General features: G+C 47.5%; 8 non-coding genes across 8 annotated transcripts; all 8 read left to right on the forward strand.

Moving 5' to 3' along the window:
- The first annotated feature begins 35,881 nt into the window (after positions 1-35,881).
- LOC138505406 (U11 spliceosomal RNA) lies at positions 35,882-36,021 on the forward strand. Its single transcript, XR_011280193.1, has one exon. It is a non-coding gene; the product is annotated as a U11 spliceosomal RNA (small nuclear RNA).
- A 4,094-nt stretch (positions 36,022-40,115) lies between these two features.
- LOC138505416 (U11 spliceosomal RNA) lies at positions 40,116-40,255 on the forward strand. The gene has a single exon (XR_011280202.1). It is a non-coding gene; the product is annotated as a U11 spliceosomal RNA (small nuclear RNA).
- Positions 40,256-44,150: 3,895 nt separating this feature from the next.
- On the forward strand, positions 44,151-44,290 carry LOC138505418 (U11 spliceosomal RNA). The gene has a single exon (XR_011280204.1). It is a non-coding gene; the product is annotated as a U11 spliceosomal RNA (small nuclear RNA).
- Positions 44,291-48,178: 3,888 nt separating this feature from the next.
- LOC138505417 (U11 spliceosomal RNA) lies at positions 48,179-48,318 on the forward strand. The gene has a single exon (XR_011280203.1). It is a non-coding gene; the product is annotated as a U11 spliceosomal RNA (small nuclear RNA).
- Positions 48,319-52,262: 3,944 nt separating this feature from the next.
- On the forward strand, positions 52,263-52,402 carry LOC138505413 (U11 spliceosomal RNA). The gene has a single exon (XR_011280200.1). It is a non-coding gene; the product is annotated as a U11 spliceosomal RNA (small nuclear RNA).
- Positions 52,403-56,299: 3,897 nt separating this feature from the next.
- LOC138505412 (U11 spliceosomal RNA) lies at positions 56,300-56,439 on the forward strand. Its single transcript, XR_011280199.1, has one exon. It is a non-coding gene; the product is annotated as a U11 spliceosomal RNA (small nuclear RNA).
- Positions 56,440-60,376: 3,937 nt separating this feature from the next.
- Positions 60,377-60,516, forward strand: LOC138505414 (U11 spliceosomal RNA). Its single transcript, XR_011280201.1, has one exon. It is a non-coding gene; the product is annotated as a U11 spliceosomal RNA (small nuclear RNA).
- A 4,111-nt stretch (positions 60,517-64,627) lies between these two features.
- LOC138505407 (U11 spliceosomal RNA) lies at positions 64,628-64,767 on the forward strand. Its single transcript, XR_011280194.1, has one exon. It is a non-coding gene; the product is annotated as a U11 spliceosomal RNA (small nuclear RNA).
- The last annotated feature ends 7,322 nt before the right edge of the window (positions 64,768-72,089 follow it).

Here is a 72,089-nt window from a genome sequence, read left to right on the forward strand (position 1 = left end):
ACCCCCACAGGAACGGATGCCTCAGAACCCATGCAGATTGGGGGGGTTAAAGGACCCTTGACACAGAAGGAAAGGGAAAAGAGAAGGCAAATACAATTGTGTCTGTACTGTCGAACTTCGGGTCATTTTCTACGGGATTGCCCTGTAAAACCACCCAAGAAGGTGGTAGGAGCTGCTGAAAAAGAAAACCATATGGAGTCTGATTCGGGAAACGACCACGCCCGACAAGCGTAGAGGTCCGCTTGCCGAGCTTAAAGAAGGACACTCAGACCTCGCACCTAATCATGCCAATGGTCCTTATCGACTCAAGCCAGCCATCGCGTATGCATGCAGTAAGAGCATACATTGATAGTGGGGCTGTAGGAAATTATATGGACCACGATTTGGCTTCAAGGATGAACCTACCTCTTTGCAAAAAGACCACGACAGATGTCGTCACCACCGTCGATGGAACTGAAATCGCCTCTGGGCCTGTAACTCATTCCACTACAGAGGTGACTCTGTTGGGTCAAGATGGGCATCGAGAAAGCATTGTGTTTGATTTAATCAAGGCACCGCAGTTCCAAATAATTCTGGGAATGCCATGGTTAGAGACACATAACCCTTGTATTGAATGGCGAGAGAACAGAATGACCTTCCCGGATTGTGCACACACCTGCTACCCGGTAAAGACCTTGAATAAGGGCTTGGCCACAGTCATTAATCAGATCACGCAGTTGCCTCAGGAATATCAAGAATTTCAGGATGTTTTTCAGAAAGAACAGGCAAACACCTTACCACCTCACAGGTCATATGATTGTCAGATCGATCTCGTACCCGGTGCACAACCTCCATGCAGTAGGATTTACGCCCTTACTGAGCCCGAAAACCTTCATCTACGACAATACTTGGATCAATACCTTGCTAACGGCTTTATTCATCCATCCAAGTCCCCAGCATCCTCAGCTTTATTCTTCGTACCTAAGAAGGAAGGTGACCTTAGAACATGTATAGACTACCGCGCGTTAAACCAAATTACGGTAAATAAACGATACCCGTTGCCTCTGATTCCCGAATTACTGGACCAAGTAAAGAATGCCTGTATCTACACCAAGTTAGACCTCCGTGGAGCATATCATCTGGTACGTGTAAAGAAAGGCGATGAATGGAAGACTGCACTAAGTATGGATTGTTCGAATATCAGGTGATGCCTTTCAGGTTGTGCAACGCACCGGCAGCCTTCCAGTATTTTATGAACTTATTGACGTCTGTGTTGTTGTATACATAGACGATATCCTAGTGTACTCCTCCTCAGAATCAGACCATGTAAAGCACATTCGGGCAGTCCTTGAGAAACTATGCCAGCATTAGTTATATGCAAAATTGGAAAAATGTGCTTTTCACTCTACAGAAGTCGAATTCCTTGGATTTATCTTGACCCCAAAAGGATTTCGAATGATCTCTCGAAAAGTGGACGCAATCCTTTAATGGCCATCGCCCAGTTCAGTTAAAGGAGTACAAAGCATGCTTGGATTTGCTCATTTCTACCGCAGGTTCATTCCGGAATTCTCACATATTGTGCACCCCATCACTGCACTTTTGCAAAAGAACAAACGCTTCCAATGGACCGAAGAGGCTGAAAAAGCCTTCCAAGATCTGAAAGTAAAATTCACCTCTGCACCTGTTTTAAAACACCCACGTCCCAAACTTCCATATGTAGTGGAAACTGATGCATCCAGTTTAGCCATGGGAGCTGTTCTTTCCCAGAGGGATCCTGAAACCGGCCAACTTCATCCAGTGGCATTCTGGTCAAGGATATTTTCGGCACCTGAACTGAACTATGCAGTTACCGATAAGGAGTAATTGGCCATGAAATCGGCCTTCAAGACTTGGCGACATTATCTTCTCGGTGCCAGGCATACCATCACTGTAAACACTGATCACAGGAATTTGCAATATTTAAAGACTGCCAAGGCCCAATCATCAGGCCAACTTAGATGGGCATTATTTTTTGCGGAATTCGATTTCGTGATCACTTATCGACCAGGTTGTAAAAATGGCAAAGCAGATGCCTTATCCCGTATAGGGATGGGAGAAACATATTTGAACCCTGAACCGGTGCCTATTATTTCTGAAAAAAGAATTCTTGGTGCAACCATCCTACACACCTTAGAAGACATTCATTTAAAAGTCCAACAACTTTTCGGTCCAGCAGCCCTGCAAGACTGGTTAAAGAAAGGCCAAGACTATTCAGTCAGCAATGACCTACCTTACTATCAAGGTTGTCTATTTCTACCACACAAGGAACTACAAGAACTAGTTATCTCTAATTATCACGATGCTGTCATTGAAGGACACCCAGGAATCGCAAAGATAGAAGCTAAAATCAGAAGACAATTCTGGTGGCCCACCTGGCGAAATGACGTGAGATCCTTTGTGCTTTCCTGTGGTATCTGTGCCCAAAACAAAAGCCAGAAAAAGAAACCAGCTGGCCTTTTGCAACCCTTGGACATTCCGCCTACACCTTGGCACACTTTGTCACTAGACTTTATTACTGACCTGCCCCCATGTAATGGATTTAACACCATTCTAGTTATAGTGGATCTTTTTTCCAAAATGGCCCACTTTATTCCCTTAAAGGGGTTAGCTTCTGCTTCGACCTTGGCTAAGGAGTTTCTTGAAAACATTGTTCGAATACATGGATTTCCGTCCGTCTTGGTCTCTGACCGAGGTAGAGGTAACAGTCAACCCATCCTTTTTTTTGAAGGGGATACCAAATATAATAGCTAATATAGTGTTGTAATATTTGGTATCCCCTTGATGTTGAGGGGTCACATTTAACAAAGCACTGCTTGAACTATCCCTTGCATTGCGGAGGGGAGTACATTGTCTACACTGTGACTCCTTCTGGAAGCCATCCCATCCTTTTTTTTAAGGGGATACCAAATGTAATAGCTAATACAGTGTTGTAATATTTGGTATCCCCTTGATGTTTGAAGGGTCACATTTAACAAAGCACTGCATGAACTATCCCTTGCATTGGGGAGGGGAGTACATTGTTTGTCTACACTATGACTCCTTCTCGAAGCCATGCCGTCCTTTTATTGAAGGGGATACCAAATATAATAGCTAATATAGTGTTGTAATATTTGGAAGCCCCTTGATGTTGATTGGTCACATTTAACAAAGCACTGCTTGAACTATCCGTTGCTGTGGGGAGGGGAGTACATTGTTTGTCTACACTATGGCTCCTTCTGGAAGCCATCCCATCCTTTTTTTGAAGGGGATACCAAATATAATAGCTAATATAGTGTTGTAATATTTGGTATCCCCTTGATGTTGAGGGGTAACATTTAACAAAGAACTGCTTCAACTATCCCTTGCATTGCGGAGGGGAGTACATTGTTTGTCTACACTCTGGCTCCTTCTGGAAGTCAATGTCATGATGCCTACCCCCGGGCATCCAGACCAAGTCCATCAGTCCCGGGAACAGGCATCATGTTGCCCAGGGAAAGCCCAGCAAGCCCTGCTAGGGGCTATCTGGGTACAGTCCTGGCGCCTTTGGCGCCAGGCTCATATGGGGCATCAGTCCTGGCGCCATAGGGTTGGATTTCTAGGATTGGACAAGAGTGAATATCAGACATTTTGAACTCTTAAGAACTATATACTTACGGCTCTTCGCCAGGAGTTTTGGAGTCAGGATTGTTCTCGAACTCTTCCAACACCTTCGGGCCAGTGAAGTAACTGGTCATCAACACGCCCCTGCGTTCTTCGCAGGATGGAGAGCTCATCATTCAAATCTTTAAGGTGAGATTCATGAAAGGGAATATTAGAGGTGATAGGTGGGACACAGTGAGGTGCTATCACTTAAATCCAAGGGTGGCTAATTCCCTTTCTCCGCTTCTAGGAGACTACTTCTATGGGTCAAGCAGACGAAGCAAGGTGGGCCAGTCCAGTCAGTCATCTCTGCACTGCGCATCACGTTGGTGGAGACCGTGACTGTCCAGATCCGCCCGACACCCCTGTGGGAACCAGGTGAGCGTAACAGAACACGAAGCCTTCCTACAAATCCTCACCCTGGTGTCATGGAGACCTCAGAAACTGACCAACTGGCCCAATTATTAGGGGAACTTAGGGCTGAAGTGCATGCCGCCCGCCAAGAAACCAATGCCCTCAGGAGAGAACTGATTGTTTCTAAGGAACGCACTGATGATCTTGCTAGACAATTACTGCAAACCCAAGCTGGGCAGACGCCCTTACCTGGACTCGGGGGGAACCCAACCCCTGTTTCATCAAGCAACCCGGTGCAAGTAATTTTACCAGGAACTATCCCTTTAGCCCCACCAGAACGCTTTGCTGGGGACCCGAAAAGATTTGCTGTCTTTATGAATCAATGCCGCTTGCACTTTTAATGTAGACCTGGAGCCTTTCCAAACGATCAAGCCAAAGTAGCCTTCGTACTATCATATCTCAGCGGCAGTGCAGCTGATTGGTCAATTCCATTGGTCAATCAGGATGACCCTATTCTTCAGGATTTTCAGGGTTTTCAAATAAGCATGGAAAAACTATTTGCCCGGCACTCTCATGGACAGGCCCTGGATAACGAACTTTTGTCCCTACGACAGGGTAACCAGGATCTGTTATCCTACATCGCAACCTTCAATAGGTTGGTGGTGGAAACTGGATGGCCCGAGGTAAAACGGATTACGTCGTTTCATCGTGGACTCCGAGGAGAACTCAAAGATGTTTTAGCTCAAGTTGTGAACCCACCTCAGGCCTGTGCTGAATATATAGACTTAGTGGTCCAGTTAGATCACAGACTTCAGAATAGAAAGGCAGACCGAGCCAAGTTCGAGAACCGGGTATTGGTTAAACCCAACGCTAACCCCAAAGGAACGGATGCCTCAGAACCCATGCAGATTGGGGGGGTTAAACGACCCTTGACACAGAAGGAACGGGAAAAGAGACGGCAAATACAATTGTGTCTGTACTGTCGAACTTCGGGACATTTTCTACGGGATTGCCCTGTAAAACCACCCAAGAAGGTGGTAGGAGCTGCTGAAAAAGAAAACCATATGGAGTCTGATTCGGGAAACAACCACGCCCGACAAGCATAGAGGTCCGCTTGCCGAGCTTAAAGAAGGACACTCAGACCTCGCACCTAATCATGCCAATGGTCCTTATCGACTCAAGCCAGCCATCGCGTATGCATGCAGTAAGAGCATACATTGATAGTGGGGCCGTAGGAAATTATATGGACCACGATTTGGCTTCAAGGATGAACCTACCTCTTTGCAAAAAGACCACGACAGATGTCGTCACCACCGTCGATGGAACTGAAATCGCCTCTGGGCCTGTAACTCATTCCACTACAGAGGTGACGCTGTTGGGTCAAGATGGGCATCGAGAAAGCATTGTGTTTGACTTAATCAAGGCACCGCAGTTCCAAATAATTCTGGGAATGCCATGGTTAGAGACACATAACCCTTGTATTGAATGGCGAGAGAAGAGAATGACCTTCCCGGATTGTGCACACACCTGCTACCCGGTAAAGACCTTGAATAAGGGCTTGGCCACAGTCATTAATTAGATCACGCAGTTACCTCAGGAATATCAAGAATTTCAGGATGTTTTTCAGAAAGAACAGGCAAACACCTTACCACCTCACAGGTCATATGATTGTCAGATCGATCTCGTACCCGGTGCACAACCTCCATGCAGTAGGATTTACGCCCTTACTGAGCCCGAAAACCTTCATCTACGACAATACTTGGATCAATACCTTGCTAACGGCTTTATTCGTCCATCCAAGTCCCCAGCATCCTCAGCTTTATTCTTCGTACCTAAGAAGGAAGGTGACCTTAGAACATGTATAGACTACCACGCGTTAAACCAAATTACGGTAAAAAACCGATACCCTTTGCCTCTGATTCCTGAATTACTGGACCAAGTAAAGAATGCCTGTATCTACACCAAGTTAGACCTCCGTGGGGCATATCATCTGGTACGTGTAAAGAAAGGCGATGAATGGAAGATTGCACTAAGTATGGATTGTTCGAATATCAGGTGATGCCTTTCAGGTTGTGCAACACACCGGCAGCCTTCCAGTATTTTATGAACTCATTGACGTCTGTGTTGTTGTATACATAGACGATATCCTAGTGTACTCCTCCTCAGAATCAGACCATGTAAAGCACATTCGGGCAGTCCTTGAGAAAATATGCCAGCATAAGTTATATGCAAAATTGGAAAAATGTGCTTTTCACTCTACAGAAGTCGAATTCCTTGGATTTATCTTGACCCCCAAAAGGAGTTCGAATGGACTCTCGAAAAGTGGACGCAATCCTTTAATGGCCATCGCCCAGTTCAGTTAAAGGAGTACAAAGCATGCTTGGATTTGCTCATTTCTACCGCAGGTTCATTCCGGAATTCTCACATATTGTGCATCCCATCACTGCACTTTTGCAAAAGAACAAACGCTTCCTATGGACCGAAGAGGCTGAAAAAGCCTTCCAAGATCTGAAAGTAAAATTCACCTCTGCACCTGTTTTAAAACACCCACGCCCCAAACTTCCATATGTAGTGGAAACTGATGCATCCAGTTTAGCCATGGGAGCTGTTCTTTTCCAGAGGGATCCTGAAACCGGCCAACTTCATCCAGTGGCATTCTGGTCAAGGAAATTTTTGGCACCTGAACTGAACTATGCAGTTACCGATAAGGAGTTATTGGCCATGAAATCGGCCTTCAAGGCTTGGCGACATTATCTTCTCGGTGCCAGGCATACCATCACTGTAAACACTGATCACAGGAATGTGCAATATTTAAAGACTGCCAAGGCCCAATCATCACGCCAACTTAGATGGGCATTATTTTTTGCGGAATTCGATTTCGTGATCACTTATCGACCAGGTTGTAAAAATGGCAAAGCAGATGCCTTATCCCGTATAGGGATGGGAGAAACATATTCGAACCCTGAACCGGTGCCTATTATTTCTGAAAAAAGAATTCTTGGTGCAACCACCCTACACACCTTAGAAGACATTCATTTAAAAGTCCAACAACTTTTCGGTCCAGCAGCCCTGCAAGACTGGTTAAAGAAAGGCCAAGACTATTCAGTCAGCAATGACCTACCTTACTATCAAGGTCATCTATTTCTACCACACAAGGAACTACAAGAACTAGTTATCTCCAATTATCACGATGCTCTCATTGAAGGACACCCAGGAATCGCAAAGACAGAAGCTAAAATCAGAAGACAATTCTGGTGGCCCACCTGGCGAAAAGACGTGAAATCCTTTGTGCTTTCCTGTGGTATCTGTGCCCAAAACAAAAGCCAGAAAAAGAAACCAGCTGGCCTTTTGCAACCCTTGGACATTCCGCCTACACCTTGGCACACTTTGTCACTAGACTTTATTACTGACCTGCCCCCATGTAATGGATTTAACACCATTCTAGTTATAGTGGATCTTTTTTCCAAAATGGCCCACTTTATTCCCTTAAAGGGGTTACCTTCTGCTTCAACCTTGGCTAAGGAGTTTCTTGAAAACATTGTTCGAATCATGGATTTCCGTCCGTCTTGGTCTCTGACCGAGGTAGAGGTAACAGTCAACCCATCCTTTTTTTTTAAGGGGATACCAAATATAATGGATAATATAGAGTTGTAATATTTGGTATCCCCTTGATGTTGAAGGGTAACATTTAACAAAGCACTGCTTGAACTATCCCTTGCTTTGGGGAGGGGAGTACATTGTTTGTCTACACTATGACTCCTTCTGGAAGCCATCCCATCCTTTTTTTAAGGGGATGCCAAATGTAATAGCTAATACAGTGTTGTAATATTTGGTATCCCCTTGATGTTTGAAGGGTCACATTTAACAAAGCACTGCTTGAACTATCCCTTGCATTGGGGGAAGGGAGTACATTGTTTGTCTACACTATGACTCCTTCTGGAAACCATCCCGGCCTTTTTTTGAAGGGATACCAAGTATAATAGCTAATATAGTGTTTTAATATTTGGTATCCCCTTGATGTTGAGGGGTCACATTTAACAAAGCACTGCTTGAACTATCCCTTGCATTGCGGATGGGAGTACATTGTCTACACTGTGACTCCTTCTGGAAGCCATCCCATCCTTTTTTTTAAGGGGATACCAAATGTAATAGCTAATATAGTGTTGTCATATTTGGTATCCCCTTGATGTTGAGGGGTAACATTTAACAAAGAACTGCTTCAAATATCCCTTGCATTGCGGAGGGGAGTACATTGCTTGTCTACACTATGGCTCCTTCTGGAAGTCAATGTCATGATGCCTACCCCCGGGCATCCAGACCAAGTCCATCAGTCCCGGGAACAGGCATCATGTTGCCCAGGGAAAGCCCAGAAAACCCTGCTAGGGGCTATCTGGGTACAGTCCTGGCGCCTTTGGCGCCAGGCTAATATGGGGCATCAGTCCTGGTGCCATAGGGTTGGATTGCTAGGATTGGACAAGAGTGAATATCAGACATTTTGAACACTTAAGAACTATATACTTACGGCTCTTCGCCAGGAGTTTTGGAGTCAGGATTGTTCTCGAACTCTTCCAATACCTTCGGGCCAGTGAAGTAACTGGTCATCTACGCGCCCCTGCGTTCTTCGCAGGATGGAGAGCTCATCATTCAAATTTTTAAGGTGAGATTCATGAAAGGGAATATTAGAGGTGATAGGTGGGACGCAGTGAGGTGCTATCACTTAAATCCAAGGGTGGCTAATTCCCTTTCTCCGCTTCTAGGAGACTACTTCTATGGGTCAAGCAGACGAAGCAAGGTGGGCCAGTCCAGTCAGTCATCTCTGCTCTGCGCATCACGTTGGTGGAGACCGCGACTGTCCAGATCCGCCCGACACCGCTGTGGGAACCAGGTGAGCGTAACAGAACACGAAGCCTTCCTACAAATCCTCACCCCGGTGTCATGGAGACCTCAGAAACTGACCAACTGGCCCAATTATTAGGGGAACTTAGGGCTGAAGTGCATGCCGCCCGCCAAGGAACCAATGCCCTCAGGAGAGAACTGATTGTTTCTAAGGAACGCACTGATGATCTTGCTAGACAATTACTGCAAACCCAAGCTGGGCAGACGCCCTTACCTGGACTCGGGGGGAATTCAACCCCTGTTTCATCAAGCAACCCGGTGCAAGTAATTTTACCAGGAACTATCCCTTTAGCCCCACCAGAACTCTTTGCTGGGGACCCGAAAAGATTTGCTGTGTTTATGAATCAATGCCGCTTGCACTTTTAATGTAGACCTGGAGCCTTTCCAAACGATCAAGCCAAAGTAGCCTTTGTACTATCATATCTCAGCGGCAGTGCAGCTGATTGATCAATTCCATTGGTCAATCAGGATGACCCTATTCTTCAGGATTTTCAGGGTTTTCAAATGAGCATGGAAAAACTATTTGCCCGGCACTCTCATGGACAGGCCCTGGATAACGAACTTTTGTCCCTACGACAGGGTAACCAGGATCTGTTATCCTACATCGCAACCTTCAATAGGTTGGTGGTGGAAACTGGATGGCCCGAGGTAAAACGGATTACGTTGTTTCATCGTGGACTCCGAGGAGAACTCAAAGATGTTTTAGCTCAAGTTGTGAACCCACCTCAGGACTGTGCTGAATATATAGACTTAGTGGTCCAGTTAGATCACAGACTTCAGAATAGAAAGGCAGACCGAGCCAAGTTCGAGAACCGGGTATTGGTTAAACCCAACGCTACCCCCACAGGAACGGATGCCTCAGAACCCATGCAGATTGGGGGGGTTAAAGGACCCTTGACACAGAAGGAAAGGGAAAAGAGAAGGCAAATACAATTGTGTCTGTGCTGTCGAACTTCGGGACATTTTCTACGGGATTGCCCTGTAAAACCACCCAAGAAGGTGGTAGGAGCTGCTGAAAAAGAAAACCATATGGAGTCTGATTCGGGAAACGACCACGCCCGACAAGCGTAGAGGTCCGCTTGCCGAGCTTAAAGAAGGACACTCAGACCTCGCACCTAATCATGCCAATGGTCCTTATCGACTCAAGCCAGCCATCGCGTATGCATGCAGTAAGAGCATACATTGATAGTGGGGCTGTAGGAAATTATATGGACCACGATTTGGCTTCAAGGATGAACCTACCTCTTTGCAAAAAGACCACGACAGATGTCGTCACCACCGTCGATGGAACTGAAATCGCCTCTGGGCCTGTAACTCATTCCACTACAGAGGTGACTCTGTTGGGTCAAGATGGGCATCGAGAAAGCATTGTGTTTGACTTAATCAAGGCACCGCAGTTCCAAATAATTCTGGGAATGCCATGGTTAGAGACACATAACCCTTGTATTGAATGGCGAGAGAACAGAATGACCTTCCCGGATTGTGCACACACCTGCTACCCGGTAAAGACCTTGAATAAGGGCTTGGCCACAGTCATTAATCAGATCACGCAGTTGCCTCAGGAATATCAAGAATTTCAGGATGTTTTTCAGAAAGAACAGGCAAACACCTTACCACCTCACAGGTCATATGATTGTCAGATCGATCTCGTACCCGGTGCACAACCTCCATGCAGTAGGATTTACGCCCTTACTGAGCCCGAAAACCTTCATCTACGACAATACTTGGATCAATACCTTGCTAACGGCTTTATTCGTCCATCCAAGTCCCCAGCATCCTCAGCTTTATTCTTCGTACCTAAGAAGGAAGGTGACCTTAGAACATGTATAGACTACCGCGCGTTAAACCAAATTACGGTAAATAAACGATACCCGTTGCCTCTGATTCCCGAATTACTGGACCAAGTAAAGAATGCCTGTATCTACACCAAGTTAGACCTCCGTGGAGCATATCATCTGGTACGTGTAAAGAAAGGCGATGAATGGAAGACTGCACTAAGTATGGATTGTTCGAATATCAGGTGATGCCTTTCAGGTTGTGCAACGCACCGGCAGCCTTCCAGTATTTTATGAACTTATTGACGTCTGTGTTGTTGTATACATAGACGATATCCTAGTGTACTCCTCCTCAGAATCAGACCATGTAAAGCACATTCGGGCAGTCCTTGAGAAACTATGCCAGCATTAGTTATATGCAAAATTGGAAAAATGTGCTTTTCACTCTACAGAAGTCGAATTCCTTGGATTTATCTTGACCCCAAAAGGATTTCGAATGGACTCTCGAAAAGTGGACGCAATCCTTTAATGGCCATCGCCCAGTTCAGTTAAAGGAGTACAAAGCATGCTTGGATTTGCTCATTTCTACCGCAGGTTCATTCCGGAATTCTCACATATTGTGCACCCCATCACTGCACTTTTGCAAAAGAACAAACGCTTCCAATGGACCGAAGAGGCTGAAAAAGCCTTCCAAGATCTGAAAGTAAAATTCACCTCTGCACCTGTTTTAAAACACCCACGTCCCAAACTTCCATATGTAGTGGAAACTGATGCATCCAGTTTAGCCATGGGAGCTGTTCTTTCCCAGAGGGATCCTGAAACCGGCCAACTTCATCCAGTGGCATTCTGGTCAAGGATATTTTCGGTGTCCTCAGTGTGTTGTCTCACTGAGCAGCATCTAGAGGCAGCACGCACACTGAGTAGCACTCACAAACAGCACTACAATGGGAATCAGTCACAATAAGCAACACCGACAGACAATACACCCACTGGGCAGTACTCTCACCACTTAGCAGCAGAAAACTCACACTGAGTAGCTATCAGAGAGACAGAACTCACACTGAGCAGTACCCAGAGACAGCACTAACATTAAACAGCAGACCCAATTAGCAGCAATAAAACTGAACAGCTCTCACTTGGAGAAATCACTCCCACTGAAGTGCACTACAAAGGGAAGCTTGCACAGCAACACAAAGCAGCAACTGCACTGACATTGGCCAGCATTCACAAAGGGCAAGGGTCAGACAACTTTAAGAGCAGCACTCAGTAAATACTCACGCAAAGACCCCCCAAAGGGGCAGAGAAGTACTAAGGCACAGAGCAGCACAATCAGTCCCTCTGAGATAGAACTCTAAAAGGAACATCACTTGGAAAAATCAGTACTCACCCAAGCACTATGCACGCAATGAGAAGCCCTCAGCCCCTGGATCCTCCTCTCACGCATAACAGGAGTTTCTGCAGCCCAATGCTTACTGGAAAGAGACGCGCCCTCCCATATTTTCCCCCAAAACAAAGTGCTTTATTGTCCACAAGCAGATTTTGAAAACAAAGCGCTTTATTGTCCACATGCATGTTGATGGCTGCACATCCAGCAGTGGGAGTGTAATTGGGGTGACTAATGTTCCCTTCAGGATGGGGAAAATAAATCATCAATCATACAATTTTTTTTGTCAAAATGTTGCTATGAGATGTATAATATATATATATATATATATATATATATATATATATATATATATATATATATATATATATAATATATATATTGTCAGTCTGGTTTATTGTGTGATTTATCTGCGTTTCATGTCAACCCTGTAAAATGAAATATTATTTGTATGTGTTTTACGTGCCTGCCATGATGACTGCACTGCTAGGCCACATCCTCTACAGTGAACCCATCTATTGGTCAATATGTGTGCCTATTTACATCACTGTAGGCAAGTGTTATTTTTTTAAGCTACAAATAACCATATAACCAACTAAGTTTCATTCAACTCAATGCAGTTCAGCTGACTGATCAAGTTGCTCATCAGGTGTTGCGTTAACCAACTAAGTTTCATTCAACTCAATGCAGTTCAGCTGACCGATCAAGTTGCTCATCAGGCGTTGCGCTATGCCGGTGTTATGTAATATTTGGTACCCCATACCGAGGCTCGGAACTCTCCTACTTTGATCTGCGTTCTACGAAGACAGTCGAAGACAGGGGATACCGGATCGGTATGGGATACCAAATATTACATAAAACCGTCCGTTACTCACAGAAACCGGCGGCGATTCGAAAACGAGCTGATTGATCCCATCGTATTAACCAGTGACTATGGAGTGAGGTTCCATAATGGTATCCAGGTGGACATTGGGGAACAAGTGACAACCAATGGGCAGTCACAGTATGGCATTTGTCATATTTCCTGTACAGCCACTGGTACACCCCTTGACCAGTCACAACATGATAGTTATTGGTTGAGGCAATTTAGGAAAGTTAGAATATCGAAGTAGTAACAAAAAGCAGGCAGTCTCACTGTACACAAAAGGGTCATTACCTCCATGTCCTCTCTTCCTCGTCCCAGTACTTCCTTCATGAGGCCCCTGCCTCTGACACAGGACGTTTTTCTATTTATTTTCTTTTGTATAACTCCTCCCCTTAATCGTCAACCCTCAGTTTAATTTTTCCTGCCTCTGGCAGGTGTTCTGTTCTGGGTGCGGGGCACCAGGGAGTTCCATGTGCTGGGCCCCTGAAGGGGCTGAGTGGCAGGGCCTCAGTGCTCACGGTTCCCCTTCGGAGCTCAGGCTCCGGTTGAGCATGGAGCCTCTCCCGGTCGTGTGCAGGGCATCGTGGGCGGCGTGTGAGGCATCACCGCCCTGGGTTGTCCGGGCCAAGGTATGGGGCTGCACTCATGGGAATGTGAATGTGTCGGGGCCCTGTCATTGCCCTGGATTCGGCACTGACCTGGCGTGAGGTTTCCTGCCTCTTGGTCGTGCACCACGAGCTGTCTGTTGTGGCGGATTGGATGGTTTCCGGAGGCGGATTGGCACCGCCTGCGGGGGTTTATTGGAGATTTGGAGGGGCGCTGCTGTGGCGGCCCTTTGCCATGGGGATTAAGTGGTGTTTCACTCCAATTAGTGGTTTTCACACAGGCAAAGTATAAAGGGTGCAAGGTTTAGGATGTTTTTCTGGTTATCCAGTTTGGTGCTGTTGTTCATCTGGCAGCACCATGGGCAAACGCACCGGGAAGCTCATGCACCTTGCGCTTTCCTCTTCCTCGTCTTCCACTTCCTCTGAGCATCGCAAAAGAAAGGGGAAGAAGTCGAGACGTTTTCCCTTGATCAGGAAAGACATTAAGGAGTAGCTCCTTCAAAGTCATGAACACACGCATGGGCACAAGCGCCAGCGTTTGTCATCTTCATCTTCCTCCTCTCCTGGGGCGGAAGCCTCCTCAGCCACTTCCTGTTACTCATCGGCTGATGCGGAAGGGAAATATCTGGACAGGGAAGGGATAGAGGAAGTACTTACACAAGTTTGGGACTGTATGGGGATTTCGGAGCCCTTGGTGCAGGAGGAAGGGACTGACCCCACAATTAGACAGTATAAGCATACCCCGAGGATGGGGTTGCCGTTGGTCTCTGACATCTGTACTAAAATCCTTTGTGAGTGGCGTGATCCGGACAAGATTGCCATGCCCCGCTTTATGGCCAAACGCTATCCATTGAAGGGGAGTGAGAAGTTGCTCTTGGGTGCTATTGAAGTTGATGATATCCTCGCTAGCCTGGTGGGTTGCTCCTCTATGTCAGCTGAAGAGACAGCTGTCCGAGACCCGGTGGACCGTAGGGTGAATTCCAGCCTGAAGAAGGTTCATGCTGGTGCGCATCTGGCCCTCAGGGCGAATGTCTACAGCTCCTACACTGCAGAGACGTTACTGGGTTGTTTTAAGAAGTTGCGGAAGGCCGTGGAAGGGGGCTCTGACTGTGCCCCACTACTGGCAGACATGCAGCAGCAGGTTGAACTCTTGTCTGATCTGGCGTTTCATGGGGGGCATGGCTCGGCCATGGCTATGGGTGCAGGTGTGTCGGCCCGGAGGCATGTTCATCTGCGAGATTGGAAAACGGAGGGTTCGCAGAAGGTGGCTGCCCATAAGCTTCCTTATGACGGTTACAAACTGTTTGGTGATTTACTTGAAGATAAAGTACATAAAGTGTTTAGTGCTGACAAACATGCTGATAAATTATGACTGATGTCTTCCTCGACATTTAAGAAGTCCTCTTCTGGTACAGGTGCAAGGCCCGGACAGTCGTTCGCTGATTCCTCCTCCCGCTCCTTTCGGACACTTAGAGGGTGCTTTGGTCCTTTGTGCTCTTCTTGCCCGGGTCCGGCTCAGAAGTCCTGAATGTTTGAGCGGGCCGGTGGGCAGCCGTCTCTGGCTGTTTTTTCCGATATGGGTCCGGTGGTGCTCGGATTCTTGGGCTCTGGACACTGTCCGAGAGGGTTATCGTGTGAATTTCCTGTTGTCCCTGTCCAAGGTTGCATAGTTCGGACTGCTGTTCCCTGCACTCTGCCCAGGAGATTGTCTATGTCAACGGCTCTATTCAATTTGTTGCAGAAGGCGGCTACCATGCCGGTTCCTCTTCCACAGCTGGATCTGGGATTTTACCCGAGGGTGTTTCCGGTCTCCAAACTTTCGGGTTAAATTTTGCTTTTTTTGGACCTCGAGGCTCTGAACGGCTTGTCCCGAAGGAATGGTTCAAGATGGAGACTTTGCAGAACATTCTCCCAATGTTGTGCAGGGGGGATTGGCTGGCATCCCTGGATCTCCAAGATGTATATTACCAAGTGTCTCTCCACCCCTGCCAGATGAAGTTCTTCCGGTTTGCTGTGGGGACTCAGCATTTTCAGTTCTGAGTGCTCCCTTTTGGGTTGAGGTTGGCTCCCAGGGTATTCATCAAACTGGTGGCTCCCCTGGTGGCACATCTCCACCTGAGGGGCATTCAGATTTTTCCCAACCTGGACAACTAGTTGGTCAAGGCGGCTCTCCGGCAGACGGTCCTGGCACATCTCCTGCTGGTTTGCCAGGCATTACGGGACTGGGGGTTTCTGGTGAACTGGCAGAAGTCTCAACTGAAGCCGTCTCAGGATCTGGTATTCATCAGGGATCAGATTTGCACCAGAATGGGGAGGGCTTTTCTTTCCCGGGAAAGGGTCCAGCACCTGCTGTCTGTCCTTGGCAGGGTTCTCAGGCAGCAGAGTGTCACGCCTCGCCTGTTGCTCATGCTTCAGGGACACATGGCCACTTGTGTTTTTCTGGTCCCTTGGTCTCGTCTTCATTTGCGTCCTCTGGTCTCTTATCTGCTGACCCACTGGCTCCTGGCTTCTCAGGCTTACAAGGCCCTGATCCCGGTGTTGCATGCTCTGAGGGCCGATTTACAATGGTGGTTGCGGGTTCCAAATCTCTGGGCGGTGGTGTCCCTGATCCAACCCCCTGCAACCACTCTTACTACAGACACCAGCGGGAGGGGTGGGGGTGCCACATTGGGCCTCCTCTCAGCCCAGGGGTGTGGGCTCTGCAGGAGGTTCTTCGCTCGTCCAATTGGAAGAAGTTATGTGCCATTCTCCGGGTCCTGGTGTCCTTCAGGATGTTTCTGGAAGGCCGGGCAGTGATGGTCCGGACAGACAATATCACAGCTTTGGCCTATGTCAACTGCCAGGGGGTGTCCGGCTGCTCCTTGAATGCTCTGGCGGTTCAGATAGTTTCCTGGGGGTGTCGCATCTGTTATCCCTGGTGGCCACTCATGTCAGAGTGGACAATACTCGGGCGGATCGGCTCAGTCGACGATTCTCCTCCTCTTCGGAACTGATTCTGTTAGACAGGGTGTTTGTGGAGATCTTCCGGTTTCCGGCCTAAGAGGCTTTGGGGGTGGATGCCCTGACTGTGGAGTGGCCTTGGGGTCTCCTTTATGCATTCCCTCCTCTCCCCCTTCTTCCCCGGGTGGTTCAGCGCATCAGGGAAAGCAGGGCAACAGTGCTGTTGGTTGCTCCGTTCTGGCCTTTCGGAGCTGGTTTCCCTCCCTAGTAGAACTTCAGTCCCAGGAGCCCTGGTTAATTCCGAGGTGGCCTTGTCCCCTGCAGGCGGGGCTGGGGATCGTGGTCAGGCAGATTGTATGGACAGTTTGGCTATTGCACAGTCTCGGTTAGTCTCCAAAGGTTTCTCGGGTCCTGTGGTCGAGTCTATCCTTAATGCTTCAAGGCCTTCTACTCTGAAGGCATATGACCGGCACAGGGGTCATTTTTCGGGCTTGGTGTGGGTGGTCTGGGATCCCCCCCTCTGCTCTGGTCTGCCAGCTATTCTCCAGTTTCTCCAGGAGGGTTTTGACAAGGGCCTGGCGATCTCCATACTTCACTCCCAATAGGCCTCCATTAAAATCCTCTTGGGGTACTCTGATGTCCACTTGGAGGGGGAGGTCTTGGTGGGGAAGTTTATTTGGGGTCTCTCTGCTTCCCATCCTTGTACCTATAAGGGCCTTGCCCCTTGGGATCTCCCTCTAGTCTTGAGGTTCCTTCAGGGGCCTCCTTTTGAGCCCCTGTCAGAAATTGATATCAAGCACCTTACTCTGAAGACTACTTTCCTGATTGCTATCACGTCTGCCCATAGGTTGGGGGAGGTTGGGGCTCTGTTGTGTCCATCCCCCTTTTGAGAGTTCTGCCGGACTTTGTGGTTTTGCGATGTGATCCAAATTTTCTGACTAAGACTGTATCTCGGATTCACACGTCTCAGGATCTGGTTCTCGCTGCATTTTTTCAAGATCTGCAGATGCCAGACGAGATGGCTTGCAATGCCATTGAGGTGCGGTGGGCAGTTCTGGAATATTTGTCTCGGACTGCCCCTTTCCGGCAGTCTGAAAGTCTCTTGGTTACCTTTGGCCCCACTGGCCCCACTGGTGCGGGGCGGAAGGCCTCTGTAGTTTCCATTAGTCGGTGGATCCGTACAGTCGTCTCCATGGCTTATGTGGCTTCTGGCCTGCCTGTGCCTGACCACGTTCACATACATGCCAACATTCTGTGACCAAAAATAAGTAGGAATCTAAATGTTTCAAAAATAGTAATTAGCATAATGATGACATCACAGGAAATGATGTCACATCAGTTTGACTCAATGAAATGACCGGACATGCCATCACAGGAAATTATGTCACGTGAACTTTGGCCTTATGATATCACAGGAAACGACATCAAGTGACATATGGCCATGAAGAAATCACAGGAAAGTTCTACATAATGGTTGGGTACCCCACTGTGTAGAGCGAAAAACAGTCAGCGGGACCTGTGAGGTGCATACATTATAAGGGAGACAAAGAAATACAGATGGGGGTTAATAGCCGCCGATTATCACAAAGGGATTTCAGGAAGCTTAAACAGGAAATACCAACTGAAAAGCTATAAATACTTCCATGTAAGCAAGTGCCTGCTGTGGAAGAACTGGTGTGAAAAGTCGAGGTGATAACACAGGGAAGTGAAGGCTGCAAGGGCTCCCGCAAATGCAGCTTGTAAGGCAAGCTCCAGAACAAAAGTAATATGGAGAGACATGTATTATAACTGCTGACTGGCACCATGGGGCAGTTCCTTGGGGCGTTCCTGAGGCTCATTGCCCCTTTCAACTGAAAAGGTTGAAAGGCCTCGATGCCGCCCCTGCCCTTGACACATCACATTTTTAAAAAAGTAACTAATTTACCTGCCTCAGAGAATATATGTTTTCAGCTGTGTGTATACAGCACAGACACTGGGAAGTTCACTATTCTGCAGTGAGAGACAGAGCACAAGCTCAGATGTCTGAAGAAACACAGTATATTATCCCATGGCACCATGACCTGAGGCAAGCAGCTCTGAGAGGCACGGATCATGTGTGTGGTGTCACGGTGTGACTCTCTGACGCTAGGATCTCACGATGCCAAGGCCCTGGGCAGAGTGTCTGTTTCACGTCATTTGTGGACAGGCAGACTACATCCATCAAATGAATGGGCCATTTAACACGCCCACCTTCATGAATCTCCAATACTGCTCTGATTGCTCACGCTGTACAGGACTGGCTGGGTGGACTGGCTGGGCCCCAGGCAGCCAGCCAGGCCTGGAAATCGGTAGGTCTTAACAACGAAATCTGTAGGCGATAGCACTGCATAAAATGCAGTAGCCTACCGCCCAAATCGGTAGGGTTGGCATGTATGCCACAGCTAGACTGTCCTTTAGCTCCTTAGCCATTGCCTCACTGTGACTGGCCGATGGTGTCATCCGTGCACTAGTTGGTCCATCAAAAGCTTGGCCAGCACGGTAGACCATGTTTCGGTGTGCTTCATTTTGCTGCACAGATGTGGCGGCCGAGCCAACTCGGCACGGCCATGTCATGTCTCAGCCGTCTATTTGTTCTGGTGGGTTGCGGCTACAGGGGAGGGGGGAAAGGAAGTGATGGGGTCGGAAATGGGAGTTGGGCAGTTGGAAAAATAAAGTTGAAGCTGTTCAGACACACGGTGTACTAGGTGCTTATTAACGATACATATGGCGATCTATTCTTGTGTATGAAATGTATATCACTTTACAGTGATATGTAACCATATTTTTCGTAGTGCACTTAGAAACAGTGCTATGTGATGCCTCTTCTGTTTTGCCAAGGGGTAAGAAGGTCATGTTCCATCACTTCCCATGATGTCTCGTTGGGGTGGGGTCAAATGACATCACGTCCTGTGATGTTATCAGAGGTCAAGGGTTGTGTGATGTCACTTCCGCTACCCCTGACATTTTGATGAAATGAGGTCCCTGGTAAATGTTAATCCACAGGTGTAATCAACATCTGATGTAAATTGCTATATGCCTGTATATAGAGAATGAGTCCAGTTTACCTTCACTGTCGAGATAATGGTTGTGTGACTTGCAGAACAAAGGTTAGTTAGAAAAGCCTTGCTCTGTTGGTAGAAAGAAGGGCGGTTGTGTTTCAAGACCAGCTGCTAACAGAGATCTCTGAGTGACCGATAAATAACAGGTTTCAAAGATAGAATGCATCAAGCAAGAGTATGTGCGTTGCAGATATAAGTGCGTCACCTGGAGCTTCAAAGTTGCTGAATTTAGTTTCTTATTCAATGTTACAGGGGTCCATCCAGTAGTCGAAAACACACCATGCAAGATAGCAACAGGCCCTGGGCAGAGTGGCTGTTTCACGTCATTTGTGGACAGGCAGACTACTTCCATCAAATTAATGGGCCATTTAGCACACCCACCTTCATGAATCTCCGATGCTGCTCTCGTTGCTCACGCTATACAGGACTGGCTGGGCCAGGCAACCAGCCAGGCCTGGAAATCGGTAGGTCTTAACAATTAAATCTGTAGGCGGTAGGACTGCGTAAAATGCAGTAGCCTACCGCCCAAATCGATGCTAGACTGTCCTTTAGCTCCTTAGCCATTGCCTCACTGTGACTGGCCACTGGTGTCATCCGAGCACTAGTTGTTCCATCAAGAACTTGGCCAGCACGGTACACCACGTTTCGGTGCGGTCCATTTTGCTGCACAGATGTGGCCGCAGAGCCAACTCGGCACGGCCATGTCATGTCTCAGCCGTCTATTTTTTCTGGTGGCTTGCGGCTACAGGGGAGGAGGGAAAGGAAGTGATGGGGTCGGAAATGGAAGCTGGGCAGGTGGAAAAATAAAGTTGAAGCTGTTCAGGCACACGGTGTCCTAGGTGTCTTTATGAGTGTGGCCCACTCACATAACACTGTAGGCCCTGTGTGCAGTAAAGGAAGACTGAAGGCTTGGTCAGCGGTGAACGGAGCACGCCTCGCAGGACGGTGCCGCCGGAAGGGCCTTCTGGCACCCGTTCTCGCGCCCATTTAGACTCGCCACAGAGAAGGCTGGAGCACACTGCGGACCCACAGCGGAACCTACTCCAACTACAACAGAGCATGCAGGGATTTCGCCGTGCACAGCAACAGAGCGGATCCCACTTGCCAGAGTATTTGCTGTGCACGGCAAGGCAAGTCGGTGGGTGACTCAACCTTTGAAGAGAGCCCGCGCTGGGTGGCTGATCAGCGGGAGGAGCGACTTGAGAAGCATGAGCAGCGTGTGTTACACACAGACCCAGCACAGTAGGAGGGTATCCATGCCACCCAGAGGATCAGTATGGTATTTTCCTGTGCCAGAGGTACGAGAAGACCTGAAAAGAGACATCACACAGCACCAAGTCCAGAGGTGCATGATCGTGGCCCGTCAGAATGTCAGGAGAAAACATCCCCACTACGGTGCCTGCAAGGGCATCCGCAAACTTCCAACCACTGATCAGTGAGCCGATGGTTCTGCAATTACCGGCTGCACCAGCAGTTTAGGTCCTCACTGGACAAGATGACTGCATACATAGGCACCATGGGTCTGCTGGACGATCAAAGGAAGGAAAACATGCTGTCACTGACTGTCGAACCAGTGGTAAGAGACATCCCTGATGAACTATTAGATAATGCTACTGTGATACCCTTTGGTCTGCCTTGCTACCCCTAAAAAAAGAAACTTTAAAAACGTTTTTTTCTTTTTTTTTAAATTGAGGCTCCTGGGCTGTGGCCAGCAGCATGTAGCTCTTTGTTTCTCAAGTGGCTGGTTTTCAGATAGCTATAGTCGGTAAGATAGCTCAGTGGGTTCAGCACTCGCTGCTGCAATGCGTGTGTGATCTGCAGGTTGCAGGTTTGACTCCGGCAAGGTCAACTCAATCTTTCATCCTGCTAAGGTTGATAAATGAGTACCAACACAGGTTGGGTGATATCTATGTATATTTGTTCTATATGAATCGCTTAAGCATAAGTGCTATATAATAACACATCATCGTTTGGGCTTGTACGTCTGCTTGCATTCACAGTAACTTGGAAATATGGGCCTAGATGCGCTGATATTAACAATACTTATGGTGATCCATTCTTGAATGAAATGTATATCACTTTACAGTGATATCGTAACCATATTTTTAGTAGTGTACTTAGAAACAATGCTATGTGATGCCACTTCCTGTTTTGCCAAGGGGTGAAAGGTCATGTTCCATCACTTCCCATGATGTCTCGTTGGGGTGGGGTCAAATGACATCACGTCCTGTGATGTTATCAGAGGTCAAGGGTCGTGTGATGTCACTTCCGCTACCCCTGACATTTTGATGAAATGAGGTCCCTGGTAAATGTTAATCCACAGGTGTAATCAACATCTGATGTAAATTGCTATATGCCTGTATATAGAGAATGAGTCCAGTTTACCTTCACTGTCGAGATAATGGTTGTGTGACTTGCAGAACAAAGGTTAGTTAGAAAAGCCTTGCTCTGTTGGTAGAAAGAAGGGCGGTTGTGTTTCAAGACCAGCTGCTAACAGAGATCTCTGAGTAACCGATAAATAACAGGTTTCAAAGCTAGAATGCATCAAGCAAGAGTATGTCCGTTGCAGATATAAGTGCGTCACCTGGAGCTTCAAAGTTGCTGAATTTAGTTTGCGCCTTTCCCAGAATGCCTTGGATATTTGCATATTATACTGTGGAGTTTTGGTATGACATCAAATGTGATTTTTTTCCCAAGGCTCTTGCATAGCTGCTTGTATTGTTTTCTGGAGCCTGTTTTTTCGCCCATTACTGAATACTTAATATCTAGCACTCTTATAGTAATGGGAGAACAGAAATAAGAGAAGGTCGATTCAGAAGTGTTTGTGTAAAAAGGGTTTCTGCCAAGAGTGGTACACGGAGGGATGCAGGGTAACTTGCAGCTCTCCGTGCGGAATCGACGTCAAGGGGGTAATTCATAGAATCCAGCAGGCAAGTGGCGCACGCGGGCGCATTCATTGATTCCAGCCACCAAAACCAGCCGTGGCGCAGCGACCCTGCAGTAGTGCCAGTTACGCCCCCAAGAACGCCTCTCGCGCAGGGAAAAGCCATCAATATACCCAATCCAGCACAAAGGGCTGTGCTAACCCTGTACCAGCACAGCAAGCGGGCTACGTGTATCACTGGGGTGCGCGGGAAGTACCTCACGCGATTCCATCAGGGTACGTGTATTTCGGGTTCGCGTGAAGTTCCACACGCGATATCAGCAGGGTATGTGTATTTCAGGGTGCAGGGGAAGTTACACACGCGATTACAGCAGGGTACGTGTATTTCAGGGGTGCGCGGGAAGTTCCACACGCGATTGGGCCTGTGCGAGCAGGGTACACGTATCTCAGGGGTGCGCGGGAAGTTCCACACGCGATTCCATCAGGGTACGTGTATTCGGAGTGCGGGGGAAGTTTCACACGCGAAATCAGCAGGGTACGTGTATTCCAGGGGTGCGTGGGAAGTTCCACACGCGATTCCATCAGGGTACGTGTATTTCAGGGGTGCGCGGGAATTTCCACACGCGATTGGGCCCGTGCGAGCAGGGTACGCGTATCTCAGGGGTGCGAGGGCAGTTCCACACGCGATTTCAGCAGGGTACGTGTATTTCAGGGTGCAGGGGAAGTTACACACGCGATTACAGCAGGGTACGTGTATTCCAGGGGTGCGTGGGAAGTTCCACACGCGATTCCATCAGGGTACGTGTATTTCAGGGATGCGCGTGAAGTTCCACACGCGATTTCAGCAGGGTACGTGTATTTCAGGGTGCAGGGGAAGTTACACACGCGATAACAGCAGGGTACGTGTATTCCAGGGGTGCACGGGAAGTTCCACACGCGATTCCATCAGGGTACGTGTATTTCAGGGGTGCGCGTGAAGTTCCACACGCAATTTCAGCAGGGTACGTGTATTTCAGGGGTGCGCGGGGAGCACCACACGTGAATTGCACATGTGGGTCCTCCCAGGTGTTCCCTCTACACCCTCCACGGCCCCTGCAGGTGGCTCACACCACAGGGGCCTACCCTGCACATGTCCTGCAGGCACCCCATCCACCATGGCCATGCCCCCAGCCAACCCACATGTCAACTTGCACTACTGCCCACCAACGCATGTCCCCCTGCACCCCCAGCCACCAGGGGCACCCTCCACAGGCCCCCACCCATGTCTCCCACCACCCCCACCCCCAGCCACCAGGGGCAGCCTCCTCCAGGCCCCCACCCATGTCTCCCAGCACCCCCACCCCCCGCAGTGCAGCGGCACCCACCACCAGGCCACCACCCATGTCTCCCACCACCCCCACCCCCCAGCACTGTGGGGCACCCACCACCAGGCCCCCACCCATGTCCCATCCATGCCCCCCTGCACCTGGGTCCCACCAATCCCCAATCATGTCCGTAATGGCCATCCTCCCCTGCCAAAAGGCCCAACCAACTATCACATCCACCCACATATCAAAGGCAATGACATGTTACACACCCAATGTAAATAATGCAAATGAACACATGTCTGTCACACACAATGGCTGCAAGTGAATGTTAAAACACACAACATGACATGCATGAAAGCAATGAGATGATACGACACATTGAAGGATGAAAATAAAAATGTATTTAAAATCAACTTGAATGGAAATGAAATGAGAAAAACCACAAAGCAAAACAACCAAAAGAAGAAGAATGTCCAAGGAAAAAAATCAAAAACACACAGCACAATCCAAAAAAATGGTGACCAAAGTCACAGTCAGAAAAGTAATCCAGGTGTAAATGATAAACAAAAACAATTGCTCCATGGCGATGAAAAAAATCCAAAAAATAGAAAAATCCATTGAAGAACTATTTACAAGATAATCCCGGGTCCATGAGCCCAACCAAATGAAACCTAACTATGACAACTAACTAAAAACTGAACTACATACAAAAATGTGGCGCATTGTCCAATCGCAACCAAATAAAGAATATAAATAAAGGAAACCTAACACTAACTATATAACTATATACAAAGGCGGCGGGCAAGTCCAGCGGCTCACTCCGTGGTGTTCCGGGCCAGGGCATCATCGAACTCCTGTTCGATGTCCCGGAGGCGGTCCTGTTCCATGGCCCCGAGGGTCTGCAGGGACGACGCCGTCTCCTCCTCCAACCCCCTGCGGATTGCCTCGAGGCACTCGGCCCGCCTCAGGGCCCTCCGCATGGAGTTCTCTGCCCTGACCATTGTGAGCTGTGCCTCTTCCGCCCGCCGCCGCTCCGCACCTATCTGCTGGCCCAACAGCTGCCACACGGAAGACACTTCCCGTCCTGGGTCCTCCTGCCCTACGACCGATGCCTGCCCCTCCGATGTTGATGGCCCCGAGCCATGATGCCTCCCACGTTGACTCCGCTGCTGCCTCCGACGCCACTGCCTCTGCCAGCACGACGGCATCCAGGCTGATGGAATCCACCAACGCCGTCGTGCACGTGCCCTGCCTGATGATGCCGGCACATCCTCCATCTGCTGGGGTACAGTTGCTGTGGTGTCCACCCCTGCTGGAACTCTGACTCCCGACTGTGGCAGGGATGGGATCCCCACCGAGCTGGCTGCATTGGTCAGGGCAGGTCCACAGGGGGCACTGGTGGCATCTGGGCCGGAAGACGGCAAGGAGAACGACTGGCGTGTAGTCTCCACAGAGGAGGAGAGGGCCGCCAGATTGGCCGACACATGCAGGAAACCCCCGAACATGGACGATCCCAATTGGGCCACGTCGGCACGGTGCTCTTCGTGATGACGTGCATGCTCCTCCTGGGAAGCACGCACGGCATCACGAATCACAGCCGTGCGCATCGCGACCCCAATCAGGACCTTCTCCATACGGCCAGGGGCCCCTCGTCCGCAGGTGGAGGGGAGTCAGATGACATGGACATCCCCTCTACCTGCGGACGGGCCTGTAACGGGGCATCCCTGCTGGTGCATGGTGGTGCACCCACAGGGTCAGGGACAGCGACATGCACAGGCCCCTCCACGGTGACCTGTGCTGCCTCCTGCCCCTGCCCCTGGACTGCACCACTTGCACCAGCAGGGATGCCCGCACCAGGCCCCATGTGCGCCTCAGTGGCGGCCTCCTCCTCCTCTGTGGAAACCACCAACCTGTATGGCTCCTCACCGTCTTCCGCCGTAGCAGGTCCCTGTGGGGGCTCACCCACCCCTTCCGCTGCAGCCGTGGGGGCATCCCCGCGCCCTTGCTCCACAGCGCCGTCTCCGCTCTCTTCTTCGCTAGCCGCTACGTAGAGGGAGACATAGAACACAAGCATCAGGGTACTGTACAATGGTCCCCTAGACAGGAAGCAATAGCAGATGAGTGCCACTGTCAAAGTACACTTCCATCATGTCCCTCCACAACACATGTGTCAGTCCAGGCAAAACACACATAGTGACAGTCATGGTGCATGCCATGGACATTTCCATACATGTCCAATGGACTCTCGAAACATACAATGTACTGGTACTCACATGCATCATGGGTCATGCCTATCACATGCACACACTTCACCTCAGTCACATACATCTGGCCCCGTACACCCCAATCACAGTGGATACAAGGATGACTAGGCTGCATCAGTGAATCTGTACATTGTCACAGACATTTGTCATGCATCCATGGCATTCACAAGTCACAGACACGCAGGTCAGGCACACAGACATGGATACCATATATGTACCTGGCATCAGCACCCATCCCTCACCCCCACCCATGTCCAGGAACAGAGACTGCCATGCTCTCATGTGTACAATCTGCATAGGGCTCCCCATGTCGCATTTAAACACATGCAACAACCGTGCGGTTCACACATTACTGGTCGCACATGCATTACCATGATGTCCCTGCACACATACATGCGTACATGGCCTATGTCACACATACAGGCAAGTATCAGACAACCAGCACACTGCAACATGCCCTGTCTCACACAGCAATACTTGGCCACTTACCGCTCAACTCCAGACGGGTCTCCCTCTCAAGGACCTGGGCGTGGAGCGCTGGGTGTACGCGTTCCAGGACCCTCATCTGGATGGAACTCATGCGGCCCCGGCCCCCCTCCACGAGGCGCCGGGCCTTTATGAGGGTCCTGGACCTCAAGTCTTCCCAGCGCTTCTTGACCTTCTGGATGGTGCGGGTTGCCACCCCCTCCGCATTGATGGCAACCACACAGTCGGCCCAGATCCTCTCCCGTCCTTCCTTGTTGGCGCGGGACGATCCAAAGAGGGCATCATACTGCCCCAGGACTTGCTCCACCAGGACACCAACTTCGGTGGCAGTGAAGCTGGTGCCCCTCTGTCCCTCTGGCCGGGGGTTGCCACTGGTGCCAGATGTGGATGTGCCCGACATGGCAACCCCAGGGGCAGGAGTGGGTGGGCAACTCGGTCCTGGGGCTGGGCTGTGGAGCTATGTTATCTGAGTCGGGAGTCTTCTGTTCCAGCAGGGGTGGACACAGCAACTGGACCCCTGCAGATGGCTGATGTGTAGGCACCAAATGGCAGGGCACGGTGGCAGCAGGCAGGCAGGCAGCAGCAGATGGCACGTGGGAGGCTGCTCGGGGGACTGGGGGGCAGTAATTCGGCCTTCTGGGCAGGAGCGTGGTCTTCCGTGTGTTTTCGCGTGGCCAGCTTGATACGGAGTGATTTGGCACGTGAAAATCCTGCACGTCAGCGTGAAAATCGAGGAAAGGCCCTTAGCGCGTAAGCGCGTCAGCACGCGTACGCGATTTCATTGGACCAAAGGCCCTTACAGCGTAAGCACGTCTGTGACGTTTTGCGCACGGGCGTTGCCCTGGCAGGGCTTGGAGATCCCGCGTGCCTTTACACTGTTCTGTACGTGCTTTTCGTGCGGTGCGTGTGTTTTCCATCCGTTGGGGTTCACACGCTATTACTTCACAGCGGGTGTTGGCTATGCGTTCTTCTACATGCAAGGCAGACGGTGAGTGGTACCCCGCTCCCCCAGGCCCGATCGCGTGAAGAAGTTCACGCGAACCCCTGAAATACACATAGCCCGCTCCCCCAGGCCCGATCGCGTGAAAATGTTCACGCGAACACCCGAAATTCACGTAGCCCGCTCCCCCAGACCCGATCGCGTGAAAATGTTCACGCGAACCCCCGAAATACACGTAGCCCGCTCCCCCAGGCCCGATCGCGTGAAAATGTTCACGCGAACCCCCGAAATACACGTAGCCCGCTCCCCCAGGCCCGATCACGTGAAGAAGTTCACGCGAACCCCTGAAATACACGTAGCCCGCTCCCCCAGGCCCGATCGCGTGAAAATGTGCAAGCGAACCCCTGAAATAGACGTAGCCCGCTCCCCCGGGCCCGATCGCGTGAAAATATCTCTGTTCATGCCAAAGCATACATGCCAACATTCTGTGACCAAAAATATGTAGGAATCTAAACGTTTCAAAAATAGTAATTAGCATAATGATGACATCACAGGAAATGATGTCACATCAATTTGACTCAATGAAATGACAAGGTAAGACATCACAGGGAATTATGTCAGGTGAACTTTGACCTTATCATATCACAGGAAATAACATCAAGTGACACATGGCCATGAAGAAATCACAGGAAAGTTCTACATCATGGTTGGGTACCCCACTGTGTAGACCGGAAAACCGTCAGAGGGACCTGTGAGGTGCATACATTATAAGGAAGACTATGAAATACAGCTGGGGGTTAATAGCCGCCGATTATCAAGAAGGGATTTCAGGGAGCTGAAACAGGAAATACCAACTGAAAAGCAATACATACTTCCATGTAAGCAAGTGCCTGCTGTTGAAGAACTGGTGTGAAAAGTCGACGTGATAACACTGGGAAGTGAGGGCTGCAAGGGCTCCCGCAAACGCAGCTTGTAAGACAAGCTCCAGAACAAAAGTAATATAGAGAGACATGTATTATAACTGCTGACTGGCACCATGGGGTAGTTCCTGGGGGCCTCCCTGAGGCTCATTGCCCCTTTAAACTGAAATGGTTGAAAGGCCTTGATGCCGTCCCTGCCCTTGACACATCACATATCTAAAAAAGTAACCAATTTACCTGCCTCAGAGAATATATGTTTGCAGCTGTGTGTATACAGCACAGTCACTGGGAAGTTCACTATTCTGCAGTGAGAGACAGAGCACAAGCTCAGAGGTCTGAAGAAACACAGTATATTATCCCATGGCACCATGAGCTCAGGCAAGCAGCTCTGAGAGGCACGGATCATGTGTGTGGTGTCACGGTGTGACGCTCTGACACTTGCTTGGGTCTCATGATGCCCAGGCCCTGGGCAGAGTGTCTGTTTCACGCCATTTGTGGACAGGCAGACTACATCCATCAAATTAATGGGCCATTTAACACGCCCACCTTCATGAATCTCCAATGCTGCTCTCATTGCTCACGCTGTACAGGAATGGCTGGGTGGACTGGCTGGGCCCCAGGCAGCCAGCCAGGCCTGGAAATCGGTAGGTCTTAACAACGAAATCTGTAGGCGATAGGACTGCGTAAAATGCAGTAGCCTACCGCCCAAATCGGTAGGGTTGGCAAATATGCCATACCTAGACTGTCCTTTAGCTCCTTAGCCATTGCCTCACTGTGACTGGCCCCTGGTGTCATCCGTGCACTAGTTGCTCCATCAAAAGCTTGGCCAGCACGGTACACCATGTTTCGGTGTGCTCCATTTTGCTGCACAGATGTGGCGGCAGAGCCAACTCGGCACGGCCATGTCATGTCTCAGCCGTCCATTTGTTCTGGTGGGTTGCGACTAAAGGGGAGGGGGAAAGGAAGTGATGGGGTCGGAAATGGGAGTTGGGCAGTTGGAAAAATAAAGTTGAAGCTGTTCAGACACACGGTGTCCTAGGTGTCTTTATGAGTGTGGCCCACTCACTTAACACTATAGGCCCTGTGTGCAGTAAAGGAAGACTGAAGGCTTGGTCAGCGGTGAACTGAGCACGCCTCGCAGGACGGTGCCGCAGCAAGGACCTTCTGGCACCCGTTCTCGCGCCCATTTAGACTTGCCGCTGAGAAGGCTGGAGCACACTGTGGACACACAGCGGAACCCACTCCCACTATAAAAGAGCGGACAGAGATTTTGTGGCGCACAGCAACAGAGCGGATCCCGCTTGCCAGAGTATTTGCTGTGCACGGCAAGGCAAGTCGGTGGGTGACTCAACCTTTGAAGAGAGCCCGCACTGGGTGGCTGATCAGCGGGAGGAGCGACTTGAGAAGCATGAGCACAGTGTGTTACACACAGACCCAGCACAGTAGGAGGGTATACAGGCCACTCAGAGGATCCGTATGGTATTTTCCTGTGCCAGAGGTACGGGAAGACCTGAAAAGAGACATCACACAGCACCAAGTCCAGAGGTGCATGATCGTGGCCCGTCAGAATGTCAGGAGAAAACATCCCCATTACGGTGCCTGCAAGGGCATCCGCAAACTTCCAACCACTGATCAATGAGCCGACGGTTCTGCAATTAACGGCTGCACCAGCAGTTTAGGTCCTCACTGGACAAGATGACTGCATACATAGGCGCCATGGGTCTGCTGGTCGATCAAAGGAAGGAAAAGATGCTGTCACTGACTGTCAAACCAGAGGTAAGAGACATCCTTGATGAACTATTAGATAATGCTACTGTGATACCCTTTGATCTGCCTTGCTACCCCTAAAAAAAGAAATTTAAAAAACTTTTTTTCCATTTGTGTTAAATTGAGGCTCCTGGGCTGTGGCCAACGGCATGTGGCTCTTTGTTTCTCAAGTGGCTGGTTTTCTGATAGCTATAGCTTGTAAGATAACTCAGTGGGTTCAGCACTCGCTGCTGCAATGCCCACCTTCATGAATCTCCGATGCTGCTCTTGTTGCTCCCGCTGTACAGGACTGGCTGGGCGGACTGGCTGGCCCCAGGCAGCCAGCCAGGCCTGGAAATCGGTAGGTCTTAACAACGAAATCTGTAGGCGATAGGACTGCGTAAAATGCAGTAGCCTACCGCCCAAATCGGTAGGGTTGGCAAATATGCCATACCTAGACTGTCCTTTAGCTCCTTAGCCATTGCCTCACTGTGACTGGCCGCTGGTGTCATCCATGCACTAGTTGTTCCATCAAAAGCTTGGCCAGCACGGTAGACCATGTTTCGGTGTGCTTCATTTTGCTGCACAGATGTGGCGGCCGAGCCAACTCGGCACGGCCATGTCATGTCTCAGCTGTCTATTTGTTCTGGTGGGTTGCGACTACAGGGGAGGGGGAAAGGAAGTGATGGGGTCGGAAATGGGAGTTGGGCAGTTGGAAAAATAAAGTTGAAGCTGTTCAGACACACGGTGTACTAGGTGTCTTTATGAGTGTGGCCCACTCACTTAACACTGTAGGCCCTGTGTGCAGTAAAGGAAGACTAAAGGCTTGGTCAGCGGTGAACAGAGCACGCCTCGCAGGACGGTGCCGCCGCAAGGACCTTCTGGCACCCGTTCTCGCGCCCATTTAGACTTGCCGCTGAGAAGGCTGGAGCACACTGTGGACACACAGCGGAACCCACTCCCACTATAAAAGAGCGGACAGAGATTTTGTGGCGCACAGCAACAGAGCGGATCCCGCTTGCCAGAGTATTTGCTGTGCACGGCAAGGCAAGTCGGTGGGTGACTCAACCTTTGAAGAGAGCCCGCACTGGGTGGCTGATCAGCGGGAGGAGCGACTTGAGAAGCATGAGCACAGTGTGTTACACACAGACCCAGCACAGTAGGAGGGTATACAGGCCACTCAGAGGATCAGTATGGTATTTTCCTGTGCCAGAGGTACGGGAAGACCTGAAAAGAGACATCACACAGCACCAAGTCCAGAGGTGCATGATCGTGGCCCGTCAGAATGTCAGGAGAAAACATCCCCATTACGGTGCCTGCAAGGGCATCCGCAAACTTCCAACCACTGATCAATGAGCCGACGGTTCTGCAATTAACGGCTGCACCAGCAGTTTAGGTCCTCACTGGACAAGATGACTGCATACATAGGCGCCATGTGTCTGCTGGACGATCAAAGAAAGGAAAAGATGCTGTCACTGACTGTCAAACCAGAGGTAAGAGACATCCTTGATGAACTATTAGATAATGCTACTGTGATACCCTTTGATCTGCCTTGCTACCCCTAAAAAAAGAAATTTAAAAAACTTTTTTTCCATTTGTGTTAAATTGAGGCTCCTGGGCTGTGGCCAACGGCATGTGGCTCTTTGTTTCTCAAGTGGCTGGTTTTCTGATAGCTATAGCTTGTAAGATAACTCAGTGGGTTCAGCACTCGCTGCTGCAATGCCCACCTTCATGAATCTCCGATGCTGCTCTTGTTGCTCCCGCTGTACAGGACTGGCTGGGCGGACTGGCTGGCCCCAGGCAGCCAGCCAGGCCTGGAAATCGGTAGGTCTTAACAACGAAATCTGTAGGCGATAGGACTGCGTAAAATGCAGTAGCCTACCGCCCAAATCGGTAGGGTTGGCAAATATGCCATACCTAGACTGTCCTTTAGCTCCTTAGCCATTGCCTCACTGTGACTGGCCGCTGGTGTCATCCATGCACTAGTTGTTCCATCAAAAGCTTGGCCAGCACGGTAGACCATGTTTCGGTGTGCTTCATTTTGCTGCACAGATGTGGCGGCCGAGCCAACTCGGCACGGCCATGTCATGTCTCAGCTGTCTATTTGTTCTGGTGGGTTGCGACTACAGGGGAGGGGGAAAGGAAGTGATGGGGTCGGAAATGGGAGTTGGGCAGTTGGAAAAATAAAGTTGAAGCTGTTCAGACACACGGTGTACTAGGTGTCTTTATGAGTGTGGCCCACTCACTTAACACTGTAGGCCCTGTGTGCAGTAAAGGAAGACTAAAGGCTTGGTCAGCGGTGAACAGAGCACGCCTCGCAGGACGGTGCCGCCGCAAGGACCTTCTGGCACCCGTTCTCGCGCCCATTTAGACTTGCCGCTGAGAAGGCTGGAGCACACTGTGGACACACAGCGGAACCCACTCCCACTATAAAAGAGCGGACAGAGATTTTGTGGCGCACAGCAACAGAGCGGATCCCGCTTGCCAGAGTATTTGCTGTGCACGGCAAGGCAAGTCGGTGGGTGACTCAACCTTTGAAGAGAGCCCGCACTGGGTGGCTGATCAGCGGGAGGAGCGACTTGAGAAGCATGAGCACAGTGTGTTACACACAGACCCAGCACAGTAGGAGGGTATACAGGCCACTCAGAGGATCAGTATGGTATTTTCCAGTGCCAGAGGTACGGGAAGACCTGAAAAGAGACATCACACAGCACCAAGTCCAGAGGTGCATGACCGTGGCCCATCAGAATGTCAGGAGAAAACATCCCCATTACGGTGCCTGCAAGGGCATCCGCAAACTTCCAACCACTGATCAATGAGCCGACGGTTCTGCAATTAACGGCTGCACCAGCAGTTTAGGTCCTCACTGGACAAGATGACTGCATACATAGGCGCCATGTGTCTGCTGGACGATCAAAGAAAGGAAAAGATGCTGTCACTGACTGTCAAACCAGAGGTAAGAGACATCCTTGATGAACTATTAGATAATGCTACTGTGATACCCTTTGATCTGCCTTGCTACCCCTAAAAAAAGAAATTTAAAAAACTTTTTTTCCATTTGTGTTAAATTGAGGCTCCTGGGCTGTGGCCAACGGCATGTGGCTCTTTGTTTCTCAAGTGGCTGGTTTTCTGATAGCTATAGCTTGTAAGATAACTCAGTGGGTTCAGCACTCGCTGCTGCAATGCCCACCTTCATGAATCTCCGATGCTGCTCTCGTTGCTCCCGCTGTACAGGACTGGCTGGGCGGACTGGCTGGCCCCAGGCAGCCAGCCAGGCCTGGAAATCGGTAGGCCTTAACAACAAAATCTGTAGGCGATAGGACTGCGTAAAATGCAGCACTCGCTGCTGCAATGCATGTGTGATCTGCAGGTTGCAGGTTTGACTCCGGCACGGTCAACTCAGCCTTTCATCCTGCTAAGGTTGATAAATGAGTACCAACACAGGTTGGGTGATATCGTATGTATATGTGTTCTATATGAATCGCTTAAGCATACGTGCTATATAGTAACACGTCATCGTTTGGCCTTGGACGTCTGCTTGCATTCACAGTAACTTGGTAATATGGGCCTATATGCGCTGATATTAACAATACATATTGTGATCCATTCTTGAATGAAATGTATATCACTTTACAGTGATATCGTAACCATACTTTTCGTAGTGTACTTAGAAACAATGCTATGTGATGCCACTTCCTGTTTTGCCAAGGGGTGAAATGTCATGTTCCATCACTTCCCATGATGTCACTTTGGGGTGAGGTCAAATGACATCACGTCCTTTGATGTCATCAGAGGTTAAGGGTCGTGTGATGTCACTACCGCTACCACTGACATTTTGGTGAAATGACGTCCCTGGTAAATGGGAATCCACAGGTTTAATCAACATCTGATGTAAATTTCTATATGCCTGTATATAGAGAATGAGTCCAGTTTACCTTCACTGTCAAGATAATGGTTGTGTGACTTGCAGAACAAAGGTTAGTTAGAAAAGCCTTGCTCTGTTGGTAGAAATTACGCTGACGACACTCAACTCATTTTCAGGCTGCCCTCTGCCACCTCCTCTCCCTCTCTCAACTCTGATTGCCTAACTGCCATTCAAGATTGGTGTGCCGCCAATGATCTTTGTCTGAATGCCAGCAAGACGGAGATCCTCCTCATCGGCACACCTTCACCATCCTTTCCCCTCACTCTCTGGCCGGCCTCCCTTGGCCCTCCTCCTACCCCCACGTGCGAGGCTAAGAACCTTGGGGTCATCTTTGACTCCACCCTTTCCTTCTCCGCCCACATCTCTGAGGTCTCTAAAAAGTAAAATTTCCGACTGCACCTCCTCAGAGGTACTCTGCCTTTCCTCTCCTTCCCCCAGAAGCTCATGGTATCCCAGGCTCTGGTTCTCTCTAGCTTGGACTATTGTAACAGCCTCTTTCTAAATCTACCTGCCTCTACTCTCCGCCCTCTGCAACTAATCCAGAACTGGACTGCGAGACTTGTCCTTGGCCTCAAGCCCTGGGATCGTATCTCTCCAGCTCTGAAATCTCTCCATTGGCTCCCAGTGGATGCAAGGATTAAATTCAAAACCCTCTGCATTGTCTACAAGGCTTTCTGGGGCCTGGGTCCAAAATACCTTCAGCTATCCCTCCGCAAATACCTCCCCTCTCGAGCTCTTCGCTCCTCTACCTCCAGCTCCCTCAGGGTCAGTCGTTTTTCAAAGAAACGAGCTGGGGGTAGACCTCTGTCTTCGGCTGGGGCCTCCCTCTGGAACAGCCTCCCAGCCACTGTAAAACTTGAGGAGAACCATCTCTGGTCCCGGAAGCACCTCAAGACCTTCCTCCTTTCTTCTGCCTTCGCTCCCCCTCTCCCCTGCTGATCTGTTCTCTCTTGGCACCGTGCACCTGGCCACCCTCTTCCCTCCGGGCCCAGGTACTTGCTCACCCTGCCAGCCTCCCGCACTGCCTCCGGGCCACCCCTTGCACTGGGGTCTGTATCTGTACCCATACAGCCCCCCCTTTTTCTTCCTACATTTATCAGACCTACCCTGCCTGCTGCCTTAAACCTAGCAATTGCAAATTGCTGGCTGCACTAAAACTGTTTGTTGACTTTATTATTTATTTATTGTTATTTATCTGTTTCTCCTCTGCTTCGCACTTTCCACTTCTCCCCCCTTCCATGCACTCCCCCCCCCTCCCGTGCACTTGCTCGTTCTCAATGTCACTGGGCCTAATAAGATCGCTGTTTTGTTCTCCCCTGTTCCCCTCCCTTGCCTTGTCGTGCTCTGAAACACTTGTGTACGAGCGCGATATAAATAAAATATCAATATTAATAGAAAGATGGGCGATTGTGTTTGAAGACCAGCTGCTAACAGAGATCTCTGAGTGACCAATAAATAGCAGGTTTCAAAGCTAGAATGCATCACGCAAGGGTATATCCGTTGCAGATATAAGTGCATCACCTGGAGCTTCAAAGTTGCTGAATTTAGTTTCTTATTCAATGTTACAGAGGTCATCCAGTAATCTGAAACACACCCTGTCTGTTATACGTCCTGTCTCTGTTTCTATTAAAAACTACCCAACTGGCAATTCGACCATGCGCCTTTCCCAGAACGCCTTGGTTAATTGCATATTTTTCTGTGGTGTTGTGGTCCTTATTTGACACCAAATGTGATTTTATTTCCACGATTGTTACATAGCTGCTTGTAATGTTTTCTGGAGCCTGTTTTTTCACTAATTACTGAGTATTTATTTACTAGCACTCTTCTAGTAATGGGAGAACAGAAACATGGGAACGTCGATTCAGAAATGTTTGTGTAAAAAGGGTTTCTGCCGTGAGTGGTACACGGAGGGATGCGGGGTAACCTGCAGCTCTCCGTGCGGAATCGACATCAAGAGATTTCGGAAACATAATTTTTGTAAATGGGGCAGCTAGTGATCGCTCGTCCGTGCGCCCCGAAATTGCAAGTTATATAAAAAGATTGGCGTGTGTGTTCTGTAATGTTCTCGGTAGTTACCTCTGTGCATTTGTAAATGTTAATATTTGTTGGGATAGTTCAGCCAGTTATTTCTTTTATGGTACTCTTTGCTCAGTATGTTTTAAACAGGTGATTCATTTCTGCGCCTTACTCTCAAGCACTCCCCTCAACGACCTCCTGTGGTGGAGTGAAGAGCACCTCTTTCATCGTTTTCAGATCAGTGTCTCGTCTCACTCCAGTGCGCATATCTGCTCTCGCCAGCATCTCTGTTCATGCCATAGCATACATGCCAACATTCTGTGACCAAAAATATGTAGGAATCTAAATGTTTCAAAAATAGTAATTAGCATAATGATGACATCACAGGAAATGATGTCACATCAATTTGACTCAATTAAATGACAGGGCATGACATCACAGGGAGTTATGTCACGTGAACTTTGACCTTATCATATCACAGGAAATAACATCAAGTGACACATGGCCATGAAGAAATTACAGGAAAGTTCTACAAAATGGTTGGGGACCCCACTGTGTAGAGCGGAAAACAGTCAGAGGGACCTGTGAGGTGCATACATTATAAATAAGACTATGAAATACAGCTGGGGGTTAATAGCCGCCGATTATCAAGAAGGGATTTCAGGGAGCTGAAACAGGAAATACCCACTGAAAAGCAATAAATACTTCCATGTAAGCAAGTGCCTGCTGTTGAAGAACTGGTGTGAAAAGTCGACGTGATAACCAGGGGAGTTGCTAGGCCTGGAAAAGACCCGGGGCTAAGCTGATGTCAGAACTGTTGGCACTGGGGGCTAGCTAGTCTTTTGGCTGTAGCTCCTGAGATTCTATCCGGGGCTACAACCAAAAGATCAGGGGCTATAGCCCCCTTAGCCCCCCCCTAGCAACGCCCCTGGTGATAACACTGGGAAGTGAGGGCTGCAAGGGCTCCCGCAAATGCAGCTTGTAAGGCAAGCTCCAGAACAAAAGTAATATAGAGAGACATGTATTATAACTGCTGACTGGCACCATGGGGCAGTTCCTGGGGGCCTCCCTGAGGCTCATTGCCCCTTTCAACTGAAATGGTTGAAAGGCCTTGATGCCGTCCCTGCCCTTGACACATCACATATCTAAAAAAGTAACCAATTTACCTGCCTCAGAGAATATATGTTTGCAGCTGTGTGTATACAGCACAGTCACTGGGAAGTTCACTATTCTGCAGTGAGAGACAGAGCACAAGCTCAGAGGACTGAAGAAACACAGTATATTATCCCATGGCACCATGAGCTCAGGCAAGCAGCTCTGAGAGGCACGGACCATGTGTGTGATGTCACGGTGTGACGCTCTGACGCTTGCTTGGGTCTCACGATGCCCAGGCCCTGGGCAGAGTGTCTGTTTCACGCCATTTGTGGACAGGCAGACTACATCCATCAAATTAATGGGCTATTTAACACGCGCACATTCATGAATCTCCAATGCTGCTCTCATTGCTCACGCTGTACAGGACTGGCTGGGTGGACTGGCTGGGCCCCAGACAGCCAGCCAGGCCTGGAAATCGGTAGGTCTTAACAACGAAATCTGTAGGCGATAGGACTGCGTAAAATGCAGTAGCCTACCGCCCAAATTGCTAGGGTTGGCAAGTATGCCATAGCTAGACTGTCCTTTAGCTCCTTAGCCATTGCCTCACTGTGACTGGCCGCTGGTGTCATCCGTGCACTAGTTGTTCCATCAAAAGCTTGGCCAGCACGGTACACCATGTTTCGGTGTGCTTCATTTTGCTGCACAGATGTGGCGGCAGAGCCAACTCGGCACGGCCATGTCATGTCTCAGCCGTCTATTTGTTCTGGTGGGTTGCGGCTACAGGGGAGGGGGGAAAGGAAGTGATGGGGTCGGAAATGGGAGTTGGGCAGTTGGAAAAATAAAGTTGAAGCTGGTCAGACACACTGTGTACTAGGTGTCTTTATGAGTGTGGCCCACTCACATAACACTGTAGGCCCTGTGTGCAGTAAAGGAAGACAAAAGGCTTGGTCAGCAGTGAACGGAGCACGCCTCGCAGGACGGTGCCGCCGGAAGGGCCTTCTGGCACCCGTTCTCGCACCCATTTAGACTCGCTGCAGAGAAGGCTGGAGCACACTGTGGACCCACAGCGGAACCCACTCCAACAACAACAGAGCATGCAGGGATTTCGCCGTGCACAGCAACAGAGCGGATCCCGCTTGCCAGAGTATTTGTTGTGCACGGCAATGCAAGTCGGTGGGTGACTCAACCTTTGAAGAGAGCCCGCGCTGGGTGGCTGATCAGCGGGAGGAGCGACTTGAGAAGCATGAGCACAGTGTTTACACACAGACCCAGCACAGTAGGAGGGTAAACAGGCCACTCAGAGGATCAGTATGGTATTTTCCTGTGCCAGATCTACGGGAAGACCTGAAAAGAGACATCACACAGCACCAAGTCCAGAGGTGCATGACCGTGGCCCGTCAGAATGTCAGGAGAAGACATCCCCACTACGGTGCCTGGAAGGGCATCCGCAAACTTCCAACCACTGATCAGTGAGCCGATGGTTCTGCAATTAACGGCTGCACCAGCAGTTTAGGTCCTCACTGGACAAGATGACTGCATACATAGGCACCATGGGTCTGCTGGTCGATCAAAGGAAGGAAAGCATGCTGTCACTGACTGTCAAACCAGTGGTAAGAGACATCCTTGATGAACTATTAGATAATGCTACTGCAATACCCTTTGGTCTGCCTTGCTACCCCTAAAAAAAGAAATGTAAAAACGTTTATTTCCATTTTTTTAAATTGAGGCTCCTGGGCTGTGGCCAACAGCATGTGGCTTTTTATTTCTCAAGTGGCTGGTTTTCTGATAGCTATAGCCGGTAAGATAGCTCAGTGGATTCAGCACTCGCTGCTGCAATGCGTGTGTGATCTGCAGGTTGCAGGCTTGACTCCAGCAAGTTCAACTCAGCCTTTCATCCTGCTGAGTTTGATAAATGAGTACCAACACAGGTTGGGTGATGTTGTATGTATATTTGCTCTATATGAATCGCTTAAGCATAAGTGCTATATAATAACACATCATCGTTTGGCCTTGGACGTCTGCTTGCATTCACAGTAACCTGTTAATATGGGCCTATATGCGCTGATATTAACGATACATATGGCGATCTATTCTTGTGTATGAGATGTATATCACTTTACAGTGATATGTAACCATATTTTTCGTAGTGCACTTAGAAACAATGCTATGTGATGCCTCTTCTGTTTTGCCAAGGGGTAAGAAGGTCATGTTCCATCACTTCCCATGATGTCACTTTGGGGTGGGGTCAAATGACATCACGTCCTGTGATGTCATCAGAGGTCAAGGGTCGTGTGATGTCACTTCCGCTACCACTGACATTTTGGTGAAATGATGTCCCTGGTAAATGCTAATCCACAGGTTTAATCAACATCTGATGTAAATTGCTATATGACTGTATATAGAAAATGAGTCCAGTTTACCTTCACTGTCGAGGTAATGGTTGTGTGACTTGCAGAACAAAGGTTAGTTAGAAAAGCCTTGCTCTGTTGGTAGAAAGAAGGGTGGTTGTGTTTCAAGACCAACTGCTAACATAGATCTCTGAGTGACCGATAAATAACAGGTTTCAAAGCTAAAAAATGCATCAAGCAAGGGTATATCCGTTGCAGATATAAGTGCAACACCTGGAGCTTCAAAGTTGCTGAATTTAGTTTCTTATTCAATGTTACAGGGGTCCATCCAGTAATCGGATACACACCGTGCAAGATAGCGATATATATATATATATATATACGTCCTGTCTCTGTTTCTATTAAAAACGACCCAACTGGAAATTCGACCATGCTCCTTTACCAGAATGCCTTGGTTAATTGCATATTTTTCTGTGGTGTTGTGGTCCTAATTTGACACCAAATGTGATTTTATTTCCACGATTGTTACATAGCTGCTTGTAATGTTTTCTGGAGCCTGTTTTTTCACTAATTACTGCGAATTTATTTACTAGCACTCTTCTAGTAATGGGAGAACAGAAACATGGGAACGTCGATTCAGAAATGTTTGTGTAAAAAGGGTTTCTGCCGTGAGTGGTACACAGAGGGATGCGGGGTAACCTGCAGCTCTCCGTGCGGAATCGACATCAAGAGATTTCGGAAACATAATTTTTGTAACTGGGGCAGCTAGTGATCGCTCTTCCGTGCGCCCCGAAATTGCAAGTTATATAAAAAGATTGGCGTGTGTGTTCTGTAATGTTCTCGGTAGTTACCTCTGTGCATTTGTAAATGTTAATATTTGTTGGGATAGTTCAGCCAGTTATTTCTTTTATGGTACTTTTTGCTCAGTATGTTTTAAACAGGTGATTCATTTCTGCGCCTTACTCACAAGCACTCCCCTCAACGACCTCCTGTGGTGGAGTGAAGAGCACCTCTTTCATCATTTTCAGATCAGTGACTCGTCTCACTCCAGTGCGCATTTCTGCTCTCGCCAGCATCTCTGTTCATGCCATAGCATACATGCCAACATTCTGTGACCAAAAATATGTAGGAATCTAAATGTTTCAAAAATAGTAATTAGCATAATGATGACATCACAGGAAATGATGTCACATCAATTTGACTCAATTAAATGACAGGGCGTGACATCACAGGGAGTTATGTGACGTGAACTTTGACCTTATCATATCACAGGAAATAACATCAAGTGACACATGGCCATGAAGAAATCACAGGAAAGTTCTACAAAATGGTTGGGGACCCCACTGTGTAGAGCGGAAAACAGTCAGAGGGACCTGTGAGGTGCATACATTATAAATAAGACTATGAAATACAGCTGGGGGTTAATAGCCGCCGATTATCAAGAAGGGATTTCAGGGAGCTGAAACAGGAAATACCCACTGAAAAGCAATAAATACTTCCATGTAAGCAAGTGCCTGCTGTTGAAGAACTGGTGTGAAAAGTCGACGGGATAACACTGGGAAGTGAGGGCTGCAAGGGCTCCCGCAAATGCAGCTTGTAAGGCAAGCTCCAGAACAAAAGTAATATAGAGAGACATGTATTATAACTGCTGACTGGCACCATGGGGCAGTTCCTGGGGGCCTCCCTGAGGCTCATTGCCCCTTTCAACTGAAATGGTTGAAAGGCCTTGATGCAGTACCTGCCCTTGACACATCACATATCTAAAAAAGTAACCAATTTACCTGCCTCAGAGAATATATGTTTGCAGCTGTGTGTATACAGCGCAGTCACTGGGAAGTTCACTATTCTGCAGTGAGAGACAGAGCACAAGCTCAGAGGTCTGAAGAAACACAGTATATTATCCCATGGCACCATGAGCTCAGGCAAGCAGCTCTGAGAGGCACGGACCATGTGTGTGATGTCACGGTGTGACGCTCTGACGCTTGCTTGGGTCTCACGATGCCCAGGCCCTGGGCAGAGTGTCTGTTTCACGCCATTTGTGGACAGGCAGACTACATCCATCTAATGAATGGGCCATTTAACACGCCCACCTTCATGAATCTCCAATGCTGCTCTCATTGCTCACGCTGTACAGGACTGGCTGGGTGGACTGGCTGGGTCCCAGGCAGCCAGCCAGGCCTGGAAATCGGTAGGTCTTAACAACGAAATCTGTAGGCGATAGGACTGCGTAAAATGCAGTAGCCTACCGCCCAAATCGGTAGGGTTGGCAAGTATGCCATAGCTAGACTGTCCTTTAGCTCCTTAGCCATTGCCTCACTGTGACTGGCCGCTGGTGTCATCCGTGCACTAGTTGTTCCATCAAAAGCTTGGCCAGCACGGTACACCATGTTTCGGTGTGCTTCATTTTGCTGCACAGATGTGGCGGCAGAGCCAACTCGGCACGGCCATGTCATGTCTCAGCCGTCTATTTGTTCTGGTGGGTTGCGGCTACAGGGGAGGGGGGAAAGGAAGTGATGGGGTCGGAAATGGGAGTTGGGCAGTTGGAAAAATAAAGTTGAAGCTGTTCAGACACACGGTGTACTAGGTGTCTTTATGAGTGTGGCCCACTCACATAACACTGTAGGCCCTGTGTGCAGTAAAGGAAGACTAAAGGCTTGGTCAGCAGTGAACGGAGCACGCCTCGCAGGACGGTGCCGCCGGAAGGGCCTTCTGGCACCCAATCTCGCACCCATTTAGACTCGCCGCAGAGAAGGCTGGAGCACACTGTGGACCCACAGGGGAACCCACTCCCACTACAACAGAGCGTGCAGAGATTTCGCCGTGCACAGCAACAGAGCGGATCCCACTTGCCAGAGTATTTGCTGTGCACGGCAAGGCAAGTTGGTGGGTGACTCAACCTTTGAAGAGAGCCCGCGCTGGGTGGCTGATCAGCGGGAGGAGCGACTTGAGAAGCATGAGCACAGTGTGTTACACACAGACCCAGCACAGTAGGAGGGTATCCATGCCACCCAGAGGATCAGTATGGTATTTTCCTGTGCCAGATGTACGGGAAGACCTGAAAAGAGACATCACACAGCACCAAGTCCAGAGGTGCATGACCGTGGCCCGTCAGAATGTCAGGAGAAGACATCCCCACTACGGTGCCTGGAAGGGCATCCGCAAACTTTCAACCACTGATCAATGAGCCGACGGTTCTGCAATTACCGGCTGCACCAGCAGTTTAGGTCCTCACTGGACAAGATGACTGCATACATAGGCACCATGGGTCTGCTGGACTATCAAAGGAAGGAAAACATGCTGTCACTGATTGTCAAACCAGTGGTAAGAGACATCCTTGATGAACTATTAGATAATGCTACTGCAATACCCTTTGGTCTGCCTTGCTACCCCTAAAAAAAGAAATTTAAAAACGTTTATTTCCATTTTTTTAAATTGAGGCTCCTGGGCTGTGGCCAACAGCATGTGGCTTTTTATTTCTCAAGTGGCTGGTTTTCTGATAGCTATAGCCGGTAAGATAGCTCAGTGGGTTCAGCACTCGCTGCTGCAATGTGTGTGTGATCTGCAGGTTGCAGGCTTGACTCCAGCAAGTTCAACTCAGCCTTTCATCCTGCTGAGTTTGATAAATGAGTACCAACACAGGTTGGGTGATATTGTATGTATATTTGCTCTATATGAATCGCTTAAGCATAAGTGCTATATAATAACACATCATCGTTTGGCCTTGGACGTCTGCTTGCATTCACAGTAACCTGTTAATATGGGCCTATATGCGCTGATATTAACGATACATATGGCGATCTATTCTTGTGTATGAAATGTATATCACTTTACAGTGATATGTAACCATATTTTTCGTAGTGCACTTAGAAACAATGCTATGTGATGCCTATTCTGTTTTGCCAAGGGGTAAGAAGGTCATGTTCCATCACTTCCCATGATGTCACTTTGCGGTGGGGTCAAATGACATCACGTCCTGTGATGTCATCAGAGGTCAAGGGTCGTGTGATATCACTTCCGCTATCACTGACATTTTGGTGAAATGATGTCCCTGATAAATGGTAATCCACAGGTTTAATCAACATCTGATGTAAATTGCTATATGACTATATATAGAAAATGAGTCCAGTTTACCTTCACTGTCGAGGTAATGGTTGTGTGACTTGCAGAACAAAGGTTAGTTAGAAAAGCCTTGCTCTGTTGGTAGAAAGAAGGGTGGTTGTGTTTCAAGACCAACTGCTAACAGAGATCTCTGAGTGATCGATAAATAACAGGTTTCAAAGCTAGAATGCATCAAGCAAGGGTATATCCGTTGCAGATATAAGTGCAATACCTGGAGCTTCAAAGTTGCTGAATTTAGTTTCTTATTCAATGTTACAGAGGTCCACCCAGTAATCGGAAACACACCCTGTCTGTTATACGTCCTGTCTCTGTTTCTATTAAAAACGACCCAACTGGAAATTCGACCATGTGCCTTTCCCAGAATGCCTTGGTTAATTGCATATTTTTCTGTGGTGTTGTGGTCCTTATTTGACACCAAATGTGATTTTATTTCCGCGATTGTTAAATAGCTGCTTGTAATGTTTTCTGGAGCCTGTTTTTTCACTAATTACTGAATATTTATTTACTAACACTCTTCTAGTAATGGGAGAACAGAAACATGGGAACGTCGATTCAGAAATGTTTGTGTAAAAAGGGTTTCTGCCGTGAGTGGTACACAGAGGGATGCGGGATAACCTGCAGCTCTCCGTGCGGAATCGACATCAAGAGATTTCGTAAACATGGTTTTTGTAACTGGGGCAGCTAGTGATCGCTCGTCCGTGCGCCCCGAAATTGCAAGTTATATAAAAACATTGGCGTGTGTGTGTGTTCCGTTGTGTTGTTTGTAGTTACCTCTGTGCATTCGTAAACATGAATCTTTGTTACGACAGTTCAGCCAGTTATTTCTTTTATGGTACTTTTTGCTCATTATGTTTTAAACAGGTGATTAATTTCTGCGCCTTACTCTCAAGCACTCCCCTCAATGACCTCCTGTGGTGGAGTGAAGAGCACTTCTTTCATCGTTTTCAGATCAGTGTCTCGTCTCACTCCAGTGCGCATATCTGCTCTCGCCAGCATCTCTGTTCATGCCATAGCATACATGCCAACATTCTGTGACCAAAAATATGTAGGAATCTGAACGTTTCAAAAATAGTAATTAGCATAATGATGACATCACAGGAAATTATGTCACATCAATTTGACTCAATGAAATGACAGGGCATGACATCACAGGGAATTATGTCACGTGAACTTTGACCTTTTCATATCACAGGAAATAACATCAAGTGACACATGGCCATGAAGAAATCACAGGAACGTTCTACATCATGGTTGGGTACCCCACTGTGTAGAGCGGGAAACAGAGGGACCTTTGAGGTGCATACATTATAAGGAAGACTATGAAATACAGCTGGGGGTTAATAGCCGCCGATTATCAAGAAGGGATTTCAGGGAGCTGAAACAGGAAATACCCACTGAAAAGCAATACATACTTCCATGTAAGCAAGTGCCTGCTGTTGAAGAACTGGTCTGAAAAGTCGACGTGATAACACTGGGAAGTGAGGGCTGCAAGGGCTCCCGTAAATGCAGCTTGTAAGGCAAGCTCCAGAACAAAAGTAATATAGAGAGACATGTATTATAACTGCTGACTGGCACCATGGGGCAGTTCCTGGGGGCCCCCCTGAGGCTCATTGCCCCTTTCAACTGAAATGGTTGAAAGGCCTTGATGCCGTCCCTGCCTTTGACACATCACATATCTAAAAAAGTAACCAATTTACCTGCCTCAGAGAATATATGTTTGCAGCTGTGTGTATACAGAACAGTCACTGGGAAGTTCACTATTCTGCAGTGAGAGACAGAGCACAAGCTCAGAGGTCTGAAGAAACACAGTATATTATCCCATGGCACCATGAGCTCAGGCAAGCAGCTCTGAGAGGCACGGATCATGTGTGTGGTGTCACGGTGTGACGCTCTGACACTTGCTTGGGTCTCACGATGCCCAGGCCCTGGGCAGAGTGTCTGTTTCACGCCATTTGTGGACAGGCAGACTACATCCATCAAATTAATGGGCCATTTAACACGCGCACCTTCATGAATCTCCAATGCTGCTCTCATTGCTCACGCTGTACAGGACTGGCTGGGTGGACTGGCTGGGCCCCAGGCAGCCAGCCAGGCCTGGAAATCGGTAGGTCTTAACAACGAAATCTGTAGGCGATAGGACTGCGTAAAATGCAGTAGCCTACCGCCCAAATCGGTAGGGTTGGCAAGCATGCCATAGCTAGACTGTCCTTTAGCTCCTTAGCCATTGCCTCACTGTGACTGGCCGCTGGTGTCATCCGTGCACTAGTTGTTCCATCAAAAGCTTGGCCAGCACAGTACACCATGTTTCGGTGTGCTTCATTTTGCTGCACAGATGTTGCGGCAGAGCAAACTCGGCACGGTCATGTCTCAGCCGTCTATTTGTTCTGGTGGGTTGCGGCTACAGGGGAGGGGGGAAAGGAAGTGATGGGGTCGGAAATGGGAGTTAGGCAGTTGGAAAAATAAAGTTGAAGCTGTTCAGACATACGGTGTACTAGGTGTCTTTATGAGTGTGGCCCACTCACATAACACTGTAGGCCCTGTGTGCAGTAAAGGAAGACAAAAGGCTTGGTCAGCAGTGAACGGAGCACGCCCCGCAGGATGGTGCCGCCGGAAGGGCCTTCTGGCACCCGTTCTCGCACCCATTTAGACTCGCTGCAGAGAAGGCTGGAGCACACTGTGGACCCACAGCGGAACCCACTCCCACTACAACAGAGTGTTCAGAGATTTTGCCATGCACAGCAACAGAGCGGATCCCGCTTGCCAGAGTATTTGCTGTGCACGGCAAGGCAAGTCGGTGGGTGACTCAACCTTTGAAGAGAGCCCGCGCTGGGTGGCTGATCAGCGGGAGGAGCGACTTGAGAAGCATGAGCACAGTGTGTTATACACAGACCCAGCACAGTAGGAGGGTATACAGGCCACTCAGAGGATCAGTATGGTATTTTCCTGTGCCAGATCTACGGGAAGACCTGAAAAGAGACATCAAACAGCACAAAGTCCAGAGGTGCATGACCGTGGCCCGTCAGAATGTCAGGAGAAGACATCCCCACTACGGTGCCTGGAAGGGCATCCGCAAACTTTCAACCACTGATCAATGAGCCGACGGTTCTGCAATTACCGGCTGCACCAGCAGTTTAGGTCCTCACTGGACAAGATACTGCATACATAGGCACCATGGGTCTGCTGGACGATCAAAGGAAGGAAAACATGCTGTCACTGACTGTCAAACCAGAGGTAAGAGACTTCCTTGATGAACTATTAGATAATGCTACTGCAATACCCTTTGGTCTGCCTTGCTACCCCTAAAAAAAGAAATTTAAAAACGTTTATTTCCATTTTTTTAAATTGAGGCTCCTGGGTTGTGGCCAACAGCATGTGGCTTTTTATTTCTCAAGTGGCTGGATTTCTGATAGCTATAGCCGGTAAGATAGCTCAGTGGGTTCAGCACTCGCTGCTGCAATGCGTGTGTGATCTGCAGGTTGCAGGCTTGACTCCGGCAGGTTCAACTCAGCCTTTCATCCTGCTGAGTTTGATAAATGAGTACCAACACAGGTTGGGTGATATTGTATGTATATTTGCTCTATATGAATCGCTTAAGCATAAGTGCTATATAATAACACATCATCGTTTGGCATTGGACGTCTGCTTGCATTCACAGTAACCTGTTAATATGGGCCTATATGCGCTGATATTAACGATACATATGGCGATCTATTCTTGTGTATGAAATGTATATCACTTTACAGTGATATGTAACCATATTTTTCGTAGTGCACTTAGAAACAATGCTATGTGATGCCTCTTCTGTTTTGCCAAGGGGTAAGAAGGTCATGTTCCATCACTTCCCATGATGTCACTTTGGGGTGGGGTCAAATGACATCACGTCCTGTGATGTCATCAGAGGTCAAGGGTCGTGTGATGTCACTTCCGCTACCACTGACATTTTGGTGAAATGATGTCCCTGGTAAATGCTAATCCACAGGTTTAATCAACATCTGATGTAAATTGCTATATGACTGCATATAGAAAATGAGTCCAGTTTACCTTCACTGTCGAGATAATGGTTGTGTGACTTGCAGAACAAAGGTTAGTTAGAAAAGCCTTGCTCTGTTGGTAGAAAGAAGGGCGGTTGTGTTTCAAGACCAACTGCTAACAGAGATCTCTGAGTGACCGATAAATAACTGGTTTCAAAGCTAGAATGCATCAAGCAAGGGTATATCCGTTGCAGATATAAGTGCATCACCTGGATCTTCAAAGTTGCTGAATTTAGTTTCTTATTCAATGTTACAGAGGTCATCCAGTAATCGGAAACACACCCTGTCTGTTATACGTCCTGTCTCTGTTTCTATTAAAAACGACCCAACTGGCAATTCGACCATGCGCCTTTCCCAGAATGCCTTGGTTAATTGCATATTTTTCTGTGGTGTTGTGGTCCTTATTTGAAACCAAATGTGATTTTATTTCCGCGATTGTTACATAGCTGCTTGTAACGTTTTCTGGAGCCTGTTTTTTCACGAATTACTGAGTATTTATTTACTAGCACTCTTCTAGTAATGGGAGAACAGACACATGGGAACGTCGATTCAGAAATGTTTGTGTAAAAAGGGTTTCTGCCTTGAGTGGTACACGGAAGGATGCGGGGTAACCTGCAGCTCTCCGTGCGGAATCGACATCAAGAGATTTCGGAAACATAATTTTTATAACTGGGGCAGCTAGTGATCGCTCCTCCGTGCGCCCCGAAATTGCAAGTTATATAAAAAGATTAGCGTGTGTGTGTGTTCCGTTGTGTTGTTTGTAGTTACCTCTGTGTATTCGTAAACATGAATCTTTGTTGCGACAGTTCAGCCAGTTATTTCTTTTATGGTACTTTTTGCTCATTGTGTTTTAAACAGGTGATTAATTTCTGCACCTTACTCTCAAGCACTCCCCTCAATGACCTCCTGTGGTGGAGTGAAGAGCACCTCTTTCATCGTTTTCAGATCAGTGTCTCGTCTCACTCCAGTGCGCATATCTGCTCTCGCCAGCATCTCTGTTCATGCCATAGCATACATGCCAACATTCTGTGACCAAAAATATGTAGGAATCTGAACGTTTCAAAAATAGTAATTAGCATAATGATGACATCACAGGAAATGATGTCACATCAATTTGACTCAATGAAATGACAGGGCATGACATCACAGGGAATTATGTCACGTGAACTTTGACCTTATCATATCACAGGAAATAACATCAAGTGACACATGGCCATGAAGAAATCACAGGAACGTTCTACATCATGGTTGGGTACCCCACTGTGTAGAGCGGGAAACAGTCAGAGGGACCTTTGAGGTGCATACATTATAAGGAAGACTATGAAATACAGCTGGGGGTTAATAGCCGCCGATTATCAAGAAGGGATTCAGGGAGCTGAAACAGGAAATACCCACTGAAAAGCAATAAATACTTCCATGTAAGCAAGTGCCTGCTGTTGAAGAACTGGTGTGAAAAGTCGACGGGATAACACTGGGAAGTGAGGGCTGCAAGGGCTCCCGCAAATGCAGCTTGTAAGGCAAGATCCAGAACAAAAGTAATATAGAGAGACATGTATTATAACTGCTGACTGGCACCATGGGGCAGTTCCTGGGGGCCTCCCTGAGGCTCATTGCCCCTTTCAACTGAAATGGTTGAAAGGCCTTGATGCCGTCCCTGCCCTTGACACATCACATATCTAAAAAAGTAACCAATTTACCTGCCTCAGAGAATATATGTTTGCAGCTGTGTGTATACAGCACAGTCACTGGGAAGTTCACTATTCTGCAGTGAGAGACAGAGCACAAGCTCAGAGGTCTGAAGAAACACAGTATATTATTCCATGGCACCATGACCTGAGGCAAGCAGCTCTGAGAGGCACGGATCATGTGTGTGGTGTCACGGTGTGACCCTTGACACTTGCTTGGGTCTCACGATGCCCAAGCCCTGGGCAGAGTGTCTGTTTCACGCCATTTGTGGACAGGCAGACTACATCCATCAAATTAATGGGCCATTTAACACGCCCACCTTCATGAATCTCCAATGCTGCTCTCATTGCTCACCCTGTACAGGACTGGCTGGGTGGACTGGCTGGGCCCCAGACAGCCAGCCAGGCCTGGAAATCGGTAGGTCTTAACAATGAAATCTGTAGGCGATAGGACTGCGTAAAATGCAGTAGCCTACCGCCCAAATCGGTAGGGTTAGCAAGTATGCCATAGCTACACTGTCCTTTAGCTCCTTAGCCATTGCCTCACTGTGACTGGCCGCTGGTGTCATCCGTGCACTAGTTGTTCCATCAAAAGCTTGGCCAGCACAGTACACCATGTTTCGGTGTGCTTCATTTTGCTGCACAGATGCGGCGGCAGAGCAAACTCGGCACGGCCATGTCATGTCTCAGCCGTCTATTTGTTCTGATAGGTTGCGGCTACACGGGAGGGGGGAAAGGAAGTGATGGGGTCGGAAATGGGAGTTGGGTAGTTGGAAAAATAAAGTTGAAGCTGTTCAGAAACACGGTGTACTAGGTGTCTTTATGAGTGTGGCCCACTCACATAACACTGTAGGCCCTGTGTGCAGTAAAGGAAGACTAAAGGCTTGGTCAGCAGTGAACGGAGCACGCCTCGCAGGACGGTGCCGCTGGAAGGGCCTTCTGGCACCCGTTCTCGCACCCATTTAGACTCGCCGCAGAGAAGGCTGGAGCACACTGTGGACCCACAGCGGAACCCACTCCCACTACAACAGAGCGTGCAGAGATTTCGCCGTGCACAGCAACAGAGCGGATCCCACTTGCCAGAGTATTTGCTGTGCACGGCAAGGCAAGTTGGTGGGTGACTCAACCTTTGAAGAGAGCCCGCGCTGGGTGGCTGATCAGCGGGAGGACCGACTTGAGAAGCATGAGCACAGTGTGTTACACACAGACCCAGCACAGTAGGAGGGTATCCATGCCACCCAGAGGATCAGTATGGTATTTTCCTGTGCCAGATGTACGGGAAGACCTGAAAAGAGACATCACACAGCACCAAGTCCAGAGGTGCATGACCGTGGCCCGTCAGAATGTCAGGAGAAGACATCCCCACTACGGTGCCTGGAAGGGCATCCGCAAACTTTCAACCACTGATCAATGAGCCGACGGTTCTGCAATTACCGGCTGCACCAGCAGTTTAGGTCCTCACTGGACAAGATGACTGCATACATAGGCACCATGGGTCTGCTGGACTATCAAAGGAAGGAAAACATGCTGTCACTGATTGTCAAACCAGTGGTAAGAGACATCCTTGATGAACTATTAGATAATGCTACTGCAATACCCTTTGGTCTGCCTTGCTACCCCTAAAAAAAGAAATTTAAAAACGTTTATTTCCATTTTTTTAAATTGAGGCTCCTGGGCTGTGGCCAACAGCATGTGGCTTTTTATTTCTCAAGTGGCTGGTTTTCTGATAGCTATAGCCGGTAAGATAACTCAGTGGGTTCAGCACTCGCTGCTGCAATGCGTGTGTGATCTGCAGGTTGCAGGCTTGACTCCAGCAAGTTCAACTCAGCCTTTCATCCTGCTGAGTTTGATAAATGAGTACCAACACAGGTTGGGTGATGTTGTATGTATATTTGCTCTATATGAATCGCTTAAGCATAAGTGCTATATAATAACACATCATCGTTTGGCCTTGGACGTCTGCTTGCATTCACAGTAACCTGTTAATATGGGCCTATATGCGCTGATATTAACGATACATATGGCGATCTATTCTTGTGTATGAAATGTATATCACTTTACAGTGATATGTAACCATATTTTTCGTAGTGCACTTAGAAACAATGCTATGTGATGCCTCTTCTGTTTTGCCAAGGGGTAAGAAGGTCATGTTCCATCACTTCCCATGATGTCACTTTGGGGTGGGGTCAAATGACAGCACGTCCTGTGATGTCATCAGAGGTCAAGGGTCGTGTGATGTCCCTTCCGCTACCACTGACATTTTGGTGAAATGATGTCCCTGATAAATGGTAATCCACAGGTTTAATCAACATCTGATATAAATTGCTATATGACTGTATATAGAAAATGAGTCCAGTTTACCTTCACTGTCGAGGTAATGGTTGTGTGACTTGCAGAACAAAGGTTAGTTAGAAAAGCCTTGCTCTGTTGGTAGAAAGAAGGGCGGTTGTGTTTCAAGACCAACTGCTAACATAGATCTCTGAGTGACCGATAAATAACAGGTTTCAAAGCTAGAATGCATCACGCAAGGGTATATCCGTTGCAGATATAAGTGCAACACCTGGAGCTTCAAAGTTGCTGAATTTAGTTTCTTATTCAATGTTACAGGGGTCCATCCAGTAATCGGAAAGCGATATGATATATATATATATATATATATATATATATATATATATATATATATATATATATATACGTCCTGTCTCTGTTTCTATTAAAAACGACCCAACTGGCAATTCGACCATGCGCCTTTCCCAGAATGCCTTGGTTAATTGCATATTTTTCTGTGGTGTTGTGGTCCTTATTTGACACCAAATGTGATTTTATTTCCACGATTGTTACATAGCTGCTTGTAATGTTTTCTGTAGCCTGTTTTTTCACTAATTACTGAGTATTTATTTACTAGCACTCTTCTAGTAATGGGAGAACAGAAACATGGGAATGTCGATTCAGAAATGTTTGTGTAAAAAGGGTTTCTGCCGTGAGTGGTACACAGAGGGATGCGGGGTAACCTGCAGCTCTCCGTGCGGAATCGACATCAAGAGATTTCGGAAACATAATTTTTGTAACTGGGGCAGCTAGTGATCGCTCGTCCGTGCGCCCCGAAATTGCAAGTTATATAAAAAGATTAGCGTGTGTGTGTGTTCCGTTGTGTTGTTTGTAGTTACCTCTGTGTATTCGTAAACATGAATCTTTGTTGCGACAGTTCAGCCAGTTATTTCTTTTATGGTACTTTTTGCTCATTGTGTTTTAAACAGGTGATTAATTTCTGCGCCTTACTCTCAAGCACTCCCCTCAATGACCTCCTGTGGTGGAGTGAAGAGCACCTCTTTCATCGTTTTCAGATCAGTGTCTCGTCTCACTCCAGTGCGCATATCTGCTCTCGCCAGCATCTCTGTTCATGCCATAGCATACATGCCAACATTCTGTGACCAAAAATATGTAGGAATCTGAACGTTTCAAAAATAGTAATTAGCATAATGATGACATCACAGGAAATGATGTCACATCAATTTGACTCAATGAAATGACAGGGCATGACATCACAGGGAATTATGTCACGTGAACTTTGACCTTATCATATCACAGGAAATAACATCAAGTGACACATGGCCATGAAGAAATCACAGGAAAGTTCTACATCATGGTTGGGTACCCCACTGTGTAGAGCGGGAAACAGTCAGAGGGACCTTTGAGGTGCATACATTATAAGGAAGACTATGAAATACAGCTGGGGGTTAATAGCCGCCGATTATCAAGAAGGGATTTCAGGGAGCTGAAACAGGAAATACCCACTGAAAAGCAATAAATACTTCCATGTAAGCAAGTGCCTGCTGTTGAAGAACTGGTGTGAAAAGTCGACGGGATAACACTGGGAAGTGAGGGCTGCAAGGGCTCCCGCAAATGCAGCTTGTAAGGCAAGATCCAGAACAAAAGTAATATAGAGAGACATGTATTATAACTGCTGACTGGCACCATGGGGCAGTTCCTGGGGGCCTCCCTGAGGCTCATTGCCCCTTTCAACTGAAATGGTTGAAAGGCCTTGATGCCGTCCCTGCCCTTGACACATCACATATCTAAAAAAGTAACCAATTTACCTGCCTCAGAGAATACATGTTTGCAGCTGTGTGTATACAGCACAGTCACTGGGAAGTTCACTATTCTGCAGTGAGAGACAGAGCACAAGCTCAGAGGTCTGAAGAAACACAGTATATTATCCCATGGCACCATGAGCTCAGGCAAGCAGCTCTGAGAGGCACGGATCATGTGTGTGGTGTCACGGTGTGACGCTCTGACACTTGCTTGGGTCTCACGATGCCCAGGCCCTGGGCAGAGTGTCTGTTTCACGCCATTTGTGGACAGGCAGACTACATCCATCAAATTAATAGGCCATTTAACACGCGCACCTTCATGAATCTCCAATGCTGCTCTCATTGCTCACGCTGTACAGGACTGGCTGGGTGGACTGGCTGGGCCCCAGGCAGCCAGCCAGGCCTGGAAATCGGTAGGTCTTAACAACGAAATCTGTAGGCGATAGGACTGCGTAAAATGCAGTAGCCTACCGCCCAAATCGGTAGGGTTGGCAAGCATGCCATAGCTAGACTGTCCTTTAGCTCCTTAGCCATTGCCTCACTGTGACTGGCCGCTGGTGTCATCCGTGCACTAGTTGTTCCATCAAAAGCTTGGCCAGCACAGTACACCATGTTTCGGTGTGCTTCATTTTGCTGCACAGATGTTGCGGCAGAGCAAACTCGGCACGGCCATGTCATGTCTCAGCCGTCTATTTGTTCTGGTGGGTTGCGGCTACAGGGGAGGGGGGAAAGGAAGTGATGGGGTCGGAAATGGGAGTTAGGCAGTTGGAAAAATAAAGTTGAAGCTGTTCAGACATACGGTGTACTAGGTGTCTTTATGAGTGTGGCCCACTCACATAACACTGTAGGCCCTGTGTGCAGTAAAGGAAGACAAAAGGCTTGGTCAGCAGTGAACGGAGCACGCCCCGCAGGATGGTGCCGCCGGAAGGGCCTTCTGGCACCCGTTCTCGCACCCAGTTAGACTCGCTGCAGAGAAGGCTGGAGCACACTGTGGACCCACAGCGGAACCCACTCCCACTACAACAGAGTGTTCAGAGATTTTGCCATGCACAGCAACAGAGCGGATCCCGCTTGCCAGAGTATTTGCTGTGCACGGCAAGGCAAGTCGGTGGGTGACTCAACCTTTGAAGAGAGCCCGCGCTGGGTGGCTGATCAGCGGGAGGAGCGAGTTGAGAAGCATGAGCACAGTGTGTTATACACAGACCCAGCACAGTAGGAGGGTATACAGGCCACTCAGAGGATCAGTATGGTATTTTCCTGTGCCAGATCTACGGGAAGACCTGAAAAGAGACATCAAACAGCACAAAGTCCAGAGGTGCATGACCGTGGCCCGTCAGAATGTCAGGAGAAGACATCCCCACTACGGTGCCTGGAAGGGCATCCGCAAACTTTCAACCACTGATCAATGAGCCGACGGTTCTGCAATTACCGGCTGCACCAGCAGTTTAGGTCCTCACTGGACAAGATACTGCATACATAGGCACCATGGGTCTGCTGGACGATCAAAGGAAGGAAAACATGCTGTCACTGACTGTCAAACCAGTGGTAAGAGACTTCCTTGATGAACTATTAGATAATGCTACTGCAATACCCTTTGGTCTGCCTTGCTACCCCTAAAAAAAGAAATTTAAAAACGTTTATTTCCATTTTTTTAAATTGAGGCTCCTGGGTTGTGGCCAACAGCATGTGGCTTTTTATTTCTCAAGTGGCTGGATTTCTGATAGCTATAGCCGGTAAGATAGCTCAGTGGGTTCAGCACTCGCCGCTGCAATGCGTGTGTGATCTGCAGGTTGCAGGCTTGACTCCGGCAGGTTCAACTCAGCCTTTCATCCTGCTGAGTTTGATAAATGAGTACCAACACAGGTTGGGTGATATTGTATGTATATTTGCTCTATATGAATCGCTTAAGCATAAGTGCTATATAATAACACATCATCGTTTGGCATTGGACGTCTGCTTGCATTCACAGTAACCTGTTAATATGGGCCTATATGCGCTGATATTAACGATACATATGGCGATCTATTCTTGTGTATGAAATGTATATCACTTTACAGTGATATGTAACCATATTTTTCGTAGTGCACTTAGAAACAATGCTATGTGATGCCTCTTCTGTTTTGCCAAGGGGTAAGAAGGTCATGTTCCATCACTTCCCATGATGTCACTTTGGGGTGGGGTCAAATGACATCACGTCCTGTGATGTCATCAGAGGTCAAGGGTCGTGTGATGTCACTTCCGCTACCACTGACATTTTGGTGAAATTATGTCCCTGGTAAATGCTAATCCACAGGTTTAATCAACATCTGATGTAAATTGCTATATGACTGTATATAGAAAATGAGTCCAGTTTACCTTCACTGTCGAGATAATGGTTGTGTGACTTGCAGAACAAAGGTTAGTTAGAAAAGCCTTGCTCTGTTGGTAGAAAGAAGGGCGGTTGTGTTTCAAGACCAACTGCTAACAGAGATCTCTGAGTGACCGATAAATAACTGGTTTCAAAGCTAGAATGCATCAAGCAAGGGTATATCCGTTGCAGATATAAGTGCATCACCTGGATCTTCAAAGTTGCTGAATTTAGTTTCTTATTCAATGTTACAGAGGTCATCCAGTAATCGGAAACACACCCTGTCTGTTATACGTCCTGTCTCTGTTTCTATTAAAAACGACCCAACTGGCAATTCGACCATGCGCCTTTCCCAGAATGCCTTGGTTAATTGCATATTTTTCTGTGGTGTTGTGGTCCTTATTTGACACCAAATGTGATTTTATTTCCGCGATTGTTACATAGCTGCTTGTAATGTTTTCTGGAGCCTGTTTTTTCACGAATTACTGAGTATTTATTTACTAGCACTCTTCTAGTAATGGGAGAACAGAAACATGGGAACGTCGATTCAGAAATGTTTGTGTAAAAAGGGTTTCTGCCTTGAGTGGTACACGGAGGGATGCGGGGTAACCTGCAGCTCTCCGTGCGGAATCGACATCAAGAGATTTCGGAAACATAATTTTTGTAACTGGGGCAGCTAGTGATCGCTCCTCCGTGCGCCCCGAAATTGCAAGTTATATAAAAAGATTAGCGTGTGTGTGTGTTCCGTTGTGTTGTTTGTAGTTACCTCTGTGTATTCGTAAACATGAATCTTTGTTGCGACAGTTCAGCCAGTTATTTCTTTTATGGTACTTTTTGCTCATTGTGTTTTAAACAGGTGATTAATTTCTGCACCTTACTCTCAAGCACTCCCCTCAATGACCTCCTGTGGTGGAGTGAAGAGCACCTCTTTCATCGTTTTCAGATCAGTGTCTCGTCTCACTCCAGTGCGCATATCTGCTCTCGCCAGCATCTCTGTTCATGCCATAGCATACATGCCAACATTCTGTGACCAAAAATATGTAGGAATCTGAACGTTTCAAAAATAGTAATTAGCATAATGATGACATCACAGGAAATGATGTCACATCAATTTGACTCAATGAAATGACAGGGCATGACATCACAGGGAATTATGTCACGTGAACTTTGACCTTATCATATCACAGGAAATAACATCAAGTGACACATGGCCATGAAGAAATCACAGGAACGTTCTACATCATGGTTGGGTACCCCACTGTGTAGAGCGGGAAACAGTCAGAGGGACCTTTGAGGTGCATACATTATAAGGAAGACTATGAAATACAGCTGGGGGTTAATAGCCGCCGATTATCAAGAAGGGATTCAGGGAGCTGAAACAGGAAATACCCACTGAAAAGCAATAAATACTTCCATGTAAGCAAGTGCCTGCTGTTGAAGAACTGGTGTGAAAAGTCGACGGGATAACACTGGGAAGTGAGGGCTGCAAGGGCTCCCGCAAATGCAGCTTGTAAGGCAAGATCCAGAACAAAAGTAATATAGAGAGACATGTATTATAACTGCTGACTGGCATCATGGGGCAGTTCCTGGGGGCCTCCCTGAGGCTCATTGCCCCTTTCAACTGAAATGGTTGAAAGGCCTTGATGCCGTCCCTGCCCTTGACACATCACATATCTAAAAAAGTAACCAATTTACCTGCCTCAGAGAATATATGTTTGCAGCTGTGTGTATACAGCACAGTCACTGGGAAGTTCACTATTCTGCAGTGAGAGACAGAGCACAAGCTCAGAGGTCTGAAGAAACACAGTATATTATTCCATGGCACCATGACCTGAGGCAAGCAGCTCTGAGAGGCACGGATCATGTGTGTGGTGTCACGGTGTGACCCTTGACACTTGCTTGGGTCTCACGATGCCCAAGCCCTGGGCAGAGTGTCTGTTTCACGCCATTTGTGGACAGGCAGACTACATCCATCAAATTAATGGGCCATTTAACACGCCCACCTTCATGAATCTCCAATGCTGCTCTCATTGCTCACCCTGTACAGGACTGGCTGGGTGGACTGGCTGGGCCCCAGACAGCCAGCCAGGCCTGGAAATCGGTAGGTCTTAACAATGAAATCTGTAGGCGATAGGACTGCGTAAAATGCAGTAGCCTACCGCCCAAATCGGTAGGGTTAGCAAGTATGCCATAGCTACACTGTCCTTTAGCTCCTTAGCCATTGCCTCACTGTGACTGGCCGCTGGTGTCATCCGTGCACTAGTTGTTCCATCAAAAGCTTGGCCAGCACAGTACACCATGTTTCGGTGTGCTTCATTTTGCTGCACAGATGCGGCGGCAGAGCAAACTCGGCACGGCCATGTCATGTCTCAGCCGTCTATTTGTTCTGATAGGTTGCGGCTACACGGGAGGGGGGAAAGGAAGTGATGGGGTCGGAAATGGGAGTTGGGTAGTTGGAAAAATAAAGTTGAAGCTGTTCAGAAACACGGTGTACTAGGTGTCTTTATGAGTGTGGCCCACTCACATAACACTGTAGGCCCTGTGTGCAGTAAAGGAAGACTAAAGGCTTGGTCAGCAGTGAACGGAGCACGCCTCGCAGGACGGTGCCGCTGGAAGGGCCTTCTGGCACCCGTTCTCGCACCCATTTAGACTCGCCGCAGAGAAGGCTGGAGCACACTGTGGACCCACAGCGGAACCCACTCCCACTACAACAGAGCGTGCAGAGATTTCGCCGTGCACAGCAACAGAGCGGGTCCCACTTGCCAGAGTATTTGCTGTGCACGGCAAGGCAAGTTGGTGGGTGACTCAACCTTTGAAGAGAGCCCGCGCTGGGTGGCTGATCAGCGGGAGGAGCGACTTGAGAAGCATGAGCACAGTGTGTTACACACAGACCCAGCACAGTAGGAGGGTATCCATGCCACCCAGAGGATCAGTATGGTATTTTCCTGTGCCAGATGTACGGGAAGACCTGAAAAGAGACATCACACAGCACCAAGTCCAGAGGTGCATGACCGTGGCCCGTCAGAATGTCAGGAGAAGACATCCCCACTACGGTGCCTGGAAGGGCATCCGCAAACTTTCAACCACTGATCAATGAGCCGACGGTTCTGCAATTACCGGCTGCACCAGCAGTTTAGGTCCTCACTGGACAAGATGACTGCATACATAGGCACCATGGGTCTGCTGGACTATCAAAGGAAGGAAAACATGCTGTCACTGATTGTCAAACCAGTGGTAAGAGACATCCTTGATGAACTATTAGATAATGCTACTGCAATACCCTTTGGTCTGCCTTGCTACCCCTAAAAAAAGAAATTTAAAAACGTTTATTTCCATTTTTTTAAATTGAGGCTCCTGGGCTGTGGCCAACAGCATGTGGCTTTTTATTTCTCAAGTGGCTGGTTTTCTGATAGCTATAGCCGGTAAGATAACTCAGTGGGTTCAGCACTCGCTGCTGCAATGCGTGTGTGATCTGCAGGTTGCAGGCTTGACTCCAGCAAGTTCAACTCAGCCTTTCATCCTGCTGAGTTTGATAAATGAGTACCAACACAGGTTGGGTGATGTTGTATGTATATTTGCTCTATATGAATCGCTTAAGCATAAGTGCTATATAATAACACGTCATCGTTTGGCCTTGGACGTCTGCTTGCATTCACAGTAACCTGTTAATATGGGCCTATATGCGCTGATATTAACGATACATATGGCGATCTATTCTTGTGTATGAAATGTATATCACTTTACAGTGATATGTAACCATATTTTTCGTAGTGCACTTAGAAACAATGCTATGTGATGCCTCTTCTGTTTTGCCAAGGGGTAAGAAGGTCATGTTCCATCACTTCCCATGATGTCACTTTGGGGTGGGGTCAAATGACAGCACGTCCTGTGATGTCATCAGAGGTCAAGGGTCGTGTGATGTCCCTTCCGCTACCACTGACATTTTGGTGAAATGATGTCCCTGATAAATGGTAATCCACAGGTTTAATCAACATCTGATATAAATTGCTATATGACTGTATATAGAAAATGAGTCCAGTTTACCTTCACTGTCGAGGTAATGGTTGTGTGACTTGCAGAACAAAGGTTAGTTAGAAAAGCCTTGCTCTGTTGGTAGAAAGAAGGGCGGTTGTGTTTCAAGACCAACTGCTAACATAGATCTCTGAGTGACCGATAAATAACAGGTTTCAAAGCTAGAATGCATCACGCAAGGGTATATCCGTTGCAGATATAAGTGCAACACCTGGAGCTTCAAAGTTGCTGAATTTAGTTTCTTATTCAATGTTACAGGGGTCCATCCAGTAATCGGAAACACACCGTGCAAGATAGCGATATATATATATATATATATATATATATATATATATATACGTCCTGTCTCTGTTTCTATTAAAAACGACCCAACTGGCAATTCGACCATGCGCCTTTCCCAGAATGCCTTGGTTAATTGCATATTTTTCTGTGGTGTTGTGGTCCTTATTTGACACCAAATGTGATTTTATTTCCACGATTGTTACATAGCTGCTTGTAATGTTTTCTGTAGCCTGTTTTTTCACTAATTACTGAGTATTTATTTACTAGCACTCTTCTAGTAATGGGAGAACAGAAACATGGGAATGTCGATTCAGAAATGTTTGTGTAAAAAGGGTTTCTGCCGTGAGTGGTACACAGAGGGATGCGGGGTAACCTGCAGCTCTCCGTGCGGAATCGACATCAAGAGATTTCGGAAACATAATTTTTGTAACTGGGGCAGCTAGTGATCGCTCGTCCGTGCGCCCCGAAATTGCAAGTTATATAAAAAGATTAGCGTGTGTGTGTGTTCCGTTGTGTTGTTTGTAGTTACCTCTGTGTATTCGTAAACATGAATCTTTGTTGCGACAGTTCAGCCAGTTATTTCTTTTATGGTACTTTTTGCTCATTGTGTTTTAAACAGGTGATTAATTTCTGCGCCTTACTCTCAAGCACTCCCCTCAATGACCTCCTGTGGTGGAGTGAAGAGCACCTCTTTCATCGTTTTCAGATCAGTGTCTCGTCTCACTCCAGTGCGCATATCTGCTCTCGCCAGCATCTCTGTTCATGCCATAGCATACATGCCAACATTCTGTGACCAAAAATATGTAGGAATCTGAACGTTTCAAAAATAGTAATTAGCATAATGATGACATCACAGGAAATGATGTCACATCAATTTGACTCAATGAAATGACAGGGCATGACATCACAGGGAATTATGTCACGTGAACTTTGACCTTATCATATCACAGGAAATAACATCAAGTGACACATGGCCATGAAGAAATCACAGGAAAGTTCTACATCATGGTTGGGTACCCCACTGTGTAGAGCGGGAAACAGTCAGAGGGACCTTTGAGGTGCATACATTATAAGGAAGACTATGAAATACAGCTGGGGGTTAATAGCCGCCGATTATCAAGAAGGGATTTCAGGGAGCTGAAACAGGAAATACCCACTGAAAAGCAATAAATACTTCCATGTAAGCAAGTGCCTGCTGTTGAAGAACTGGTGTGAAAAGTCTACGGGATAACACTGGGAAGTGAGGGCTGCAAGGGCTCCCGCAAATGCAGCTTGTAAGGCAAGATCCAGAACAAAAGTAATATAGAGAGACATGTATTATAACTGCTGACTGGCACCATGGGGCAGTTCCTGGGGGCCTCCCTGAGGCTCATTGCCCCTTTCAACTGAAATGGTTGAAAGGCCTTGATGCCGTCCCTGCCCTTGACACATCACATATCTAAAAAAGTAACCAATTTACCTGCCTCAGAGAATACATGTTTGCAGCTGTGTGTATACAGCACAGTCACTGGGAAGTTCACTATTCTGCAGTGAGAGACAGAGCACAAGCTCAGAGGTCTGAAGAAACACAGTATATTATCCCATGGCACCATGAGCTCAGGCAAGCAGCTCTGAGAGGCACGGATCATGTGTGTGGTGTCACGGTGTGACGCTCTGACACTTGCTTGGGTCTCACGATGCCCAGGCCCTGGGCAGAGTGTCTGTTTCACGCCATTTGTGGACAGGCAGACTACATCCATCAAATTAATAGGCCATTTAACACGCGCACCTTCATGAATCTCCAATGCTGCTCTCATTGCTCACGCTGTACAGGACTGGCTGGGTGGACTGGCTGGGCCCCAGGCAGCCAGCCAGGCCTGGAAATCGGTAGGTCTTAACAACGAAATCTGTAGGCGATAGGACTGCGTAAAATGCAGTAGCCTACCGCTCAAATCGGTAGGGTTGGCAAGCATGCCATAGCTAGACTGTCCTTTAGCTCCTTAGCCATTGCCTCACTGTGACTGGCCGCTGGTGTCATCCGTGCACTAGTTGTTCCATCAAAAGCTTGGCCAGCACAGTACACCATGTTTCGGTGTGCTTCATTTTGCTGCACAGATGTTGCGGCAGAGCAAACTCGGCACGGCCATGTCATGTCTCAGCCGTCTATTTGTTCTGGTGGGTTGCGGCTACAGGGGAGGGGGGAAAGGAAGTGATGGGGTCGGAAATGGGAGTTAGGCAGTTGGAAAAATAAAGTTGAAGCTGTTCAGACATACGGTGTACTAGGTGTCTTTATGAGTGTGGCCCACTCACATAACACTGTAGGCCCTGTGTGCAGTAAAGGAAGACAAAAGGCTTGGTCAGCAGTGAACGGAGCACGCCCCGCAGGACGGTGCCGCCGGAAGGGCCTTCTGGCACCCGTTCTCGCACCCATTTAGACTCGCTGCAGAGAAGGCTGGAGCACACTGCGGACCCACAGCGGAACCCACACCCACTACAACAGAGTGTTCAGAGATTTTGCCGTGCTCAGCAACAGAGCGGATCCCGCTTGCCAGAGTATTTGCTGTGCACGGCAAGGCAAGTCGGTGGGTGACTCAACCTTTGAAGAGAGCCCGCGCTGGGTGGCTGATCAGCGGGAGGAGCGACTTGAGAAGCATGAGCACAGTGTGTTATACACAGACCCAGCACAGTAGGAGGGTATACAGGCCACTCAGAGGATCAGTATGGTATTTTCCTGTGCCAGATCTACGGGAAGACCTGAAAAGAGACATCAAACAGCACAAAGTCCAGAGGTGCATGACCGTGGCCCGTCAGAATGTCAGGAGAAGACATCCCCACTACGGTGCCTGGAAGGGCATCCGCAAACTTTCAACCACTGATCAATGAGCCGACGGTTCTGCAATTACCGGCTGCACCAGCAGTTTAGGTCCTCACTGGACAAGATACTGCATACATAGGCACCATGGGTCTGCTGGACGATCAAAGGAAGGAAAACATGCTGTCACTGACTGTCAAACCAGTGGTAAGAGACATCCTTGATGAACTATTAGATAATGCTACTGCAATACCCTTTGGTCTGCCTTGCTACCCCTAAAAAAAGAAATTTAAAAACGTTTATTTCCATTTTTTTAAATTGAGGCTCCTGGGTTGTGGCCAACAGCATGTGGCTTTTTATTTCTCAAGTGGCTGGTTTTCTGATAGCTATAGCCGGTAAGATAGCTCAGTGGGTTCAGCACTCGCTGCTGCAATGCGTGTGTGATCTGCAGGTTGCAGGCTTGACTCCGGCAAGTTCAACTCAGCCTTTCATCCTGCTGAGTTTGATAAATGAGTACCAACACAGGTTGGGTGATATTGTATGTATATTTGCTCTATATGAATCGCTTAAGCATAAGTGCTATATAATAACACATCATCGTTTGGCATTGGACGTCTGCTTGCATTCACAGTAACCTGTTAATATGGGCCTATATGCGCAGATATTAACGATACATATGGCGATCTATTCTTGTGTATGAAATGTATATCACTTTACAGTGATATGTAACCATATTTTTCGTAGTGCACTTAGAAACAATGCTATGTGATGCCTCTTCTGTTTTGCCAAGGGGTAAGAAGGTCATGTTCCATCACTTCCCATGATGACACTTTGGGGTGGGGTCAAATGACATCACGTCCTGTGATGTCATCAGAGGTCAAGGGTCGTGTGATGTCACTTCCGCTACCACTGACATTTTGGTGAAATGATGTCCCTGGTAAATGCTAATCCACAGGTTTAATCAACATCTGATGTAAATTGCTATATGACTGTATATAGAAAATGAGTCCAGTTTACCTTCAATGTCGAGATAATGGTTGTGTGACTTGCAGAACAAAGGTTAGTTAGAAAAGCCTTGCTCTGTTGGTAGAAAGAAGGGCGGTTGTGTTTCAAGACCAACTGCTAACATAGATCTCTGAGTGACCGATAAATAACTGGTTTCAAAGCTAGAATGCATCAAGCAAGGGTATATCCTTTGCAGATATAAGTGCATCACCTGGATCTTCAAAGTTGCTGAATTTAGTTTCTTATTCAATGTTACAGGGGTCCATCCAGTAATCGGAAACACACCGTGCAAGATAGCGAGATATATATAAATACTCAGTAATTAGTGAAAAAACAGGCTACAGAAAACATTACAAGCAGCTATGTAACAATCGTGGAAATAAAATCACATTTGGTGTCAAATAAGGACCACAACACCACAGAAAAATATGCAATTAACCAAGGCATTCTGGGAAAGGCGCATGGTCGAATTGCCAGTTGGGTCGTTTTTAATTATATATATATATATATACGTCCTGTCTCTGTTTCTATTAAAAACGACCCAACTGGAAATTCGACCATGTGCCTTTCCCAGAATGCCTTGGTTAATTGCATATTTTTCTGTGGTGTTGTGGTCCTTATTTGACACCAAATGTGATTTTATTTCCACGATTGTTACATAGCTGCTTGTAATGTTTTCTGTAGCCTGTTTTTTCACTAATTACTGAGTATTTATTTACTAGCACTCTTCTAGTAATGGGAGAACAGAAACATGGGAATGTCGATTCAGAAATGCCAGGGTAAAAAGGGTTTCTGCCGTGAGTGGTACACGGAGGGATGCTGGGTAACCTGCAGCTCTCCGTGCGGAATCGACATCAAGAGATTTCGGAAACATAATTTTTGTAACTGGGGCAGCTAGTGATCGCTCGTCCGTGCGCCCCGAAATTGCAAGTTATATAAAAAGATTAGCGTGTGTGTGTTCCGTTGTGTTGTTTGTAGTTACCTCTGTGTATTCGTAAACATGAATCTTTGTTGCGACAGTTCAGCCAGTTATTTCTTTTATGGTACTTTTTGCTCATTGTGTTTTAAACAGGTGATTAATTTCTGCGCCTTACTCTCAAGCACTCCCCTCAATGACCTCCTGTGGTGGAGTGAAGAGCACCTCTTTCATCGTTTTCAGATCAGTGTCTCGTCTCACTCCAGTGCGCATATCTGCTCTCGCCAGCATCTCTGTTCATGCCATAGCATACATGCCAACATTCTGTGACCAAAAATATGTAGGAATCTGAACGTTTCAAAAATAGTAATTAGCATAATGATGACATCACAGGAAATGATGTCACATCAATTTGACTCAATGAAATGACAGGGCATGACATCACAGGGAATTATGTCACGTGAACTTTGACCTTATCATATCACAGGAAATAACATCAAGTGACACATGGCCATGAAGAAATCACAGGAACGTTCTACATCATGGTTGGGTACCCCACTGTGTAGAGCGGAAAACAGTCAGAGGGACCTGTGTGGTGCATACATTATAAGGAAGACTATGAAATAGAGCTGGGGGTTAATAGCCGCCGATTATCAAGAAGGGATTTCAGGGAGCTGAAACAGGAAATACCCACTGAAAATCTATAAATACTTCCATGTAAGCAAGTGCCTGCTGTGGAAGAACCGGTGTGAAAAGTCGAGGTGATAACACTGGGAAATGAGGGCTGCCAGGGCTCTCGCAAATGCAGATTGTAAGGTAAGCTCCAGAACAAAAGTAATATAGAGAGACATGTATTATAACTGTTGACTGGCACCATGGGGCAGTTGCTGGGGGCCTCCCTGAGGCTCATTGCCCTGTTCAACTGAAAAGGTTGAAAGGCCTTGATGCCGTCCCTGCCCTTGACACATCATATATTTAAAAAAGTAACTAATTTACCTGCCTCAGAGAATACATGTTTGCAGCTGTGTGTATACAGCACAGACACTGGGAAGTTCACTATTCTGCAGTGAGAGACAGAGCACCAGCTCAGAGGTCTGAAGAAACACAGTATATTATCCCATGGCACCATGACCTGAGGCAAGCAGCTCTGAGAGGCACGGATCATGTGTGTGGTGTCACGGTGTGACTCTCTGACGCTAGGATCTCACGATGCCCAGGCCCTGGGCAGAGTGTCTGTTTAGAGTGTTTCACGTCATTTGTGGACAGGCAGACTACATCCATCAAATTAATGGGCAAATGAACACGCCCACCTTCATGAATCTCCGATGCTGCTCTCGTTGCTCACGCTGTACAGGACTGGCTGGGCTCCAGGCAGCCAGCCAGGCCTGGAAATCTGTAGGTCTTAACAATGAAATCGGTAGGCGGTAGGACTGCGTAAAATGCAGTAGCCTACCACCCAAATCGGTAGGGTTGGCAAGTATGCGTTCAGTGTCGCTCTACCATGGGTGTGGCTGCTTCCTGGGTGGATGCTCAGGGGGTTTCTCTGCAGGAGATTTGTAGGGTTGCCACCTGGACGGATCAGAACACCTTTGTCAACCACTATCGGTTGAATGTCTCCCACTCCGGGAATGGTTCTTTCGGGACTGGTGTTTTGTCTCTTGGAATGTGATTATTGGAGTCAATAATGTGCTTTGTGTTGCTGCACTTCTGTCTCTGTGTTCCATTGGGCCTCACCCCGTTGCTGCTCTGGTATGCCTCGTGAAGTAAGTACTGGGACGAGGGAGAGTGGACGTGGAGATAATGCTCTGATTACTTGCTAGTAATCTTCATCACTACAAGTTCTACTCTTCCTCGTCACAGTACTGTGGGGGTGGGGAGGGTCCCATACTCCGGCTTAGTTATGTTAAAACTGAGGGTTGAAGATTAAGGGGAGGAGTTATACAAAAGAAAAGAAATAGAAGAAAGTCCTGTGTCGGAGGCAGGGGCCATATGAAGTAAGTACTGTGACGAGGAAGAGCAGGACTAGGAGTAATGCAGATTACCAGTAAGTAATCAGAGCAATACTTGCTGGTAATCTTCATTACTCTGAGTCCAGGTCTTTCTCTTCACAGTCGAATATGGATTGTGACGAGGAAGACTGACAACGAGGAGGTAATGGCCTGATTCAGTGATCTTCATTTTCGCAGTGCATGGGACCATGGACTAGCCCCAAGTACAAAAAATATGCTTCTGAAATCTTTTGATGTCGATTCTGCATGAAGCACTGCAAGTTGCAATACAATACAACTATTGGACACATTTTGCCTTCCACGCCTTGCTCAATACTCTCTCAATCATCGCAAAGGGAGGGAAGGCGTAAAGGCAATACCTCTTCAAGGATTGCAAAAAAGCATCAGTTGCCGCATCTTCAGGATCTGGCCTCCATTTGAAGAGTAGTGGCAGTTTAGCGTTTGTCCCGTATGCAAACAAACCTGTCTGGAATGTACCCCGTTGCTTTTTGATCTGAAAGATATCCTGGCTTAGTCTCCAGTCGCTGGAATCTGAGAGATGCTGGGAATTCCAATCCACCACTATGCTGGGTGCCCTCAGCAAGCACTCTGCCATCAAAGAGAATCTCTGTGTCAATCACTAGTGCCACAAATCTTTTGCCGTCTTTGTAACCTGGTGCGTTCGAGGGGATTTAAGTACCATACCGCCAAGACATTGTCCATTCTGAGAAGTGCTCAGAACCCTACTCTGTATTTAAGGAGAGAGCGACTGGCGATGAATCCCGCTAGGAGCTTGAAATTGTTTATGTAGAGGCCTTGGTTCACCTACCACTTGTCTTTGTCTCTCCATTCTACACCCGCCCCTCATTTTAGATGGTTGGCATCCGATTCCAGAATGAAATCTGCGTCCTTCCTCATAATGGTTCAGCCATTCCATGCATCCTTGTGCTCCAGCCACCAGTTCAGGTCTGTCCTGCTTTCACATCTAGCTCTACCAGTTGGTGATATGCTAAACACTTCAAAACATGCCGGATCATCAGTCATTGAAAGGCCTTCTAAAGTAAGTGCCCTGCGAAGATTATCTGAATAGCTCTTCACTAGCTCCCTGAGCAATATATAACATTTCCCTAGAGCATTCTTGAGCTCTTTCTTTACGGTCTTTACTTTCTGAAAAGTCAATTTTATCTAATATGTCTGGGTGTCCACCGTAAAACCCAGCAACTCTAGCCTCTAGCTTGGAATGATCTCTGACTTCTCCCATTTTACCAAAAAGTCTAGACGCATCAAATACTGAGTGGCCTTTTTCTCTGTTCCCTTACTTTGTAGGCTCCCTGTGATGTGACGATCATGTCGTCCAGACACATAATCATTCTGATCCCTGACTCCCAGTAGGCTTCTGCCACAAGTTTCATCAGTTTGGTGAAGCACCAAGGCACTGATGAATGACCGGAAGGCAGACAAGTGAATTCCCAGGTCCTCCCCTGCCAAACGAACCACAGGAATCTCCTGTGATACTGAAAGGCGGAACCGTAAAATGTGCGTCCTTCAGGTCTAGCCTGACTAGCCAGTTGCCTTCGACAGGATGTCTCACAATAAATAGATTCCCTCCATTTTGAAGTTGAGATACATAATCCATTTGGGGAGTTCCTGGAGATTTATTACAGGCTTGAACTTTCCTCTCCTGTGAAGTAGGAATAGATTGCTTGTAAAGCTGTGTCAATATGCATATGCTGGCTATATCATCCCCTTGCTTCAGTGTTCCTGAGCCTTGTGGTCGAACAATTGCCTTCCTTCTTCCAACATCATTATAGGAGTCGCTCTTCTTTACTGAAATGGTTGAACGCTAGCAGAAACTCTTGCACCGTCGGTAAGACTCATGCATTGCTTGATGGATCTCTACAGTTCATTATGAATAATACTGTCTGGCTCCGTATGGGGGCGGGGGTAATCCTCTGCATTCCCATCTAATGTAATAGTTGGTTGGTCACCTGCTGTCCTCAAAGAACAGAAGGTCAGCCTTTTGGACAGTGATGGCGCCCTCCTTATTGTTATGTAAATGATAAATGGAGAATAAAATGAAGGTAGGAAGGTGCTGCAGCCTTAGGACTTGCTCAGAGGCTACCTGAGCTATGCTAATATTCAAAACAAGAAGAGGTGTTGTCCCTAGGTTGTGCTCCTCCTTGAATAGAAACAATACAATTTTGTGATTTTTCAAAGGTTTTTTGAGTTGTTCCTTTAGAAGGCAAAGGACATTTTTGTATTTAATATAAATACAAACTCATTTGATTGTGGCAAAATAGTTGTACTTCACTATTTGCCAAAAAAGTTGACTTTCTACTAAGAGTCCAAACTTGGTGCAAAGAAACTGGCTGCCATTGATTTGATGGTTTCCCAGTTTTTCGAGGATAATTAGTTTCCCTTGTAATGGACGAGATGCTGTTTTTGAAAGTACAATTTTGAGTATCAATGGTGTCCTTCTATTGATTTGTTAATTTGTTGTTGAGGTATTTGTTTATCCAATCCTTTGATGGTGTCTTGATGATATAGTTGGAAATTACACTAATTATCCTTGTTGTATAGTTGTTGTGACCAGTCCTCAACACCTGTTTCCCCTCTCTGGTTTATGAGTAGTTCCTCAGAAGGTAGGATGGTTAGTAGAACTAGAAGTAGATGTATGGATCCTTATTTTGGTGCTTTGACAGTCTTTCTTATGTAAGTAACTGATGATCTGATTGTTTATCCAATAAGGAGATTGCCCTGTAAAGCAAGGTTATAAATCAAAGTTCGATATCGATATACTTAAGGTAAGTGGGCCTCATTCCGACCCAGGCGGTAAGGGGTTTACGGCAGCGTAAACAGCGCCGACCCTTACCGCCTGATTCCGAGGTCCCTTAGCGCCATGGAGGATTTAACACCTGCTTTTAGCAGGTGTTAAAATCCATGGCGCTAAGGGACCTTGTTGTTAATTACGCCACCGTAATTTACGGTGGCATAATTAACGCCTTCCCCACTCCCATTATGCCCTATGGGGCAAAAATGGGAATGGGGAAGGGTAAATGGAGATTGGGGACTTACCGCCCCGCCAACCTCGGAATGGGGCGGTAAGTCCGCCAACCACCATGGCGTAAACATAGTTTACGCCATGGTGGTAAAGGTACGACCCAGGCGGTAACTTACCGCCTGGGTCGGAATTCGGCCCAGTGTCTCCTAGCTAGGGAAGAGTTATAGTACTCACTTCAATTGGTTCTTGTACGTCCGCAGTAAGAAGTTTCAGATTTGACAGTAAGAAGTGCCTCTCCTTGACTTGATTATGTAGTGCATATATATTCCTAGAGAAAACATTTAAATGCTATTTTAATCATTTGGAGAGTTTGGGCCTCATTCCGAGTTTGGAGGTAACCATGGAGCTATTAGCTCCATGGTTGCCTCCAAATCCATACCGACTCCTCCCTGGTGAATGGAGGTATTACCGCCCCATTCCAAGGTTGGAGGGGGCGGTAATTCCCCATTCACCAGGGCCCTTCCCCATTCCTATTTTTGCCCCCAAAGGTCTCAATTGGAATGGGGAATGCGGTAATTACGGTACTGCAAATTGCGGTACCGTAATTACCTCCGAAGTCCCTTTGCGGGTCCCGTCCTTAACGCCTGCTAAAAGCAACGTGTGCTAAAAGCAGGCGTTAAGGAAGGACCCGCAAAGGGAACTCGGAATTGGGCGGTAAGGGTTTAACGGCACCGGTCTCGTTACCGGTGACCATTAACCCTTACCGCCCAACTCGGAATGAGGCCCATTGTCCTTAAATTACAATTAGATGTTAAGAGAAACTTAGTAATCTGAAGCTAAAGTTGGTGGAGATGCGAACACAACTGTGCCTGTTTGCTGGGATGTTTTTGCTAATAATAATGTGTAAATACTACAACCCCTAATTAGTATGCTCCACATTCCAAAAATTGATGCCTTTTCTAGCATTATTGACTTGCGAAATATACTGTTAATACAGATGATGCCAATTCCAATTTTGAGGGACAAATAGTACTCAGCATGTATTTAGAGACATTATTGAAAAAGGCATTTCAAAACAAGGATGCTAGTTCTTGCCTGTGTGGCTCCCTATGTTGCTATTTGTACAAATGATAGCAATTCTAATTTGAAAAGCAGATAGTGCTAAACATCTTTTGGATGATAAAGTTACCATTTAAGAGATCCTAAATGCTTACCTACCATTTGTAGGAGCTTGAGCTTCTCTCTGCCGCTCAGCTGGTGCAATTGCCATGTTTTTTGATGCAAAATGGCGCGTTTCTTATAGTACGCGATGACGTCATCGCGTTGCAACGTGTGCATGATGACGTTACGCGTACTATGTCAGACGGCCATTTTGGATGTACTATACGAAAATATTGCTATGTGCTTCAATGTTGCTTTAGTTATTTACAGATGTGATTCTATTCACTTGTTAATACATCATGAATCTTAAAAATGTCTAAAGCCTTCGTGGACTTGTATCTAAAGGTTGTGTTTAAGACTATGATTACTATGATGTTGATCAGGTAAGATTGCGAAATCTTTGGGATCTATTATTTTGTTATATATCAACCTTGCTCCGGCCTAGTCTTGATTATTGAAATAGAGAGGAAGAGAATAGAGTTAATTATTCTGTTAACATATTTATTTGACAATAAATGGTCTAAACTGTAAAGGAATTAGGAGATGAAGAGGAAGCAAAGATAACACTAACTGTGCCTCATTTCTGATTTGAGGGACACTGTGGATATATTAGGTGCATGTGATTTATAGAAAATGGAAAAGTTCTTGGTCGGAATTCAGTCCTGTGTGGCAAGTATCCATGGAACAGATCCAACGTGCTTCATGTTTCCTAAGGATAAGTTCGATGTTGCCTCCTCGGGGGGCATCTGCAATTTTTCAATCCCAAAAAATCTCATGTTCTTCAATTGGTCCAAAGAATGAGATGCATGAAAATGTACTGATATCGGTGATCTTAGATCCTGGTTTTTGATTGAACTGTAATGTTTGCTGATCCTGATCTTGAGAAGGCGTGTGGTGCTGCCTATATACAGGCGGTCACATACACATCTAATACCGTATACTACATTTCTGCTGTTGCAGTTGATTAGTTGTTGGATAGAGTATAGTGTGCCATTAGGTTTCATAATGCTGGTTTTGGAGTTCTCAGAGTACTGACAAATTGAGCACTGTCCACATATGTAATTTCCTTTAAGTGCCGCTTGCAGCCACCCTGTGCCCACTGTGTTTGCAATTCGGTTCTGTTTGACTGTAAAGTGCGATGGACTGAGTTGTTGTTTAAGGTTTTTTGCTTTTCTGT

The sequence above is a fragment of the Ambystoma mexicanum genome, chromosome 11, assembly GCF_040938575.1.
Source record: "Ambystoma mexicanum isolate Mex_15411 chromosome 11, UKY_AmexF1_1, whole genome shotgun sequence".
In the NCBI taxonomy this organism is placed as follows: domain Eukaryota; kingdom Metazoa; phylum Chordata; class Amphibia; order Caudata; family Ambystomatidae; genus Ambystoma; species Ambystoma mexicanum.